The sequence below is a fragment of the Capsicum annuum genome, chromosome 6 (assembly GCF_002878395.1).
Source record: "Capsicum annuum cultivar UCD-10X-F1 chromosome 6, UCD10Xv1.1, whole genome shotgun sequence".
Taxonomy (NCBI): Eukaryota; Viridiplantae; Streptophyta; class Magnoliopsida; order Solanales; family Solanaceae; genus Capsicum; species Capsicum annuum.
In genome coordinates, this window is record NC_061116.1 from 176,095,188 (window position 1) to 176,167,276 (window position 72,089).

Below are 72,089 nucleotides of genomic sequence, written 5' to 3' on the forward strand. Positions count from 1 at the left end.
ATTTTTATAATGCAACAGATTGTCTATCTGTTGTAATAGTTATAATACCTATTGTGACAGATTGATTACATGTTAGAACAGGTTGGTTATCTATTGCATTATGTAGATATTTCCCAGACTATCTATCACAATATATATACAACCAGCTGCAATATATAATAGATCTGTTGCAACTGATAGGTAATCTATTGGAACAAATCAAAAAAGTAGGAAGACCTATTTATATAATTTCCAGCAGATGACCTATATGTTGAAACATATGTCTAAATTTGTTTGATAAGATATGTCATCTGTTGCAACAGATGTATTATCTTTTGTAATATTTGAATCTAGTATTCCATTTCAATTAACATGTATAAAACTAAGGATTAAAGTATATTTATAGACAACATAAAATAAATCGAAGCATTCAAAAATTACATGAAATAACTCAACAAATAAATGAAATGTAAAAGAAATATTATGGGTACAAATGACCTATTCTACAAATAAATCAATAACTTAAACCAAGGAGGATAGGTTGTTACATTGATGGACTTAATCTATAAAGATCTAATCAACATGGACAATTTGTTTTTCACTCGGTGCTATGAAATTTTGTCTTTGGTCGTCGTGGATCTTTAATGTCGTCTGCGTACGGCTTCTGAGCTTTCTCTTATCTGTATTTCTATAAAAGAGTAGCATATCTTTTTGTGAGTAATCCAGCATCAATTCCATCATTTGGTACTTATAATCCATCGCTCAAATACTCGGCGTAAGTAGGAACAAAAGGACCGCAATCCCTGCGTTTAAAAAAAATGGATAATCCATATCTTGTAGTTCATGTAAGCATTGTGAAATTAATAAAATGAAACTAAATCATGGTACTTAAACTAACAGGCTACCAATGGTTTGTTGAGCAATTCTTCAACATACTGTACATTAAATGGATTACCCATTTTATCCCAGTATGCTTTAATCATTGACCAATTAGTATGAACCTTTTGGTCTAAAAAGCCACTCATATCAAGGTAAGTAGGCAATATTTTAGCCAGGTTTTGAATCTTAGACGATGACCCGAAATGTCTCCTTCGTAATATCGAGTCATAAACTTGGATGTGTCTCTCTTTTAGACTGACGACAGCCAACACCCAATAGAATTCACCACCATAATTAATTGGGATGTACACTTCATCGACCAAATGCCAAGGTAAGTCATCTAGAATGCTAAAACCTTTGATGTTGTAGATTAACCATTCCTTATTTTGGGAAACTTCCAGCTGTTGTTGGCAATACCTATTGTACGCATTATTGATGTAAACTTTGTACAAATAATTGTATGTCATGTATCTATATTGTTCTGTTCTTTGCAACTTAGCCTTCTTTCAGAGGTAGTAAGTGTAATAACCCACAAAATACTAAGCTCAACCCAGTCTTTTAAGCTTGCTAAGGGATCCCAGACTTAGAAAATTTTAGCTAAGTATTCAAACTTAGTGTACTTTTAGCCTTCGTAAGTTGGCAACTCTATTTCATAACCTCTATGACCTTAAATTATCAATATTTAGGTTAATTCATGATCAGGAATGTCAGTAGGTGTTTTCGGATGAGTTTCAACTTTTTGAACCTCGTCTGAACCACGTTTGGGATAAAAAATAGTGTATCGATGTGATCTCAGTGTGGTGCATTATCCATCTCGTTGATCAATAATTTTCATTGGCTTCGAGTGGAAAATTCAAGTGAACAACCGCGGAATCAATGTGGCGCATTGGTCATTGCATCAATGCAAATGATACAGTGTGTTAGTCTGTGCGTCCACAGTTTAGTTTTTAGTCATTAAAAAGTCGCATCCTCAGGGTAGTAGGGTTTTTTCCCCACGTTTATCAGCCTTCAAAACCCAAGATTAAGCCCCTTTAGAGGCTAATATCATTCATTATTCTCAAATTTCTCAAGAACAGAAACCCTAGGGGGATCAATTTCAAATCAAGAACTCACGACACGACCACCAATCTTTCAGAATTCAGGCACTAAGGTATGTGAAGTGTTCATCCAAGTGTATCCTTCCACCCTTGGAGTCTAAGAAACTCTTTTAAAATTCAAGTTAATGGATTTCATGGATTTCTTATTGGATCTTGAATGTATTCATGATTATGATGTTATTGGTGATCTAACTCCATGATTTGTCCCAACTTTCAGGCAAACTAGTTAATTTTGAATTAAACTTTGTGAACTTCATGTTAAATTCTTGAGTTGCAAGTTGAATGTATAATTCATGATAGTACTACATGTGTATTGATATTGAAATACCCATGTTTATCAAGTGTTTGACAGAAATGTCTAAGTGAATGTATTGTTAGTAAGTTAGTACCATTATGTTACTAAAGTCATGCAGTGATTTGCTATTCACGCTATTGAGTCCTGGGGGTATTTAATACCCGACAATTTAGTTATATGCCTAGAGCCAGTGTTAGTTACAAAATAGTATTCAGCCATGTCGCGATCAGTAGGAGTCAGTCAGTTACATAACTCAGGAAAACTCAGTGAACTCAGTTCAATTCAGTTTAGCAATATGATCAGTAATAGTTCAGTCCATCTTAAAACAACTTAGAAATTAGTCCATTGTCTATTCAGTTAGGAGTAGGATTCAGTATTAAGTTAACCCAGAGATAGGGGCATTCTTGCCAGCAGAGGGTTTAACCCTTAGTAGCAATCCCTACATTATAGAACTACATAGCCAGCGTAGGTTGAGATATTTTTCTACTAGATATTATGAGGGTTGATACATCTCATTCGAGTTTTCCTGCCAGCAAGGGTTGATGAAAGATCTTCCTGTCAGAGAGGGTTAACTCACAACATGTCTTTACCCATGACATGGTATTTTCATGCTTCCAACTAGGGTTACAGATTGGACCCCAATCTATTTAGAAAAGGGTCATATCGGTTAGATGATTACCTCCCATAGTCTCAGTTTCAGATTCAGTCTTAGTGTAGAACTCAATTTAATTCTATAGATTCAGGATTGTCAGACATAGTCACTCCATTTAGTACAAAACTAAGTATAGTTCCACAGAATTAAGAATGTCAGATACAGTCATTCAGTTATCATTAATTTAGTATCAATATACTCATATATTAGTTTATCAGTATTCAGACTCAGTATGCAGTGTTACCACGATCTCAGTTACAGTTTATGTATTCATGCATGTACTCTCATCTAGTTATACTCATGTCATTCTGTCAGTATTGTTCATGCATATGAACCCATGTATTTTAGCCTACCTCACTTAGCATACCAGTACATTTAAAATACTGACACATACCTTTATGTTGTGCTATGATGTCTTATATCATAGGTTCAGACATACGGGCACTCGATCATCCCTAGTAGTTATAGATTTTCAGCCGTCAGAGTTAGTGGTGAGTCCTCATAGTTTGAGGACATGATTATTATTTTAGTATTTCAATTTTATTTTAATATCCGAAGTTAGTTGGGGACTTATCCCATCAACTCCATATTTTAGACAGTTTAGAGGCTTTTTAGACTAGAGTATTTTCAGTCAGATGTTTCAGTTTTGGTATTGTTATGCCGTATTTAGTTTTATTTCAGTATTGAATCTATGGAATATTTTTCACCTAATTTCTACATATTACAGTATTATCATTTAATTAATGCAGTAGGTAGCAGTCAAGGGTTAGCTTATGGTCCTTCAAGATTATAAGCACCGTGTAGTATCTGGGGTACAAACTCGGGGTCTTACAAACTTGGTATCAGAGCCTAAGGTTCAACAGAGTCCTAGAAAGTATGAAACTTGCATCTAGTAGAGTTTTGTGCATGGGTGTATAGCGCGCCACACTTATGGATAGGAGGTTATGAGGTGTTTTAGGAAAAGTTTCCTTTATTTTAGTATTCATGTCGTGTGAGTGAGCATGAGATCCAGTTAAACCACCTGTCTAATCTAAATTTATCTTTTGTTTACAGAATATGCCTTCAAAGAGGACTAAGAAAAGAGGAACAAGAGACCCGCCAGAACCCCATCCTATTCATCCAGATCCTCTGACGAACATGTCTTCCACACTGAGTTTAAAGCAGCTTTCACCACCCTAGCTCATTCTATGGCAGTCCAAAATAAATGTCCAGCTGTTATTCCAGCCAACCCAGTGGATAACACTACTGCTTCCAGGATTTGGGACTTCACCTGACTAAACCCTCCATCTTTTACAGGGTCTAAGTTAGATGAGGACCCTCAGGAATTTCTGGATTAGGTGCAGAAAGTTACTGATATTATGGGGGTGACTGTTGTTGAGAGCACTAAGTTGGTCATATATCAGTTACAGGATGTGGCATACTCATGGTTTAAAGAGTGGAAATTAGAGAAGGCCGTAGATACAGGGCCCATAGAATGGAAGGAGTTTCCAGTTGCATTTCTGGATAGGTTCTTCCCACTAGAGTTAAGGAAAGCAAAGGTTTTTGAGTTTATAAACCTAAAGTAGGGCAATATAATACTATAATAGTATTCTCTCAAGTTTACACAGTTAGCCAGATATGCCCCGCATGTAGTAGCAGATAGTAGATCTAAGATGAGTAAGTATTTGTCTGTCGTATCTAATAGTGTGGTAAGGAGTATAAGACCCTAATATTGATTAAGGAGATAGAAATATCTAGGCTCATAATCCATTCTCAGTAGAAAGAGAAGGCTAAAGAGAAGGAGAGAGAGAACAAGAGAGCAAGAATAGGTAGTTTCAACTTCTCCAACCTAAGTCTGAGGGTAGGAATCATTCTCAGTTCTACCCGAAATCCTCTGTTCCAGCTCTATCCTTAGCCAGAGCTCCTGTGTCTAAATTCAAAGATGGTAATAGAGATAAGGCATCAGGTCCCTAAACCCTAAGGTAGTGTTAGCAGTCCCCGTACCAATTCCCTTTGTTAGAAATATGGAAGAAACCACCAGGGTATCTACAGAGTTAACAGTGATGTGTTTCGAATATGGAAAGTCAGGCCACAGGGTCATATATTGTCCTCAGGTGGGTTCTCAGAGTTATTATAATCGTCCCCCAGCTTAGTTTGGTCATCTAAATCAGTAGGGTATTGCATCTAGTCCCACCAGTGGGCAGCGCCCAAATAGAATCTATGCTCTTCAATGTCAATAGGATCAGGAAAGTTCTACTGATGTGGTCACTAGTACATTACAATTTAATCAGTTGCATATTTATACTTTGCTATACCCATGATCTTCTTTGTACTTTGTTACTCTTATATAGCTGCTGACTTCAGAGTCAGTCCCAAAATCCTACCAGAGCCTTTCTCAGTCACTACCCCAGTGGGTAAATCTTTCATAGACTGGCCGGTATACAGGAACTTTTCTGTTATGGTATCTCAGAAAGTTACTTCACAAACTTAGTTGAATTAGAGATGGCCAATTTTGATATCATTCTCAGCATAGATTGACTTCATTCCTGCTATACCTCAGTCCACTATAGAAATAGAATTTTTTAGTTTTAGTTTCTAAATGAGCCCATCCTTGAGTGGAGGGGTAGTACTTCAGCACTTAGGGGTCAACTTATTTCTTACCTTCAGGCGAGAAAAATGACATCTAAGGGATATGTCTACCATCTCATTTGAGTCCAGGACTCTAGTTTAGAAACCCTTAACCTTGAATCAGTATTAGTAGGATGTGAATTCCCAGATGTTTTTCCCAAAGTTCTTCCCGGAGTTCCTCCCAAAAGGGAAATCGACTTTGAAATAGACCTTCATCCAGATACTCAGCCCATATCTATTCCACCATACAGAATGACACCTACAGAACTCAGAGAATTAAAAGAATAGTTGAAGGATCTCTTAGATAAGGGATTTATTAGACCCAATGTATCCTCATGGGGTGCCCCAGTTTTATTCATGTGTAAGAAAGACGGTCCTATCAAAATATGTATTGATTACCATCAGCTAAATAAAGTCATGGTCAAGAACAAATATCCACTTGCTAGAATCAATGAGTTGTTTGACCAACTTCAAGGTGCCATTTACTTCTCCAAGATAGACCTCAGATCGGTCTATTATCAGCTCAGAGTCAGAGAATGTGACATTCCAATATGGTCTCTTTGAATTCTTAGTTTCCAAAACTCAATATGGTTACTTTGAATTCTTAGTCATGTCCTTTGGTCTTACCAATGCCCCTGCAGCTTTCATGGACTTGATGAGCCATGTCTTCAAGCAGTACTTGGACATGTTCATTATAGTCTTCATAGATGACATTTTTGTCTACTCCTACAGTGAGCATAATCATACAGACCATCTCAGAATAGTACTACAGACACTCAGAAACCATCATTTATTTTCCAAATTCAGTAAGTGCAAATTTTTACTAAGGTCAGTATCTTTCCTTGGCCATATCATTTTCGGTGATAGCATTAGAGTTGATCCTAAAAGATCAAAGCAGTAAGAAACTAGCCTAGACCCATCTCTCTATCAGATATTAGGAGTTTCTTGGGCTTGGCTAGCTATTACTGATGATTTGTTGAGGGATTTTCATCTATTGCATCCTCTATGTCTAGATTGACTCAGAAAAAAGTCAAATTCCATTGGTCCAATTCTTGTGAGAAGAATTTTTAGGAGTTGAAGACTCAACTTACTACAGCTCCAGTCCTAACTTTACCAGATGGTTCAAATGGGTTTGTGGTATATTATGATGGCTCCAGAGTCGATTTGGGGTGTGTTTTGATGCCGAGAGGTAAGGTTATAGCCTACGCCTCTAGATAGCTTAAGCCCCATGAAAAGAACTATCCTACTCATGATCTTGAGTTAGCAACAGTATTATTTACCTTAAGTCTTTAGAGGAACTATTTATATGGTGTGTACATTGATATGTTCACTAACCATAAGATCCTACAGTATATATTCTCTCAGAAAGATGTAAACCTCTGTCAGAGAAGGTGGTTGGAGTTGTTGAAAGACTACGACATGAGCATTATGTATCATCCGGTTAAAGCCAATGTAGTGGCTAATGATCTCAGTAGGATGTCTATGGGTAGTGTTGCTCATGTGGAGGATGGTAAGAAGAAGTTAATAGAGGAAGTTCATCATCTTGCCTGACTAGGTGTTCGCTTAGTCTATTAAGCAGATGGTACTATATGAGTGCAGAGTAGTTCAGAACCATACGTGGTATCCGAGGAAAAGGAAAAGTAGTATAGGGATCCGAGTCTAGTCAAGTTGAAGGAATTAATTAGAGATTAGAAAGTGGAGGTTTTCTCCCAAGGGGTAGATGGTGTGTTGCTTTGCCAGAGTCAGAAATGTATGCCAGGTGTAGATGACTTAAGGCAGCAAATTCTTGCAGAAGTGCATGGTGTCCACTACTCTATTCATCCAGGGGCCACTAAGATGTACCATGATTTATGGGAGATCTATTAGTGGAGTGGGATGAGGAGAGATATTACAGAGTTTGTGGCTAAGTGCTCAACATGTTAGCAGGTTAAAATTGAGCATCAAAAGCCTAGTGGGTCTATACAGGAGTTTAGTATTCCCACTCAAAAGTGGAAAGAAGTGAACATGGACTTTGTGATGGGTTTGCCTCGTGCTCGTCGCCAGCATAATTCAGTTTGGGTCATCGTAGAAAGGATGAACATATCAGCTCATTTCTTACTAGTCCATACTCTTATTCTGCCAAGGATTATGCCAAACTCTATATCATGGAGTTGGTCAGATTGCACGGTGTTCCGTTGTCCATTATCTCAGATAGAGGTACCTAGTTCACCTCTCATTTCTGGAAGGCATTCCAAAAGGGTCTTGATTCCTGAGTTCACCTCAGTACAAACTTTCATCCCTAGATAAATGGTCAAGCAAATAGGACCCTTTAGACTTTAGCAGATATGCTACGAGTATATATGATAGACTTTAAAGGTAGTTGGGATGACCATTTTCCTTTGATTGAATTCGCATCTAACAACAACTATCATTCCAACATTCAGATGGCTCCGTTTGAGGTATTTTATGGGAGGAGGTTTAGAGCTCCCATTGGTTAGTTTGAAGTGGGTGAGGCCACAGTGTTAGGCCTGACTTGGTATTTTATACCTTAAAGAAAGTTCAATTGATCAGGGAAAGGCTTAAGACAGCTCAGAGCCAATAAAAATCATACGCGTATGTACGCAAAAATGATCTCGAGTTCGAGATTGGTGATTTTGTGTATTTGAAATCTCTCCTATGAAAGGAGTGAAGAGGGTTGGCAAGAAGGGGAAACTTAGTTCCCAATATGTAAGTCCTTGTTGAATTGTCAGCCATTTTCGAAAGGTAGATTGCCAGCTTGAGTTGCCTTTAGACTTAGCTTCAGTGCATCCAGTATTCCATGTCTCCTTGCTAAAGAAATGCATAGGTGATCCAGCAGTCGTAGTCCCTATAAAGGGCATAAAAGTTCAAAATAGCCTCTCTTATGAAGAGATTTCAGTTGAAATCGTTGACTATCAGATTCACAGACTGAAGAATAAAGAAGTCCCTCTAGTCAAAGTTCTTTGAGGTACTTGGGAGACAGAAGTAGACATGGGGACCAAGTACCCTTACCTTTTCTCCGCAAACTCAGGCTCAGCCCAAGGTAACAGTTTTCCTTTGAATTACTCAGTCTCATATTCCAATATAGCTACCAGCGTAGTATCAATTGACGTTGCATACTCACTCATGCATTCATAAATTAGTTCAGTCATGTACTCATGCATCAGACATGTATAGCCAGTATATAAGCCCAGCTTATCAGTAATCCCAATCATCCATTCATGAATCATGTTCAACTATGTTCTCATGCATTAGATATTCATGTTCAGTATGATAATTCAATAATTTCAGTCATGGAATCATGTTTCAGTTGTGCATGTCAAGTGTCTAAATCCAGTCTATCAGTATTCTCAGTTTAATAAGTCTCATTCGAGGATGAATGTTCCCAAGGGGAAAATATTGTAAGACCCCGTAAAATCCTAACCTCAACTCAGTCTTGTAATCTTCCTAAGGGGTCCAAGACTTCAAAAATTTTAGCTAAGTATACAAACTTAGTGTTATGTTGGCCTTCATAAGTTGGAAACTCTATTTCATGACCTCTATGACCTTAAAGTGTCAATCTTTAGGTTGATTCATGATCAAGAATGTCAGTAGGTGTTCCCAAAAGAGTTTCAAATTTTTTGAACCATGTTTGAGAATCAAAAATAGTGTAACAACGCGATCTCGGCACGGCGTGGCGTCCATCAATAATTTTTATTAGATCCGAGTGGAAAATTCTAGTGAACCGATGCAAAATCGATGTGGCGCATTGGTCATTGTATCGATGCCAATGACGTGGTGCGTCGGTATGTGCATCGATAGTTTAGTATCTAGTCATTAAAAATCTGCATCATCAGAGGTAATAGGGTCTTTTTCCCATGTTTATCAGCCTCCAAACCACGAGATTAAGCCACTTTAGAGGCTAAATTCATTCATTATTCTCAAATTTCTCAAGAACAGAAACCCTAGGGGGATCAATTTCAAATCAAGAACTCAGTAAACCACCACCATTTTTTCAGAATTCAGGAACTAAGGTATGTGAAGTGTTCATCCAAGGATATCCTTCCACCCTTGGAGTCCAAGAAACTCTTTTAAAATTCAAGTTAATTGATTTCATGGATTTCTTGTTGGATCTTGAATGTATTCATGATTATGATGTTAATGGTGATCTAACTCCATGATTTGTCCCATGTTTCATGCAAACTAGTTAACTATGAATTAAACTTTGTGAACTTCATGTTAAATTCCTGAGTTGCAAGTTGAATCTAGAATTCATGATAGTACTACATGTGTATTGATATATGAAATACCCATGCTTATCAAGTGTTTGACATAAATGCCTAAGTGAATGTATTATCAGTAAGTTAGTACCATTATGCTACTAAATTCATGCAGTGATTTGCTTTTCATGCTATTGAGTCCTGGGGGTATTTAATACACGCAATTTAGTTGTATGCCTAGAGCTAGTTTCAGTTATAGAATAGTATTCAGCCAAATCATGATCAGTAGGATTCAGTCAGTTATAGAACTCTGGAAAACTCAGTGAACTCAGTTCAGTTTAGGTAAACAGTATGATCAGTAAAAATTCAGTCCAGCATAGAACAATTTAGAAATCAGTCCAGTGTCTATTTAGTTGGGAGTACGATTCAGCACCAAGTTAACTCAGGAATGGGGGCATTCCTGCCAGCAGAGGGCTTGACCCTTAGTAGCAATCCCTGCTTTACAAAACTACGTAGCCAGCGTAGGTTGAGATATCTTCCTGCCAGATATTATAAGGGTTCATACATGTCATTCGAGTTTTCCTGCCAGCGAGCGTTGACAAAAGAGCTTCCTATCAGAGAGGGTTAACTCACAACTTGACTTTACCCGTAGCACGATATTAGCACCCTTCCAACTGGGGTTACAGGTTGGACCCTAATCTATTTAGAAAGGGCCATATTGGTTAGATGATTTCCTCCCGCTGTCTCAATTTTAGATTCAGTCTTAGTATAGAACTCAGTTTAATTCTATAGATTTATGACTGTTAGACACAGTCACTCCATTCAGTATGAAACTTAGTATAACTGTCTGATACAATCATTTAGTTATCAGTAATTTAGTATTAGTACACTCAGATATTAGTTAATTAGTATTCAGAATTAGTATAAAGTATTACCACGATCTCAGTTACAATTTACGTATTCACGCATGTACTTTCATCCAGTTATACTCATGTCATTCAGTCAATATTATTCATGAATATGAACCCATGCATTTTATCCTACCTCACGAGCATACCAGTATATTCAAAGTACTTAAACATACTTTTCTCTTGCACTATGATGTCTTATATCATAGGTTCAGACGCATGGGCTCCCGATCATCCCTAGAAGTTACATATTTTCAGCCATCAGAGTTAGTGGTAAGTCATCAGAGTTTGAGGACATGATTATTATTTCAGCATTTTTGTTTTATTTCAGTAGCCGAAGTTAGTTGGGGACTTGTCTCATCAACTCCACATTTCAGACAGTTTTGAGGCTTTTTATACTAGAGTATTTTCAGTCAGATATTTTAGTTTTGGTATTGTTATACTGTATTCAGTTTTATTTTAGTATTGAACCTTATGACATATTTTTTAGCCTAATTTCTGCATATTACAGTATTATTATTTAGTTAATGCAGTAGGTACCAGTCATAGGTTAGCTTGTGGTCCTTCAAGATTATGAACACCGTGTAGCATTTGGGGTATAGACTCGAGGCATTACAGTAAGAAATAGCTTTGATGTGCTACACATATTATCAAACATTTTGGATTAGGTGATAAAAAAATCTATACGCAGATGCATTTAAATAAATTATTAATTAATAGTAATATGTATGACATTTAAACCTCATTATTCCATCAAGTTTGGGGCTGTGACATCAAATAAAATCAATTCTTCATTCTGGGATATGCAACAACAAAGTCAAACATGTCAAAACCAAGACTCGATTCATTCACTTCGTAGTGTTCATCATTTTATTTTCTACATGATGATTTATTTGTGTTAATGTCATGTTCTAACAACAAGAATTGTATAAATCAATATCTTTAAAGTTGATTTATGTACTTGCCGGCATGATGCTTTAATAGCGCAACGACAATCTATTTTGACTACTCGTTGATCAACTTTGTTAGTATTTTTAGAGCCTCATCCGAGATGTTGAACCCTTCAAATGAGTAATTCTTTCGTTATCCCAAAATAACAGGCTCCAATTTTTCTTTTTCTTTGGAAGCATTTGATGGATTATCAACTGTTATATTATGCTCTTCAGTAGTAGCTTCTGCTGTGACATCCACCTGGAAATCCAAAATTGTCAATGCTAATTACAAATATACAACAGATTATCCATCTATTACAACAGATGGATAATCTATTGGGACAAATTTGAACAGGTAAAACAGAGTAGTATGATAATTTTGGTGCAAAACAAAGACAAGGGCGTTCCAATTTTTCTTTTTTCAATGCTTGGTAATGCCTTAAAAATATCTTTTCTTCTCTTCTTAGCCACCTTGATCTCTAGTGGAGTGTATGGATATGAAATCCTCTTTGATGGAATGACACCCCTCTTAGATGTTATTTCCTTTACAAAGTAGCTAGTGCATTAATAGCATTAATAACTCCATCATGTTTTGCCTTATAGTCTTAACATTTGCTTGCAGAACATTTGCTAGATGTGGAAAAATCTGTATAACTAGTATGATCATAATCATAATGGCTTGTTGTTTCAAAAACTGTAAGAGGAGCATCATTATCCCCAATGGCAGCACTACTACCACTACCACTACGACTATCTTCATCAACAGCAACAAACCCACCCTCCAAATTTGTTTTGCTTGTGATGGTTGTTGATCTAAACAATTCTATTTTTATTCCATCAGTGATCTTAGGGTCCGATAAAGTTTGCACAGGCCATAAAGTAAGAAAAAATGACATCTTCAACTCTCAGTTGGTCGGAACAAGCCACGGATGGACAATCTAAAATAAATTAGTACATATATTAAAATGATGATGAAATTATTTAAAATAATAATTAATTAAAACAAAAGCTTGGTTAGAATTAGACTTACTGCTTCCTTGGGGGATTGAAAAGATCAAGAAATTTTGCATTTTTATGGCCGACAACCATCTCAGGATTCTTGGAAAGGAAACTTCTTCCTGGTAGTTCACTTGTTGTTTCAAATAAGAAATGGCTTCAAATACCCAAGCCTATAATATAACACCAATAAATAAAAAGCATTATTGAATAAAAACATGATGAATCATATCATGATAAAAGAAATATTTACCATGAAGGCCAATGAAAAGCCATATAAGTTGACTGTCTTTGGCGTTAACGGAGTCAAGAAATATTTGACAGTCATTTTGAAGCTTTCATAACCCCAAGGATAGTTGTTAAATGCCTCAAGATCCTTAGAAATATTTATTAAACTGAGTCTTATGTTGTTGTTAACGTCTCTCGCCCAAAGAATATTATGTACAAACCAAACCAAGAACAATCATTTCTTGTTCTTCTTTGAAAGTCCTATACCTTTCAACACTTTTATCAAATTTTGTTTTTGAAGCTTGGACCAACAATGGACACAAGGTCATCATGATCACTAGACTTGCCTTTGCACTTTTTGGGTGTGCGGGGTGTTTTTTTGGGTTAAAGTAGGTATAACTTAAGAAGGAGAAGAAGGATAACATTTTAGTCAGGTAACTATGACAAACTCCTTCCAACCAAAACAAACAGGCATGCCACAATAATTTATCCACACCTCATCCATCTTATTTTTTTTTCATACATAAACCTACGCTTGAGAAGATCATATACCATTTTCATCTAAAAACAAGCATTGTTGTACTCTAAAAAATCAAGCCAAAGCAGCTTTCCCTGGAATAAGAATCTAATTTTTGTTCTCAAAATATTTTTCTGAAAGCGTCGAAAGATTTTTCCATGGCTGACTTAACCACAAAATCACCCGTTAAATCTGTGGCTCTATCGCACTGCATTCTTACAAGATAACGATCAATGTTGAAGGTTTTGACCAACTCTTTAATAGAAGGGATATTAGCATTTGGATCATCTCTTTTGAAACATTCCTCATTTCCATGTTCATTAGCTTCTGCTCTTGATTGATATAATGCTACTAAATCAAGCTTATAGAAAGGTTAATGTAACTGAGCTGCTGCACTTGTTTCTTTACTTGAACTTGATTCAGTTTCTTTTCTTTTGGGAGCCATATTATCTTAAACTAATAGGAACATAAAATAAATTATAATTGACTAATGCATCGTTAAAAAGGGATAACAGTAAATCTAACATGCATAACAATAAAATAGCAGTTCCAACAGACCACATATCTGTTGTACCAGGTATGTTATCTGTTGCAACATATAACCGACCTATTGCTACGGATGAGTAAACTATTGGAAATAATAAAAATAGATCACTAATCAGTTGCACCAAGTATTTTATCTAATGCACATATAACCAACCGTTGTAATGGATGAGTAAACCATTGGAAACCATAAAAATAGATCACTAATTTGTTACACCAGGTAGTTTATCTGTTGCAACAAATAACCAGCCTGTTGCAACAGATGAGTAATCCATTAGAAACAGTAAAAATAGATCACTAATATATTGCACCAAGAAGGTTATCTATTGCAACATATAACCAACACCAGGTAGTTTATCTATTGCAATATATAACCAACCTATTGCAAGGATGAGTAATCCATTGGAAAAAGTAAAAATAGATCACTCCTCTATTATATCAGGAAGGTTATCTATTGCAGCATATAACCAAAATATTGCAAGGATGAGTAATACATTAATAACAGTAAAAATAGATCACTAATCTATTGCACAAGGTAGTTTATCTGTTGTAACATATAATCAATCTGTTGCAACGGATGAGTAATCCATTGGAAGTCATAAAAACAGGTCATTTATCTATTGCACCAGGTAGTTTATTTGTTGCAATATATAACCAACATGTTGCAACAGATGAGTAATCCATTGGATACAGTAAAAATAAATCACTAATCTATTACACCTGGCAGGTTATCTATTGCAATATATAACCAACCTGTTACAATAGATGAGTAATCCATTTGAAATAGTAAAAATAGATCACTCATCTTTTGTACTAGAAAGGTTATTTGTTGCAACATATAACCAACCTGTTGCAACGGATGAGTAATTCATTGCAAATAATAAAATAGATCACTGGTCTGTTGAAACATATCACTTATCTGTTGCAAAATGAGTTATCTATTGGATCAATATTGTTTAGATTTCTACCAAACAAAAGAGTCGTTTATCGCAATAGATGAATGATATGTTAGATTGTTCATTTGTTACATCAGATTTTCATCCTTGCATTAGATTTGCATCTGTTGCATTAGATGTTTTCATTTGTTGCACCTGATGTTTTCATCTATCGCATCAGATGTTTCATATGTTGTATCAGATGTTTTGATCTATTACATCAAATGTTTCATCTGTTGCAATACCATTTTTACCAAGACAAACAACAAATCAACCCAGCAACACTAACAAATCATAAACACACACTAAGAACATTAATTGTGATCAAAAATCACCAACAAATTCGAATCAACAGTTTGACAACAACAAGAAGAAATTCCAGAAATTAGAGTTTTATTTAGTCGATAGTTCAAATTTAAGCTAGAAATATTGAAATTTTTAACCAATACTAGAAGAGTAGTTGGCTCAAGTTTCTCTGTTTCTTCATAATTATTTACCTATAAAAAAAAAAGAAATAGGACGATGAAGAACTCAAAGTTATTGTCACCGGAGAAGTCTTCACGTCGATTAATGGTTGAAAGTTGAAAAGGAATTTGCTCGACTATTTGTCGCCTGAGGTCGAAGTCGTCGGGGATTAAAGGGAGAAATTTTATAGAACTGTTGGTTGGGAGAGAGTTGAGAGGAACTGTCGAGAGAGGGGAGAGAGAGACGGTTGATTTGGATTGAAGAGGGGTGTGGGTTGGGTTGATTTGTATTTTCGAAAAGATTAAAAAGTTTTGAAAATATTAATCAAGTCCGCAATTAACTTAATCAAGTTTCCTAATGATGTTTGACCCATAAATAGACATCTATAACGAAATAGAAAAAAAACCCAGAAAAATAGAAAAATATTTTTTTAATCATTCAAAGCTATTATGAGTTTTGAAACTCATTAAAAAAGGATTTCTATTTTTAAAATATAATCTACAATTAATCTTTAATTAATTGGGTGAACTTTCTTTTACGTTTTTAAATTGATATCTAATAATAAGGCAATTAACTATATCTGTATATCTATAATTTATATCTATAATGCATTAAAAGTGTGAAAATCCTTAGAAAAGTGATTTGAACTTTTTGCCCTTCATTAAAAAAATCTTCTTTAGACAAAACTATCTTTTCACTATTATTTAAAATTTATTATTTAATTTTTTTTTAATTATATTGACAAAACTTCCTAAAATATGTGGGACTTCTAAAATATATGGTAGGAGAATTAATTACTATTTTTCTTTCTACTAGACTTCCTAAAATATATGAGACTCCTAAAATATATGGTAGGAGAATTAATTAATATTTTTCTTTCTACTGTTCAATTAGAAAAATACTCCTAAAATAGGACTCCATTAAGAAAATACTTCGATAAATATTGAGATGTACGTTAAACTAGAGAACAAACCGGTTTTTCTATTGAGAGAATATGATTGATGCTCATTTAACTTGATTCGATTGCAAGTCTAGATTGATGGATGCTTGATTTTTAACCCTCAACTTCTTCACTGTTTTTTTTAGCATAATAGAATTCAGCATGTATATATATATATATATATATATATATATATATATATATATATATATATATCTTCTTTATTTTCATTAAAAATCATTCTTTAAGGTCAAAATTTTCGCTCAGACAAGAATTAATTGGATCAAAATCGAAGCTTTGTGATCACTATTATATTTTTTTTATATAGTTTACAGGTCGTAGATGAATGTCGATTGGCTTTGAAGAATTATTGTGTAAAGGTTAGGTTTAATTGTATTGTTTTGATATTTGTACAATCTTATTATTTTATTTTAATTTACAGATGCTAGATGTATGTAGGTCGGCTTTGAAAATATTTTTTAGGTAAATGTTAGGTTTATTTGTATTATTATAATATCTCTATTAGTTTGTTATTTTGTGGCAGTTTATATTTCGTAGATAAATCTCGATCGGCTTTGAGAAACTTTTGTGTGTAAAATTTAAGTTTAATTGTATTATTTTGATATCACTTTGATCGTATTATTTTGTTGCAGTTTACAGGTGATAGATAACTGTTGGTCGACTTCGAGGAATTTTTTTTATGTAAAGGTTATGTTTAGTTGTATTATTTTGATATATCTATTATCATATTATTTTGTTATTGTTTACAAGTGGTAGATGAGTGTCGGACGACTTTGAAAAAATTTTTATGTGTAAAGATTAGATTTAATTATATTATTTTGATGTCTCTATTATTGTATTATTTTGTTGCAATTTACAGATGGTAGATGAATATCGAACGACTTTTAAAAATATTTTTTGTAAGGATTAGGTTTAATAAATAAATTCCTCATCTTTTAATTATTATATTCATCTTTATTATTTAAACAAATATCCTATTTAATGTAAAGTTTGAACTCATTAAAGTAGGGTACACGCGCAAGGCGTGTACACCTAAACTAGTGTATTTAATGTTGTCTTGCACATCAAATACATATACAAGTTGCAATTTTGGGTAATTATAAAACTATTGTTATGAAATGCCTAATTATGAACTTAAGTTTGCTAGTTATGAATTTTTAAAATGACAAAATTTATGTGAGAGGTTTCTTTTCGTCTGAGGACCCAAATCTTATATTTTTAAGTTCACACACTTTAAGTCCACTAACTTGTGAGACCACAAAAAGAAAATCACACAATTAATATTAATTATGTGAGGCACAAAATAAAATTTTCCTTGCCGCTCCCTATCTAGATATGTTCATAAGGTATAATTAAGGCACTTTTTGACGTTGTATTAACAAGAATTTAAATTTTAACAGATACCTGCATAATTCTCTCTGGAGATTACTTTGTTTATTCTACTATACTCAATTAGAAAAATTGGACTTTGGAAATAAACCCAAAACACGTTAAAAGATACACTAGTCTTCATCTTTTCTTCATCTGTTATACTTAACTTGTACAACAATTAAGCTAACAAAGGAAATGTTGGGTACAAGATTAAAAGTGTTAATGGAAAATGGAGAGAACCAAGTGAAGGAAAAAAATTGAGATAACACTCAAAATGGAAAGTGTACTCAAAAATGGGAAAGTCTACTAATTCTCCCACATTGGTGGGAGAATAAACTTTCAAGTGTTCTTATTAAGAAACACTTACTCCACATGGTAAGTGAGGTAAGAACCAAGAGGGTCCTTGCACTGTCGTCGTCGCTCACTTGACTTTGAATTTGGATTTGAATTTGTCAAATGATCGATGATATTAATTTTTTAGACAAAATTTATTTGAAACATGGGCCGAAATTCAGTCGGAAAAAATGCAATAGTTTTGTTGCAGTTTTTAATCCTCCATTAATGTGCATGGTTCTGCATGCAGAAAAGATGCTTGAAAGAGACACAACTCGTCGTGTAAAAGACACACTATTTCGGGAAAAGGTATTGTTGTTTGAATGATTGTGGCTGTTCGAAAAAGACACACTATTTCGAATGGACAGACATTAATACTCTAAAGGACATACCTTTTCGATGAACCATTTCCAACTTTCGGAAGGGTCACTTAATGGATCTATAAACCTGCATTTTTTCATAGGTTTGGAATGAAAATTTCTGAATTAAAAACACTTCTTATCTTCTGAAAACCTTTGTGTGATCGTCTCCAGTTGAGTGAGTTCGAAGAGAATCCGATCATTTAAGGTACCACTATTGTTGGATTGTTAAGCCATTTTATTGTGGGAGAAAAAATTCCGCAACCTTGAGTACTTGAGGGGAATTATTTCCTTAAGGACACTCCATAAATTTGGAGGACTTGGATTTTTTTGCTTCATCTATTTTTTTTTAAAAATACCGAAAACACACTTTTTTGAAAGGTCATTTTGATCTTGTGTTCAAGGTGTTGGAAAACTTCATAAGTGTTCTTGATTTATTCTTGAACTTATGTTGAAGTTGTTTTGCCAAAATATAGATTTTATGTACCCCGAAACAATAATCTTAAGGAAATAACCTTCAAAATCTATATTGTTTGGTTTCTGGAGATTAAAGCCTTATGCTTTCTAATCAGTTTGAACTTAACAAGTGATTGGAAGTCATAAAAACTTCATCACAAGTTAAAGGACATTCAGTTAGCGATTAGAAGTCATAAAAACTTCATCGTTTAACTAGAAACAACGGTTGTTTAAAGTTGCTACAACTTTATAAGTCGTATTTCGATATACTAAAATTTACTATCTTTTTATGATGGGTAGTGGCTACTAACAATCATGTGAATGATCCTGTAATGACTGTGGCAGCAGCTAATGTTGCCATAATGAGTCGTACGAGTGCTCCGCAGGCAATGACACCAGCGAAGAAATTCAAAAAATTAACGGGTGTTGATTTTAAAAGGTGGAAATAGAAGATGTTCTTCTACCTTACAATGTTATGTCTTCAAAGATTTACATTTGAAGAAGCTCTAGAGTTTCCCGAGGAAACTTCTGACTAGGAGTGATTTGTCGTTATAGAGATGTGGAAACGGTCTGAATTTCTATGCAGGAATTACATTCTAAGTGGCCTCCAAGATGACCAATAAAATGTGTATAGTGAAATGAAGATGGAAAAAGAGTTGTGGGGTGCGGTAGAAAGAAAATACAAGACTGAGGATGCTGGAACCAAAAAGTTCTTCGTTGCAAGATTCCTTGAGTATAAAATGATTGACATCAAGTCTGTTATATCCTAAGTATAGGAATTGCAAATTATCATCCACGATCTCCTTGTGGAAAGTATGAGTTTGGTAAATACCTCAATTAAACATGATAATAATATTCTTAATGTTCACATAAACTTTATTGTAGGCTTGGTCATGAACGAGGCATTTCAAGTCACGACAATAATAGAGAAGTTGCCACCTATGTGGAAGGACTTAAATAACTACTTGAAACATAAATGAAAGGAGATGACAGTCAAAGATCTCATAGTGAGACTGCGCATTAAAGAAGGCAACAAAGCCGCAGAAAGAAGGTCGAAAGGAAATTCTGCAATGAATGGAGCAAACATTGTAGAAGACGACCATAATAACTCAAAAAAGCAAAAGAAAGCTAGACAAGAAAATAATCAACCTAAGAAGAAATTCAAGGGGAAATGCCTTAATTGTGGTAAGTTTGGCCACAAGTCAACAGATTGTCGTGCCGCAAAAAAAGATAAAAAGAAGGACCAAACAAATATGGTTGAATCCAAGAAAGAAATGGTTGATTTGTGTGCCATGCTATCTGAATGCAACTTAGTGGGAAATCCTTTAGAATGATGGATAAATTCTGGTGCCACCCTTCATGTTTGTGCAAATAAGGAGTTATTTGTTGTATTTGCTCTGGCTCAAGATGAAGAGAAGATCTATCTAGCAAACTTCACAACTGAAAAAGTTGAAGGAATAGGAAAAGTCTGCCTGAAAATGACATCAAGCAAAGTGTTTACTTTGAACAATGTCCTATATGTATCGTAGTTATGGAAGAACTTGATTTCTTTATCACTTCTTGATAAAAATGGATTCAAATGTGTATTTATTTTTGAAAAAATTATACTTAGTAAAGGAGAAGTGTAAGTAGGAAAAGGCTAACCCACTAAGGTCCTATTCAAAATGAATGTAATGAATGTTAAAATCAATAAAAGTTTAGTTTATTCTTACTTTCTTGAGTCTAATGATTGTGGCATAAACGATTAGGACATATCAATTACAAAACTTGTGAAAATGGATTAACTTAGAAGTTTTGCCAAACTTTGAGTGTAATAAATCAAAATGTCAAACATTTGTGGAATCAAATTATGTTAAGCATCCATATAAGTCCGTTGAAAGAAATTCTAATCTCTTAGACTTAATCCACACTGATATTTGTGATATGAAGTCAACACCATCTCGTGGTGGGAAAAGTATTTTATAACTTTTATTCACGATTGCACTAGATACTGTTATGTCTATTTGCTAAATAGTAATGATGAAGAAATAGATAAGTTTAGGTAATATAAAATAGAAGTTGAAAATCAGTTAGAGAAAAAGATCAAAATGATAAAAAGTGATAGGGGAGGAGAATATGAATCTCCCTTTGCAGAAATATGTGTAGAGAATGGAATTATCCATCAAACTACGACCCCGTGTTCACCTCAATCTAATGGAATTGTGGAAAGGAAAAACCAAACCTTAAAGGAAATGATGAATACCTTATAAGTTCAGCTTAATCGAAAAACTTATGGGGGAAAATTATCCTTACAGCTAATCGAATATTCAATAGAGTTCCCCATAATAAGACACAATCAATTCCATATGAAAAATGGAAAGAAAGGAAACCCAACTTGAAATATTTTCAAAGTGTGAGGGTGTCTAGCAAAGGTCCAAGTTCCTATGCCTAAAAGGGTAAAGATAGGACCTAAGACAGAAGACTGCGTGTTCATAGGATATGATAAAAGTAGTAAAGTATGTCAATTTTTTGTTCACAAATTCAAACATCCGGATATCAATGAAAATATGCTAATTGAATTAGATAATACTGAATTTTTTAACACATTTATTTGTATAAAACTACATATGAATAGTCTACTAGGGGGTCTAAACGACCACGAGATGAATGTTGCTGCCAATCGCACACGCAAGTGTAAGCGATCGTACAAGTAATATAATGACTTAAACAGTCGGATATCGTACTCACAAGGAATAATTACTAGCAATTATACCAACTATAGTTTTAGTCTAGTAAGCTTCAAGTGTTGTAAAGTATCAAGATGTTTTGGAAGTTTTCAACAAAAATGTAAATAAATAAGTAACAGCAATTGACAATAGCAAAGCAAGCAATGGTTGTAAATAGTAAGGATGTGAATTCCATGGTTGAGGAACTCTTAACATTCCTGCAAATCTCTACTCTTATCGTAGTCTAATTGGTTATCAAGTTGTTGATTTACAAGGTTTATGGTAAGATCATGATTTCCTGACCTTTAATCTTCTATCTATTGAGTATTGCAACTACAAATCCTATAGAGAAGCAATTAATCATATAGATGAATAAATCTATCTTCTTACAATTGAACCAAACAAGGATTCTAGGTATATCCCTATCTTAGATGCTAATTCAAATCCTCCTATTTTCATAAAAGGATAAGAACCTTGCTCCTCAATTTCTTAGTTCTATCCTATGATGCTCCTCTCGAATTCACATAGAAATATAGATGTATTCTAATGATGGCCAATCGTCCAAATAGTAAGCTCAAGAAATTAAGAACAGCCCAGATGATAATCCAAAAAGAAAATATCATAAAAAATATCAATTTGTACTCGTGTTCTTGGCCTCAACCCCACAACAAGGGTGTTTTTAGCCACTCATATCAGAATTCAACATCCAAAAGACATAATTAATCATACCAAGAATACATCAAGAGAAAAAAGAAGTTAAAAGAAAATCTAACCCTAAAAGTGGTGTTTTTCTGCTTTGTTTGCCGTTGGTGTGCTTGCCAAAATGTCCCCCAAATTATCTTGGATTTTTTCTTTTAGAGTTGAGACCAAATACTAAAAATCTTTCAGATTTTTCTAGATGGCGCGTCATGCCATGCCATCAAATGCCATATTCTGTCAAACTTTGTATAATCGCAAAAATCATTATTCAGTAAAATTCTGAAATTTACACTCACTGTGACACGTCACTATCGTAGTTAGCCACTGGTTTTTGGAAATTTTGAAATCTTCTTCCTCAGCGATGTGCTAAACTTCCAGGTCTCAAAAATTGGAAACTGGCTTTGTACAACGATGCAGTGAAATTGTACCTAGTCACTGGAAAGTGACAACTGTGATCTCCTTCTTCTTCGCGATGCGCCACAATCGTGGGCCAATACTAGATTTTATCGAATGGGAATTTAAGCCTCTCCGCAATGCACCATAATCGTGCCACTCCACTGGAATTCGACCAATGCCATGTTTTCGATCGACGCGATGCGTGACTTTATAAACGTGAAGTTCTGCCTTCCAACTTGTCTTTTTGAGCTATGTTCCCATGACTTTTATTCCTTTTATCATGACATATCATCAATGTATCCAATTGCACCCAATTCAACAAGATTTGAGCCCTGAAAACACTAATCACATCCATTAGGTATGGAACAAAATTAAAGTTGAGTTATACTCAAGAATTCATATTAAAGTTCTCAAAACAAGTCCAAATCTGGGTGCATATTGGTGCCTTGAACCTATAAATACGCCTAAGATCACCACCCCACACTTAAAACCTTGTTCTTGCTCGAACAATTTAAATCAAAAGCATAATCACTTCATTTTTACACCACAATCTCTGAGTTATGTTTGTGATGCGCACTTACACTTTTCAATATTGTATTCTTACACAAATATGTCAAAACATTTTTAGCACATGGGACAAGTTATTTCAAATTTCTCTATCTCAACAATGAATTTCCAACGTGTCGGCGAACTCAATCAAAGTACTCAATCCAGAAACACACATGTAACCAGACTTTCATCCGCATGCATCCTCGCACAAAGAAAACTTCCCCATATTAACTCACAATAATATCAATGCAAAAATAAGGGGAGTATCAAAATCAAATCACTCTCTCTCTCTCTCTCTCTCTCAACAAATAATTCATTCATGCTAGTGAATGAACCATAAGCTTACTCTTAGTGTACTACTCCACTAATAGTTGAATGTTGGGGTGGAGGATCAACTAGGTCTTTTTGGGTTGTAAAAAAGGCTAGGGGACTAGTAGGTACTATTTAGGAAATAGTGACAATCCCACCTAAGCCCTTTAATACAACAACTATCAATTAAATCAATCCCCCAACACCCAATTTACATCACTATTATCTCCCTATTCTTTTTTCACCTCCTTTTTTATTAAGCTTATTCACACAGACCATGGTGGAAGTATTCAACTTTTCCTCAAAAATATTTTCTTTTTCGCATCCATTTTATGCTACACACCCTTATCATAGCCACCCTCAACTTAAACAACTTGACTTCATTAAGGTGCACAATGTCCAAAATGGACCAGGGCCAAAATAGGTTCATTGTAACATTTCGGGCTTAAATTAGAAACTTTTAAAGCACAATTCATACTTTACTAACTCCCAACCATATTACAAATTTTCAAAATCCATAACTACTACTTTGGGGCCCCAATTTCAATTTGTCCTTCTTATTTTTCAACCTCCTAACTCCTCTTTATTTTACACTAAAGAGCTTAGGGGTTTATTTGGATCTAAAGTTGTATAAAAGAAAGGATTCGGCTATATATAAAGCTACCAAAGAATAGGCTAAAGGCTCAACGGGGCTGACAAGGATTATGCACAAAGGTAGGTATATTAAGGCTAAAATTGCGGCTGTCAAAGAAATGCCTACATCACTTCCTACACCCAACACCCTTTATTTCACTTTATAAACGCACCGGACAAGTTCTAGACATTCCTATACATGTAGAATATAAGTAAATCCTCACACTCACAGTGCATGTACGGAATCAAGTCGAATCCTTAAGGTTCCCGATCTCGTCCTTTATTGAATTCAAGATTAAGCCAACAAATCAGATTTCACATATCAAGATTAAACCTCTTAATAAAAATCCCTTTAAGAATCAAGACATGCTCTTATTTTGTAAAACCCAATTTAGTTTAATTACTATAAAGATGGCCCACACACGCACTCCTCCAAAATCATGATTAAGTTCTTGTTTATTCTTCACTTCTTATGACCCATTCCCTTTAAGACGATCATCATCCATCTATCATAGGGGAGGGAAACTAACTATGACTATATATTTTGAATTGCCAAAGAGGGCACAAATAAATACTCAAAACTAAAATTTACCAATGAGTGCGAAAATAATGAGAGTAAACACGTTGAACTAAAAGTAATATGCGATAAATGCCAAAGATGGAAAATTCCAATCCAACAAAGTTACTAACTATTACAGACCAGTGTTCTGAATAGCTAGAACTTGCAAAAACCAACAAAACAGAGAATAGAAATTGTTCAGCCAGAATAAAAAGAAATAAGATGAAGAAGCAAAAGACAAACCAACCACCCACACTTAAATAAAGCACTATCCCAGTGCTTTCAAATAAGCATATGGTAGGGTGGCAGCATACTCTATGGTCACTCAAACGGCACTATGGTGGTCATGTCATCAACGACCCCATTCACATCATCAATATCATCATCAACTCTATTATCAGATAGATCCTCCTTATCTGACTCCATATCTGAGTCCATATACCGTCTCTTCTCATCAATCAGAATGTCATCATCAACAGGCTCCATAAAGTCTAGGCCGATTCGCAAAAAGGTCCTAGCATAATGCCCGAGGGGGTAATCTCATCAGCTTGAGTTTGACGCTTAGCCATACTCAAGATTGGGCCATTTTCCCCAGATAAGCTCCTAGCAGTAGTGATATCCATAGGGAGAGTTAGAAATTTGGGTCACCAATCCTCTAAAACCAAATTTGTGCCCCGCTTGGGTACGCTTCTTTTCATAGAAAAAAATATTACATGCCTCATATTAACATCAACATCATCATACATCAGTGCATAAATCAAACATACCCGGTCCCGAGTAACCTCTATCATATGTTTGCCCTGAATCAAGAAAAGATACACAATGCAACACCACATCTTGGCCTCCTAGTTCATATGAGCATAAGGAAAAAAAGAGTGCAGGCCAGTGATATGATGCCTATTCCAATGAGCTGAGGAGCGTATCCTACACAACAGATGCCTGATGTGAGCGTACCGGGGTGTGACAATGAACTACCTCAAAAAGTTTGGGTTTACCTCTAGAATGCCCAATGACTTATTAATATCTGTGGCAGTGAAATGAACTACCTTTCTACAAATCTTTAACTTATGATCGGGGCCACTGGGATCCTAGTTAGCATAAAACTCACGTACTAAGTGCAAGTTTCACTCAATAGGCTGATGAAAGATAAAATTCATATTCAGTTGCTCAATTTGTCATACCATGGTTGGGCATTCCCTCAGTAAGCTCTCCCGATCAATGAACACCTCGAGGATATATTTGGCATTAGTATGCTTCGAGTACCACTGCCTGCCAGCTTTGTTTAAAGCCTTATCCCCAAACTTTCTAACCTACCTATGCTGAAGTGGCAGAGCTTGGGGTACCCTAGTGAGTTGGCTCTCAGACGGCCTGCTTCATTTTCGAGCTGGTGTAGAGATACCGACCTTAGACTTCCCTTTGATTGGTTGGGGCTCCATGATACCTGTGTTATACAGAAGATGCAACAAACAAATAAGTATGTGAAACACAGTATGGCTAGCGTAAACTGAGTCTGAACAGGTGATACCACCCCATACTTAGTTGCTAGCTGAGGCGTGTGCAATAAAGAACAGGGTACTCAGACTTCCCCTATTCACCAATTTTAGCACATCAACATGGGTTCCAATAACAAGTAGAGGCCATGGACAGCTAACCCATATCACTGTCAAGAGTATAGATATGCTTCATATTTGATTCATTTACGTGTAATGGAGACCCAAATGGGATACAAGCACAGACAACTTTTCAGATAGTTACCCTTAACAATGTAATTCATGGTCATCACTCATGTGTTTTTTCACCATCCGTATCCAACAACACAATTTGACACAAATTCAGAGTAAGAATCAAAAACCAAAGCCAATATAGTTTTAAAGTGGGACTCACTATGATACCCTAACATTGAATCTTTACTAAGCAAATCAGATAATACTCATGTACCAACACATCCCCTTAGCTAGAATTTAGGACAACTCACTGACAATCATGGTAATCCCAGCACAAATAGATAAACACATGCATATCCCATGTGAGACTAAGCATACTTGTCGTGGAATCACTAAATAATACTAAGCAGGGACTAAGCATATACATAAGTCAGACAAAGTTAAGCAATTATACCCATAATTATTGGTTCATTAGTCATCCCCTCACCCTAAATCAGCTATACAGCAATTTAAATAAAGTTAAGAAGAAGGTGACTAGTAGTTTCAATGAAATCTTCATGAAGTATGTTACATAAGGGGCCCTCACGCGATGAAACCCACACAAATCAACTGATTCAAACCTAATGCTAAAATTCCCCTCAAAATATAAAGAAAAATTAAAAAAATGGAAACTTACCTTTGTTTGGGGGAGGATCATTGTGGATTTGAAAGAGAAAAATGAAATTTAGTTTCTTGGGGAAAGGGGACGATGCAATAGGGGGAGAAGAATTTAGGGTTTTGGGGATTAAAGAGATATATATAGAGAGGGGTGGGGTGGGAGGTTGAAATTCTTTATTTATTCCCGATTTTGACCCCTTCGCGACGTGCAAAAATTGCGTTGCAATACTAGAAATTGACTGCCAATTGGGACCATAGCGCAATGCGCCGAAATTGTGGACCCTTACTAGAAATTGGCAATTGTTAATGTACCCATCTCCACAATGCACTGATGGTGAAAATTGGAACATTCTTCCTAATTTTTCTCCACTCTGCGTCATGACGGTTTCACTCCAGCATACTGGAAATTGGCAATCCTCAATTTTGGACTTAGTACGACGCGGTATAATCACGGACCCTTACTGGAAATTGACAATTATTAATTTACCCAGCTCCTCTACGCGCTACACTTAAAAATTAGATTTCCAGTATGTTTTTCAACTCTTTTCTTAACTGATGAGGACCCTAACTTACATACATCATTTTACAAACCTAAGTGCTTCCCTCAAATGTGGAATTCTCCTTATTTTTTCTTGGCAAATCCTTGCATCTCCAACAAAAACAACAAACATTGTAAGAAAAGTGGGTTGCCTCCCACTCAGCACCTTAGTTTTGGTCATGGCATGACTCATTTTTTTGTATTTTTTTTATTTTGCAAACTAAAACTTAAACTGCCTATTACATTACAAGTATGGGTTGCCTCCCAGATAGCACCTTATTTTATGTCATGGCACGAATCAGCTCAGTCTTACTCATCAGCAAAGGTGATGGACACATTGTGCTTATCTAGATGATCAACCCAATAATGCTTTACACGTTGCCATTCACCAGAAACTTCTCTATCTTCACTTTGTTCCACAATTCCACAGCACCACGAGGTGTCATTCGCACCACCTCAAAAGGTCCCAACCATTTAGAACATAATTTACTCGAAAACAACTTAATCCTTGAATTGAATAATAAAACAAGTTGTCTGGGTTCAAACACTCTCTCTTGAATTTGTTTGTCATTCCATATTTTGGTTTTCTGCTTATATAGCTTGGTATTTTCATAGGCATGGAGCCAAAACTCATTCATCTCGATCAGTTGCCACAAACATGTCTCCCCTGCGGCTTTCATCTCAAAATTCAACTTTCTCATGGCCCAATATGCTTGATGTTCCAACTCCATAGGAAGACGACATGCCTTACCATAAAATAAGAGATATGGAGACGTCCCAATGGGCATCTTGTAAGCTGTTCTGTAAGCCCAAAGTGCATCATCTAACCTCTCAGCCTAATCTTTTCATTGCCCATTCATAGTTTTCTGTAGTATCTGCTTAATCTCTTGGTTGGACACCTCAACTTATCCAGTTGTTTGGGGATGGTACGCAGTGGCCACCTTATTCCTAACACCATATTTAGCAAGAAGATTCTTAAACCAAGTATTAAAGTGCGTACCTTCGTCACTGATTATCGCTCTTGGTGTACCAAACTGGGAAAATATATGCTTTTTGACAAATTTCAGCACTACTCTCGCATCATTAGTTGGACAAACTATAGCTTTCACCCATTTAGAGATGTAATCAACCGCCACAAGGATGTATAAATTGTCATTTAAAGGTGGAAATGGACCCATGAAATCAATCCCCCAAACATCAAATACTTTAACTTTAAGAATATTGTTGAGGGGCATCTCACGATGCCTCGATATGGTACCCAACCTTTGACATTGATCATAATTCCTCATGAAAGCAATTGCATCCCTAAATAATAAAGGCTAGAAAAAACCAGATTGTAGCACTTTTCTAGTATTTCTCTCACCTCCATGATGTCCACCATATGGAGATGAATAGAAATCTTGTAGCACTTGTGAGAATTCAGTCTCTGGAATACATCTACGGATAACTCCATCTGGACTCTACTTGAAGAGATATGGTTCATCCCAATTGTAATCGCGAGAATGTAAAGTAATTTCTTTCTTTACTATGTGGTGTCCTCAGGAGGGAACACCTCACAATCTATCAAGCTCACGATATTAGCATACCATAGGAGCTCCAATGCATCTAGAGAAAATAATTGTTCATCAGGAAACTCTTCCTTAATGCAAAGAGAGTCATCAACAATATGGTTCTGAGTTTCAAGTCGTGATAAGTGGTCAGCAACTTGATTTTCAGCTCCTTTCCAATCTCGAACCTCAAGATCAAATTCTTACCGTATTAGAATCCACCTAATCAATCAAGGTTTCTCATCCTTCTTGTTAAAAATATACTTTATGGAAGTATGATCAGTATGAAAAATGACCTTAGTTCCAACTAAGTAAGATCTAAACTTGTCGAATGCGTACACCAATGCCAATATCTCTTTCTCTGTGACCTTGTAATTAAGTTGAGCATCATTAAACACTTTGCTAGTATAGTAGATCGATAAAAATACCTTATCTCTTATCTGACCCAAAACCGCTCCCATAGCAACATCTATGGTATCACACATAATCTCAAATGGTAACTCCTAATCGGGTGAAATCAAAATAGGTGCTTTAGTTAAATTTTTCTTTAGTTTTTCAAAGGCTTCTTAGAAATCAGACTCAAACTCGAACTTGGCCTCATTTTATAATAATTTGTATATGGGGCTTGCAATCTTTGTGAAGTCTTGAATGAATCGCCTATAGAAACCTGCATGTCCAAGAAAGCTCCGCACTCCTTTGACTGTGACTGGATGTGGCAACTTTTCAATCACTTCCACATTTGCCCTATCTACTTCAAGTCCTTTACATGATACTTTATGGCCTAGGAAAATTTCTTCCTTAACCAAAAAGTGGCACTTTTCATAATTTAGAACCAAGTTTATCTCTTCGCATCAAGCTAGGACTCTATCAAGATTCAGCAAGCAATTATTGAAAAAATTACTGTACATAGAGAAATCATCCATGAATACCTCCACAAAGTCTTCAACCATGTTCGAGAATCCTCCAACCGGTCACCATGCGCGTGAGGATCAACTCATTATTATCATTGGTTACCACAATCATCCCACCTTTCTTTACACAGTGCACTGGGCTCACCCATTTGCTATCAAAAATTAGGTAGATAATACCACTATCTAGCCACTTAATCACTTTTTTTCTGACCATCTCCTTCATCACAGGATTTAATCTTCTTTGTTGGTGTACTCTTGGTTTGTAACCCTCTTTCATGTAAATGTTATGCATGCAAAATGGTAGATTTATTCATGTAATGTCAGATATTTGCAATCTAATCACTTTTCTTCTCCTCTTTAAAACTGTTATAGCTTCCTTTACCTGTACATCTGATAACCCTGCAAATAAGATAATAAGCAAAGTATCTTGATCACCAAGAAAAACATATTTTAAATGCAGAGGGAGAACCTTAAGCTCTAGTTTAGGAACTTCTTTAACTGAGGCCTTAGGCGATGGCCCAATTGGGCTGTTCAGAGGCTCAAAAGCAAGCTTTCTTTTTTCAACAACCACCGAATCCATGAATTGAACCAATGCCAGTGCCTCTATATCTCCAAGAAGATCATGACCCACCATAGGCTACTAAAAAAGGTCACCTGACAATAATTGCCTGAGGTCGGACTCAAATTCTATAACTAAAAATATAGATAATTCTTCATATATGGTTGGAAATTTTCGAGCTCTATACACATCAAAAACCTCTACTTTATCATGTGCTCTCATCGTTATTTTTCTGGTAGCTACATCAATTAATGACTGCCCAATTTTTAAGAAAGGGCACCCCAAAATAAATGGGACCACCGGGTCAGCTTCAAAGTCTAGAATAACAAAATCCATAAGAAAGATCAAAGATCCCACTTGCACTAAAATATCTTCAACTATACCATCAGGCCTAGTAAGAGACATATCCGTCAACTGTAATACAATGGTTGAAGGTTTTGGACTCCCTAGACCCATCTTCCTAAAATAGGAGGTGGGCATAAGGTTGATGTTTGCACCTAAATCGCACAGCCCATAAGCACTTATAACCTATCCAATAGTGATCAGCATGGTAAAACTGCCCGGATCTTTCAGCTGTGTCGATAAGATATTTTGTATCTTCTATGTGCACTCTTGAGTAAATATAACTATCTCATATTTTGTCAACTGATTTTTATTTGCAAATATATCCTTCTAATACTTTGCATATTTTGGCACGCTTTGTAGAATGTCAACAAGAGGAAAATTTACTTAAACCTGTTTTAAGAGATCCAAAAATTTCTTGTAGCTTTCTTTCTCTAAGTGCTTTCGTTGCCTTTGAGGAAATGGTAATGGTAAAGTCTTTTTCTCCACTTGTATTTCCTCACCCTTATCTTAGACTGTGGTCTCTTCTTTCTTGTTTGATTTATCATCAACAACTGTGGGACTATCCTTTGTAGGCTCTACCTCCTTTAACTGCAAACCACTCTTTGTTGTAATAGCATTCACCTACTTTGGATTTGACTTTGTATCACTAGGCAAACCTTTTGTGTTCTGTGCTCCCACAATCTGCCTAATTTATAGCTCTAAATTCTTTGTTATCAACTATTGATTCTTTATATCTACTACAAACTATGCCTGATTCGTAAGAAACTGCTTCATCATCTCCTTTACAGTTAGAGTGGTGTTCTGATTTTATTGCACCCACTGCTAATTTTGTTACACTAGTGGCTTATACTGATTGTTTCCTTGAGCCTGGTTTCCACCCTATGAGAAATTAGGGTGGTTCCTCCAATTTGGATTGTACGTGTTACCATAATTCTGCATTCCATACTGATTTACATTACCATTGTAATTGACAAAATCTAGATTAACTGCACATGCTTCTTCTATATTCTCACTGATCCCACAAACTTCACACCATGAGTGTACCTGTTGGACGGCATTAGTTGTAGCTGCTGCTTGTGAAAACCCTAATTTCATGTTTTTCAACTGAGTAAGTTCTAATTTTGCATTACTGGAAGCTGAGATGATAAGGAAGTAAATTGATCTAACTCTAATGCACCATCAACCTTTTTAGGAGCACTTCTTGCGTCTATATGCCAATCTGGATTCGTTTGTGAAATTTGATTCAACGGTGTATATAATTCTTCATAAGTATTCTCCAAAGCTTTTCCACCTGCTGCTGAATCTAAGAGAATATTTTGTGTTAGACTCAAGGAATTCTATAAATGTGTGAACCAAAAAATTATTTGATTAATCGTGATGAGGACAATTTTTGAGCATGACTTTAAATCTCTCCCAGGCTTGGTAGAGATTCTCTCCATCTTTCTGTCTAAAACTCAGGATCTCACTCCTCAAACATGTAGTTTTCTATGATGGGAAGAATTGAATAAGAAACTTTCGATCAAGATTATCCCATAAAGTTATGGAGAGTAGTGGTTCAAAATACAACTACCTCTTAGCTTTCCCAATTAGAGAAAAGGGGAAAAGAGTCGTCTGACATAATCAATATTCACATTAGTAGGAACATAAGTGCGCTGATCTCTAAGAAGGTCTGTATATGCTATTGTGGATCCTCAAATGAAAGTCCAACATACTGCCCATCTAAATTCATTAACTATACCATATTCTGCTTTAATTCAAAATGATCGTCTATCTTAGGCTTACAAATACTGTTAGTAGAATGGTTTGTGAATGGGATTGCCACTTCACAAACTGGTCTTGCATCTTCTTGAGCAGAAGCAATAGGAATAATAGGGGGTGGATCTTGTCTAACATTTGGATCAGCTGGAGCAATCAAATCATTGTGATTTGGATCTCTGATTCCCTCTATTTGAACCTCCTATATTAGATATTGAGCCCTACGTCTTTGTTGGAATACCAGTTATGGTTATGAATAAGTCTCTACCAATTCTCTATCCCTTGCTATTCCTATGTTGATCTAGTCCTGCAAAAAATTCATTCGCTAAGATCAAGTAGTTAACACTTAGAATTACTATCAAAAAAATAAAATTAGGAAAATTACTAATTATACTAGTCCTTGTCAATGGCGCCAAAAATTTATTGTTGCCAATCACACATGCAAGTGTACGCGATCGAACAAGTAATAGAGTGACTTAAACAATCGGATATCATACCCACAAGGACTAATTACTAGCAATTATACCAACTATAGTTTTAGTCTAGTAAGCTTTAAGTGTTGTAAAGTATCAAGATATTTTGGAAGTTTTGAACCAAAATATAAATAAATAAGTAACAACAATTGATAATAGCAAAGCAAGCAATGGTTGTAAACAGTAAGGATGAGAATTCCAGGGTTGAGGCACTCTTAACATTCCTACAAATCTCTACTCTTATCGCAGTCTAATTGGTTATCAGGTTGTTGATTCGCAAGGTTTATGGCAAGATCACGATATCCCGACCTATAATCTTTTATCTATTGAGTATTACAACTACAACTCCCACAGAGAAGCAATTAATCATATAGATGAATAAATCTATCTTATTGCAACTGAACCAAGCAAGTCTTCTAGGTATATCTCTATCATAGATGCTAATTCAAATCCACCTATTTTCATACAAGGGTAAGAAGCTTGCTCCTCAGTTTCTTAGTTCTATCCTATGAATTTCCTCTCGGATTCACAAAGAAATATAGATGTATTCTAGTGATGGCTAATCAACAAAATTGTAAGAACAAGAAATTAAGAACAACCCAGATGATAATCCAAAAAGAAACTATGATAAAGAATATCAATTTATACTCATGTTCTTGGCCTCAACCCCACAACAAGGGTGTTTTTAGCCACTTATATCTGAATTCAACATCCAAAAGAGATAATTAATCATACCAAGAATAAATCTTAAAGAAAATAGGTTTAAAGAAAATCAAAGAACCCTAAAAATGGTGTTTTTATGCTTTTTCCGCCGCTAGTGTGCTTGCCAAAAATTCCCCCAAATTATCTCAGATTTTTCCTTTTATAGCTGGGACCAAATACTAAAAATCTTCCTGATTTCTCCAGACGGCGCGTCGCGCCATGCCATCAAATGCCATAGTCTTTCAAACTTTGTATAGTTGCGGAAATCCATTATTCAGTGAAATTATGAAATTTACACTTACCACGACGCGCCACTATCGTAGTGAGCCACTAGTTTTTCACAATTGTGAAATCTCCTTTCTCTGCGATATGCTAAACTTCCAAGTCTCAAAATTTGCAACTAGGCTTGTATCGTAATGCGGTGAAATCACACCAAGTCACTAGAAAGTGACAACTATGATTTTCTTTTTTTCTGCAATGCGCCACAATCGCGGACCAACACTGGATTTTTCCAAATAGGAATTTAAGCCTCTCCGTAATGTACCATAATCGCACTACTCTACTGGAATTCGACCAATGCCATTTTGTCAGTTGGCGCGATGTGATGACTTTATAAACGTGAAGTTCTTCCTACCAGCTTGTCTTTCTGAGTTATGTTCCCATGACTTTTATTCCTTCTACCATGACATATCATCAATGTATCCAATTGCGTCTAATTTATCAAGATTTGAGTCTTGAAAACACGAATCATATCCATTAGGTATGGAATAGAATCAAAGCTGAATTATACTCAAGAATTCACATTAAAGTTCTTTAAAAAAGTCCAAATCTAGGTGTATATTGGTTCCTTGAACATATAAATATGCCCAAGATCGATGAACCAAGTAAGGATGTACATAATGATGAGAATCCAAGACGTAGTACACATCAAAAAACATCAACTTTGTTTGGATCAAATTTTGTGACATTTCTTTTAGAAAATAAGCCTCAAACATTTAAAGAAGCGATGACATCTTTAGACTCATCCTATAGGAAATAGGCAGTCATTAGTGAGATTGATTCAATCTTAAGCAACAATACGTGGGATTTTATTGATCTTCATCCAGGAAATAAACCTTTAGGTTCTAAATGGATCTTCAAAAGAAAAATAAAAGTGGATGGTACTATTGACAAATACAAGGCAAAACTTGTAGTAAAAGTCTTTATACAAAAGGAAGGCCTTGATTACTTTGATACATACTCACCTGTAATGAGGATAACGTCAATTTGGATATTAATTACCTTGAAGGTGGTATATAATCATGAAATTCATCAAATGGATGTGAAAACAACATTCCTAAATAGAGAATTAGAGGAAGAAATTTATATGGAACAACTTGAGGGTTTTCCAGTTCCAGGAAAAAAAATAAGGTGTGTAAACTTGTTAAGTCACTTTATGGACTAAAACAAGCACCTAAACAGTGGCATGCGAAGTTTGACCAAACCATGTTGGCAAATGGGTTTAAGATAAATGAATGTGATAAATGTTTTTACATTAAAGACACTCCAAATCACAAGGTCATTAGTTGTTTGTATGTGGATGATATGTCAATCATCAGTAGAGACATTTCTGACATAAATGCTATGAAATGAATGCTTGAGATCAAGTTTGATATGAAAGACCTTGAAGTTCCGAATGTGATCTTAGGAATAAGAATCCATAGAACTCTACAAGGGTTGGCATTATCACAGTCTCATTACATCAAAAAGGTACTTGACAAGTTCAAGTATTTGGAATTTGGTATTACCAAGACTCCATGGGACGTGAGCTTCACATTTCAAAAGAATGAGGGTGAAAGTGACTCACAGTTGGAATTCGCAAGAGTGTTTGGATGTTTAATGCATATCACGAATTGTATATGGCTAGACATAGCATGTGTTATTAGTAAGTTAAGTCAGTACACGAGTAATCCCAATAAAACTCATTGGATGGCAATGAAAAGAGTTTTGGGGTATCTTAAATACACTAAAGACTATTCTTTGAATTATAATAAATATCTCACGGTAATTGAAGGATATAGTGATGCAAATTGGATCACCAGATCAAATGAAGTAAAATCCATAGTGGATATATATTTACTAAAGGTGGAGGAGCAGTCTCTTAAAAATTGTCCAAACAGACATGTAGTGCTCGTTCTACAATGGAATCTAAATTTATCGCATTAGATAAAGCTAGTGAAGAAGTAGAATGGCTCCAAAATTTTTTTGAAAGATATTCTTTACTGGACCAAACATATGGCACCAGTATGTATACATTGTGATATCCAAGCGATGATAGGTAGGGCAGGGAGCATGATGCACAATGGTAAATCTCATCATATAAGACGGAGACATAATACCACTAGAGAACTTTTCTCTAGTAAAATTATCACTATTGACTATGTGAAGTCAAAGGACAATGTGTCGGATCCACTTAATAAAGACATATATAGAGAGGGAGTTGAGAAAACATCCAAGGGAATGGGTTTATAGCCTAAGACAAGTCACCATGGCGGTAACTCTACCTAGCAGACTGGAGATACCAAGAGCTAGGTTCAAGGAGATTAAGCAAACTTGTGTCTGGCAGTTTTAATATTATCAATATACCCAACCCATTCTCATGATGTAGACAATGGTTAATAAACAAGGATAAGACTTATGGTGTGAAGTCTATTAATGATTATCTAAATTTGGTAGATTTGACCAAATAGTTTAATCCAAAGGATTAAATGTTTAGAAATCACCTATGTGAGGGCGAAGTGGAAGCCGTTTCAAGGAGATTGTTAGTAAAGACTTTTTCTCTAAGCTCTCATGAAATTAGGATGTGCTCATGGCTGAAACAAATAAACCGTGAGAACCAAAAATGATAAAAAGCTGGTTGTGTGACATGTGTTGTCTAGGTGTACATTAAAGCTCAACAGTTCAAATATATCAAATATACCGATTGACCGAGTGCATCGGATGCATGCTCACTATGAAAAGGTCAAAGAGAAATCCACTTATCCAGATGCAATCAATCTTTGTTTGATGATCACATACATGTCCGTAAAGTTTTACAAAAAAGTATCCATTCCCCATTCATGTGTTAAATTTTTGGGTTCAAGATTAAAAGTGTGAATGGAAAATGGAGGAAACCAAGTGGAGGAAAAAAATGAGATAACACTCAAAATGAAAAATATACTAAAAAATGGGAAAGTCTACTAATTCTCCCATGTTTGTGGGAGAATGAAACTTTCAAGTACTCATATTAAGAAATACTTACTCCACATGGTAAGTGAGGCAAGAATCAAGAGGTGCCTCATGTCATCTTCGCCATTGCTCTCTCGGCTCGACTTCCACTCTAGATTTGGATTTGGATTTGGATTTGTCAAATAATAGATCGATGAAATTAATTTCTTAGACAAAATTTATTTGAAGCATGGGCCAAAATCCAGTCAAAAAAATGCAACAGTTTTGTTGCAATTTTTGATCCTCCGTTAATGTGCATTTAGAAATGATGCTCGAAAGAGACACAACTCGTCATGTAAAAGACACACTATTTTGGGAAAAGGGATGACTGTTTTAATGGTTGTGAATTTTCAAAAACAACACACTATTTCGAATAGACAGAGATAACCATTCCAAAGGACACACCTTTTCGATGAACCATTGCCACTTTTAAGAAGGGGCACTTAATGTCTATATACACGTGCATTTTTTCACAGGTTTTGGAACAAAAATTTCTGAATTAAAAACACTTCTTGTCTTCTAAAAAAACTCTGTGTGATCATCTCCCATTGAGTCAAATCGAAGAGAATTCCATCGTTCGAGGTACCACTACTATGGGATTGTTGAGCCAAATTATCCTAAAAGGAAAAATTCTGCAACCTTGGGTACTTGAGGGGAATTATTTCCTTAAGGACACTCCGTGAATTTGGAGGACCTGGATTTTTCTAATTTATCTATTTTTCTTTAAAAATACCGAAAAAACACTTCTTTGAAAGGTCATTTTGATCTTGTGTTGAAGGTTTTGGAAAACTTCATAAGTATTCTTGATATATTCTTGAACTTGTGTTGAAGTTGTTTTGCAAAAATACAGATTTTATGTTCTCGAAACAACAGTAAATCTCAAATCTCTATTCATTAATAACTTAGTATTATCTATTGAATTAATGTGAGTTTATTTGGATGACCAAGGCTAACAAGGTGAATATGTGCGTTTACTCGTGTCTTACTAATATAATTATTAAGAAATTTCTCTAAGATCTTAGCTCAAGCTCCATTGTAGATCAATGGTAGCTTCTAGAAGAAGAAATTAAATATAGAAGAAGAAAGCAGATAAGATATTTTTAATTTTCATCAAGGAATCCAATGTAATAGTACAACAATGTTGCCTTTATAGGCCTATCATATTTTCTTCACACGTGTACTGGATGTGCTTCTAACAACTAATTGTTGGGTTTTTAAGAGGTGTGAATGGAAAATGAGACATCAAGAGAAAAGATGAAATTTGAATAGGCATCTTTTAGGTTTGAATGATTATAAACTTTTCAATGGATTGTGACTTTTCCATAGAGTTGTACCTTTTTTGAAGAGTTGCACCTTTATGAAGGGGTGCACCTTTCTGAACCATTGCTTCTCTTCATGAAGAAATACCTTGATAGCTATAAACACATGATTTTTTATTTAGATAAAAACATGAAATTTGAATAAATAAATACTCCCCTTTCTTGAAAAAACTTTAATGTGATTTACTACCGTTGAGTGCGTTTGTAGTTCAATAGAATTTGAGGTACCACTGTTTGATTGAAGTAATTCATTTTATCCTCTGAGGATATATTTCATAACCTCAGGTACTTGTGGGAATAATTTCCTTAAGGACACATCATGAATTTGGTGGACTTCAATCTTTCTATTTCATCTCTTTTTCTTAAATATGGTTTTGCTGTTGTTCCAATGAATAGTTTGAAATTCATATATATAGTACTTAAACTGTTTAAACTTGTGTTAGAAGTTTTTAAAACTTCATTTTGAAAGTTCATAAGTTGGTTGAACTTGTAATTTTTCAATTTTCCAGAAAATAGTTTGAACTTCAGTTTTAGTTGTTCTTAAGTTGGATTGAACTTATTGTTAAAAGTTCAAAGTTATAAATACATAGCTTAAACTTTATTTGATTATTCATATGTTGATTTGAACATATGTTTGAAGTTATTGTTGAAAAAAATACAGATTTTACTAAACCCGAGAAAAACAACTATCTTAAGGAAATTATTAAGGAAAAAATATTTTTTTTGTACTTGTTTGGTGAAAGTAAAAAACAAATTTTATTACCATTTATAAATCATGTACTTGGTTAATCTGTATTGGGTCTAACTTTGTGGAGACTAAAATCTTTTGATTTTTACTCCGTCGGTTAGAAGAATATGAAAATTTCACCGAGAAATCAATGTGGAAATTTCGTTCAAAGAAAATAAAAACTTCATCAATTCAATAAATTCTCTGTATTGGTTTCTGGAGTTTAAAAATTATGATTTTTACTCTATTTGAATTTGATTCTAATTTGAAGTCATAAAAACTTCGTTACTTTTCAAAGTTCATTCGTTGATAATTTGAAGAGATAAAAACTTCATCGTGGACTATAAATAAGTTGGTTAAAGATTAAAGTCTTTATTATTAGTATTCTGAAATACTAAAGTTTATGTCAAAGATTGACAGGAAAATACTGAATGAAACTGAAAACAAATTGATTCGTTTATGATTGGTTTTGTCCTAATAGCAACCAATGTTGCGTCATTAAGTCGTTCAGATATTTCTCTAGCAATGAAAATGATTGAGAAGCCAAAAAAATACTATGGTGTGAATTTCAAATAATGGCAACAAATAATGTTATTTTGGTTGATCAAATTTGAAATGCAAACGTTTACAAGTATGGATCCTCATATTTTAGAAAAATAATGATTGAAAAGCAGTTGTTTGGTTTGAAAGATCTTGTAAGTTATCCCAAGATAGAAGAGGATAATGAGTTGAATGAGAAATCATCAATGATGTTTGTAAATCCTATTAAGGATGATATTCCAAATAATAAGAAGATGAATAAGTCTTTTATAACGCCCCAATTTTCCAAACCAGGATACTAAACGGTGCTCATGACCCCGAAGGACCACAAGCTAACCTATAACTGATATTTGTACCTGTACACTGCATAATATATAAATATAAATGCAAAAAGCTGTCGAAAACTTGTCATAAGGTTCAAAACATCTAAAAATACTCAAAACTGAAAACTGGATACTAATACATCTATCTTAAAAACCTCTAACTATCTAAACTGTTGATTTGAAGGGACATGTCCCCAACTAACTCCATCTACTGAAAATAATCTGAATCTAATGGCATAGTAAAAAAAATAAGGATTATCCTTGAGTGAAAAGGACTCACTGCTATGTCTACTGCTACTGAATGGGTCTGGACTTCTAAGAGTGCTCTGGGGCTCGTTCTTTTAAACCTATGGCATCAAATAAAGCACCATAGAGCAAATGCGTCAGTATAGGAATGTACTAAGTATGCAAATGAGGTAAGGCTAAATGCAAGGGCTTATGCATGAACAATAACTAACTGAATGATATGCAAGAGCTAGATTAGTATACATAGAGAATCTATAACTACTTAACATACTGTGCATAATGTGACTGAGCATACTGGGAATGAATCTGATAACTTATACTAAATATAACGTCAATCTGAGATTTCTAAACATACTGAGATTATACATATCTGAAGCTACTGTAACTGATATTTGTACTTATTAATAATAGTAAAATGAATGACTGAGTCTACCGATAACTGATATTAACTGGATGAATCTGAGATCAAACCTACCTAGCAGGATGATCTCTAAATCTTCTCATAATGATTAAGATTGACTAGGCTTGAGATCAGGACTAACTAATGAGTGATCTCTGGAACTGATATTAAGAATACTCAACTGAATCTGAGACTGAGATTAAGCCTATCTGATGGGTGACTTCTGTAGGTATTGATACTGAATAACTTTATGTGAGACCAAGCCTATCTAGCGGATGGTCTATGAATCTATGGAACTATATGAGTTTCTCACTGAGATTGATGACTCTATTTGACAGTCTTGATTTCTGAGTCCTACTCTAAAGACTGATACTGAAACTATAATTGTGGGAGTTCTCACTTAACTGACATGCCCCAAATCTGAACTAGTAGGGTCTAACCTGTAACCCTAGCTGGAAGGGTGTCAATACTGTGCCCCGGGTAGAGACCTCTGCTATGGTCAAGCCTCTATAACGGGTGACCCTGAACAGAAAGTCAAGCCTAAGGCAATATAATAGTCAAGTTAATCCTTAATCTGATGGATGACTCTTGGACCTCCGCTGGCTACATAGTTCTAGAGTACAGGGCTTGTTGCTAACGAATCTGTCTCTCTAACGGGTAAGCCGCCATCCCCATACTCGCTCAGTGTTAGTTCCTATACCCAACTTAAAGACTCTGAACTGATTCTTAACTAAACTAAAACTTAGTTGAATCTATTATTATTCATATTTCTTGACTGATCTGACTGGGTTCACTTGATTCCGTTATCTGACGGAATACTACTGAATCTAATATATGACTGAATGATACGAAGTTCTAAATTCTATAACTAACTGAGTTCTACTGATCATAGCACGACTGAAATTATCTTGAGACTGACTCGGCTCTAGGCACAAAGCTATATATTTTGGGTACAAGTACCCCCAGGACTCGATAGAAGGAAACTGACAAAACATGACTTCTTGAATTCACAACTAACATCAACATCATAGCATGTATTCAAGTATAGATAATTGAGGACTTCATATTAACATATAATAATTCATTCAACAAGGGACGCATAAGGATAAGAATGCACACAACATACTATAATTCATTCACTATGGTCTCTCAACAAACACTTGGCATGCATGGCTTATACTAAATTTTGGGGTTTCTAGGCAATATGCTATAATGACCCAATTTCATTCACACAAGCATTTTATCAAACACATGGGGAGCATGCTTTGGTCATATAACAATTTTCACACCTAATTCTCATGGATAATCAATCAACATACAACCTGAAGGGATTTATCATGAACATCACATAGTTATTACATAATAGGGTCAAAGTTTGCAACTTTATAATCATATCATGAATTAAAACTCAACAACAACATAATCTTCAAACTCAATTCATATAAACCATGAAAAACACATAAATTTAAAATCTTGAATTTAGAAAGAGGGATTCTTGAACTTCTTGGGTGGAAGGAACCCAAGAATCAACACTTGCATACCTCAAAGGCTTGAATCTTGAAAGAGAATGTCTTTTCTTTGTTTTCTTAAAGAAGAGCTTGAATCTTGTTCTTGGGTGATAATCTTGAGAGAAAACCCTAATTTTCTTGTTCTTGAGAGTGGAGAGGATTAAGGGTTTTGAAAACTGATTTATGATGTTTATGTATGAGATTTTGATGATTTATGTCATGGAAGGTGAAGGAAAAGTCCAAAATACCCCAATGAAACCGCTTTCTAGTTGCTGAAATTATCAGCTGACAACCAAGGCTGATAAACCATCAGATCTGTGATAGCCCGTCAGCCCAGGTCGTCACCTAGGAGCTGGAATTAATGGGTTGCTGTCTAAGCTTGATGACATGGCTAATAAGTCATCAGAAATGTCATCAAAGATGTGATAAGTCATCAGAAATGTCATCAAAAATGTGATAAATCATCAGAAATGTCGTCACTCAGTTTCCAGGCTGACATGCTGGAGTAAAATGGGTATAAATTTTTGCTCCAATATCGGATTTGGGAGAAATCGGTATCATTGGAAATATAATTCAATTATCTATATTTTGGTGGGTCATGAGATAAAAAATTCATAGTACAATAAGATATATGCTCATTTGAAGTTGACTATGGCAATATCCTTCCCAAGAATTCAATCGGTAAGGAATGTTTTGCTTCGTCCGATAGCTGGGAGTTATTTGAATCCTTAATATACATCTAAATTACTCATAAAACTATAAAAGAATCATGATATACTATGCATGAGATTAAAACATGGAGCTAATATTGGTTTGGATTTTTTTTGGTGTATTACATCTTCTGGTCAAGAGAAAAAAGCAGAATAAGAAAATGTTTAAAGGAAAGTGCTACAATTGTAGTGATATTGGCCACAAAACTCTAAATAGTAAAGTTCTTAATAAGAACAAAAAAAGAGATCAGATAAGCATGTTGGAAATAGCTGCAAATTGAAAATTTAAGTGTTATGATCACGCAAATAATCTAGTTGGATATCAAATAAATGGTGGTTTGATTCAAGATTCACTAGACACGTTTCTATAGAAAAAAAGCCTTTTGGTACTTATGATACCGTTGGTCCTAAAGAAATGATCTTTATAGGAAATAATATAACAACCAAGGTTGAAGAAAGTGGGAAGATATTCCTAAAAATGATTTCTAGAAAGATGTTGAGTCTTAACAATATTCTCCATGTTCCTACTATTAGGAATAAATTAGTATCAACAGCACTTCTTGTAAAAAATTAATTTAAGTGTGTGCTTGTTTAGGAGAAAGTTGTAATAAGTAATAATGGAACGTATGTAGAAAAAGGTCCACCTTAATGAGTGAATTTTCAAACTTGCTATAATGGTTGTTGAAATGAAGAAAGTTGAGGCTTCTTCTTACTTGCTAGAGTCAAATGATTTTTCGCATAGTCGTTTAGGACATGTCAATTACAAAACCTTGCAAAAATTGATTAGTTTGAAAGTGTTGCCTAATTTTGAGTGTAGTAAATCAAAGTGTCAAATATGTATGGAATCTAAGTATTCTAAGCATCCGTATAAGTCTATTGAAAGAATTTCAATCCCTTAGACTTAATCCATAAAAACATTTGTGATATGAGGTCAACACCATCTCATGGTAGGAAAACTATTTCATAATTTTTATTAATGATTGCACTAGATATTGCTATTTTTTTACAAAATAGTATGGATAAAGCAATAGAAGAGTTTAGGAAATATAAAACTAAAGTTAAAATTTAGTTGGATAAAAGTGGAGAGTATGAATCTCCTTTTGCAAAGATATATTTGAAAATTGAATTGTCCATCAAACTACTGTCCATATTCAGCTCAATCGAATGAAATTGTAAAAAGCAAAAAACTAAACACTGAAGAAAATAATAAATGACTTACTCATAAGTTCGGATTTATCGTAAAACATGTGGGGGGAAACTATCCTTACAATAAATTGAATACTTAATAGAGTGCCCCATAGTAAGACATATTTAATTCTATATGAAAATTGAAAGGAAGGAAATCCAACTTGAAATATTTCAAAGTATGGGGGGTGTCTAGCAGAAGTCCAAGTTCCAATGCCTAAAAGGATAAAAATAAGACCTAAGATTGTGGAGTGTGTGTTCATTGGATATACTAAAAGAAGTAAAGCATGTCAATTTTTAGTTTATAAATTTGAACATTCGGATATCAATGAAAATATGATAATTGAAACAAATAATATTGAGTTCTTTGATCATATTATCCATATAGAACTAGACATGAGTAGTCTAGTAGAAGGTCTAAGTGACCTTGATATAAACCAATTGAGAATGTACTTAATGATAAGAATCCAAGACTTAGTACAAATATAGAACGTCAACTTTCTTTGTATCAGATTTTGTAAAATTTCTTCTTAAAAATGAGCCTCAAATGTTTAAAGAAGCGATGTCATCTTCGGACTCATCCTCTTGGAAAACGGTAATCAATATTAAGATTGATTCAATCTTAGACAGCCATACTTGGGAGGTGATTAATCTTCCTCCAGGAAATGAATCTTTCGGTTCTAAATGGATATTCAAAATAAAAATGAAAGTTGATGGTACTATTGATAAATACAAGGCAAGACTTGTTATGAAAGTCTTTAAACAAAAGAAGGCCTTGATTATTTTGATACATACTCATCTGTAATAAGAATAACATCTATTCGAATGTTGGTTGCCTTAGCAGCGGTGTATGATCTTGAAATCCATCAAATGGATGTAAAAATAATATTCTAATGGAGAATTGGAGGAAGAAATTTACATGGAACAACCTGAGGTTTTATAGTTCCTGATAAAGAAAATAAAGTATGCAAACTTGTAAAGTCACTTTATGGACTAAAACAAGTATTGAAATAGTGGCATGCAAAGTTTGACCAAACCATGTTGGCAAATAATTTCAAGATAAATTAATGTGATAAATGTGTTTACATTAAAGACACTCCAAATCACAAAGTTATTGTTTGTTTGTAAGTGGATGATATGTTGATCATCAGTAAAGACATTTCTGACATAAATCCTATGAAACGAATGCTTGAGAGCAAGTTTGATATAAAAGAACTTGGAGTTGTTGATGTGATATTAGGAATAAAAATCCATAAAATCCATAAGGGTTGGCGTTGTCACAGTCTCATTACATTGAAAAAGTACTTCACAAGTTTAAATATTTGGATTTTGGTATTGCCAAGACTCCATTAGACGTAAGCTTTGCACTTCAAAAAATAAAAGTGAAAGTGACTCACAGTTGGACCACACAAGAGTATTGTGAAGCCTAATATATATCATAAATTGTACACGACCAGATATAGCATGTGCTATTAGTAAATTAAGTCGGTACACGAGTAATCCCTATCAAACTCATTGTATGGTAATGAAAATAGTTATATCTAAAACATACTCAAGACTATGCTTCACATTATAATAAATATCCAGCGATAATTAAAGAATATATAATACAAATTAGATCACCAGATGAAATGAAGTAAAATCCATGAGTGGATATGTATTGACTTTATGTGGGGGAGTAGTCTCTTGGAAATAACCTATGAGACTGCACATGTCATACTCCTGTATTCAACTTCAGCTGAACTCCTGCTCACAATTTATTGTTTCTTAGATTTCCATAAAATTAAATATTCTCCTAGTTGCACCACATATCCAATCACTGACCTCTTGGTGTTAGGACATGAAGCCCAATCAGAATCACAATAAACATTTATGTTTTTGACATTTCCTTTCTTCAACATAATACCTAGGCTTGGAGCTTGTTTTACATATCTTACTACCCTTAAAGATTCTTTCCAATGTGACATTTTTGGACATTTCATAAACTGACTTAGTATATGTATTGCAAAATATATGTCTGGTCAAGTGATGGTCAAGTAAATGAGTTTGTCGATCAACTTCTGATTTGGCCCTTTGTCTTTTAATGAAGTTTGTCAAGTAAACCCCTGTATGCTGATCATACTCAGTTGTAGTGAATTTAGCATGTTTTTCCAATGAAGTATATACTGGTCTAACTCTACTCAACCCCATGTCTGCAATTAATTCTAGGCAGTATTTCCCTGATTGAGAAGAAAACCTCTATGTGATCTCATCACTTTAATTCCCAGAAAATATCTAAGAATATCCAGGCCTTTCATCTTGAAACTACCACGGAGAGACTGTTCATCCCTATTAATGAGTGCCTAAGAACTTTAAGTTATAAGTAAGTTATTAATATATATCAAGGTTATCACTATGTCTTTTCTTGCATGTTTAATAAAGAGAGAGTGAACATGTGAATTTTGAGTATAGCCTACTATAAGAAACATAGTGGAAAGCTTGATTTTTCACTGCCTTGATGCATGTTGCAAGCCATACAAGAACTTCACGAATTTGCATATAGTATTTTCCTCTATTTATGAAAGCCCTGAGGCAAGGGCATGTAACTATCGTCCATTAAATTACCTTGAATAAAAGCATTATTAACATCCATCTGATACAAAGTCCAATCGTTAAAAGCAGCAACTGTAGTCACAGTCCTAACTATGGCTATTTTAACAACAGGGGAGAGGGTTTCATGGTAGTCAGGTCCTTCTTGTTATGTGTAACCCTTTGCAATCAACCTAGCTTATACTTATCCACTTGACTATTAGGTTATTACTTAATTTTATAAACCCATTTGGAACCAACAACATGCTTTTCTATAGGCAGGGAAACCAAACCCCAACTGTGATTGTCCTCCAAAGCTTTAACTTTATCCTGTATGGGTTAAACCCAATGAGGATGTTGAAAGGCTTCATGGAAGGACTTTCGTTTAGTCATAAGTGAAAAAGCTCCTAGATAAGACTAATAAGAGGTGGACAGATGAGAATAAGAAACATGATTTCAGAGAGGATACAAGCATGAGGCAGAAGGTTTCTTAGAGGTTACAAAATCTTTGAGCCAGTCAGGGAACTTGACAACTCTAAAAGGCCTAGAAGGTGTTGTAGGAGTTGTAACAACCGAAGAACTATCAATCACAGAAGAAGGGATATGAATTACTGGCATAAGGGGAACTACATCTTTTGTAGCTTCTTGCATAAGTGGAACTATCTCAGGTACAGTATGTGTGAGCAAAATAGGTGTATCTGAAAGAGCTGCACTAGTTGGTACAATGTTTCGTTGGGGTGCAAGATGTACTGGAGCATAAGTAGGTGTAATGCACTTCTCAGTGAGAGAAGTGGAAGCAAACATATCAGCATCCTCCTATGGCTGACCAACTAAAGAAAATAGACATTCTTTGAATATAATATTTTAACTAACAAAGATACTCCTGTCTGCAAGGTCATATAACTTGTACTCTTTTTGAGTGTCTAAATAACCAAGGAAAACTGCCCTTCAGATACTGCAGTAAACTTATCCAGTTTAGGATATTTTCTAGAATAACGTAATGAACCAAATACTTTAAGATGGTCAAATGCAAGCATGTTGTGATAAAGCAACTCAAAAGGTGTTTTCACATCTAGGACCGAAGTTGGTAATATATTGATGATTTACACATTTGTTTTAACAGAGTCACCCCAAAATCTAATGGGTGAAGAACTGTGAAATCTTAATTCCCTGGCAACCTCAAGGATATGTCTGTGCTTTCTCTCCACAATACCATTTTTCTATGGGGTATAAGGAAAACTACTTTAGTGTATGATACCTTTAAAAGAAAATAATTTTGTGCAGTATGAGTTAAAAAAAAACTCTAACCCATTATCAAACCTCAGGATTTTCACGAACTTGTTGAATTGTGTGCAAACTAATGCAAGAGAATGTTTAAGCACAAAACATACTTTTGATTCTATATTACAACAAGTAAATCCAAGTGAATGTATTTACTGCAATCATCAATAATCATAACAAAATAATGCTTTTTATCATATGTAGGTGTTTTGTAGGGTCTCCACACATCAATGTGTAATAGGTCAAATAAACTATTAGTCGAACTACAACTGGAAGAAAATTGTGATCTATATTATTTAGCTAAAGAACAAATACTACAATCAGAAATAGGAGATAAAATAGGACTTATTAATGGTATATTTTTCATGACTCCATAGCTAGAATGGCCAAGTCTTAAATGCGACAGAGTAGAAAGATCACTAGTTTTGCAATTTCCCACCTATACATTAGCTTTCATACCTTGTTTAAGTATGTATAGTCCATCTTCTTCCTTACCAGTACCTATCAAGATCCCAATATAGAGATCCCTAAACACACAAAATTCAGGGGAAAAGAGACTGAACACTACTCCTTTGTTATCTTAGAGACTAGGAGTATATTGACTTTGAATTTAAGATGATGTGGGACATGACTAATATTGTGGTTCTCTAAAATCTTAGCAAAACCTGTTTGTTCTATAGGACATTTGCCACATGTAGGAACTTGCACATTCCTTCTTTGATAACTATCTAGGTCTTTTAGAGTAGTTAAAAATTCTTTATATGGTGTGATGTGGTGTGTCCAGTATAAATAATTTAATCAGACAAGGATGTTATACCTTCCATGTTGGCGTTGCATTGACTAGTAGAAGCCAGCTTTGTTTTCCAACTACTTGCTGATACTGCTGTTCTATCAAATAAAATCCTTCTTTGTCATTTGGAATAATTGCATTTGTAGCAGCTGCATGAACTATTTTATTGTAACCTCCTTTTGAATTAGATTTGTTTCCTATAGACTTATGGGAATCCTTCTCTCTCTTGCTACAAAAATCAGAAGGATAGCCCAGAAGTCTGAAGCAATCAGCGGGATTATGACCCTTAAAACCATAATGAGGGCAAGCTTCTCCAAACTTTCTAGGATCGTTGCCAAATATTCTTTGGTTTGTACAATGAACCTTGACCTACTCCATTGTAGTTTGAACCTCTCCCAGTATACAGAGTTAAAGTTTCACGACCAGTACCCCCAACATCTAAGGATCTCTGTTTCACGACCAGTACCCCCAACATCTAAGGATCTCTGACTTTCCTCTTAACAGACTATAGCATAAGCTTTATTTACTGATATCATTGGCCTGACAGTTAAAATATTTCTCCTGATATGACTGTAGGTTTCATTGAGTCCTATCAAGAGTTGTATCAAATGTTGAGACTTCAAATAATTAGTGTAGGTCACAGATTACTCACAATTGCAACTTAATATAGGTATCATCACATTAATTTCATTCCAAACTTCTTTCAACCTTGTATAATACACATTGATCGAGTCAGTAATCTGCCTCATATTAATTATTTCAGTCCATAGATAATAGATTTGAGTGAGGTTGGATCTATCAAATCTCTCCTTGAGATCATTCTATATTCTTTTTGCATTATAAGCATACATGATCCCTGGAAATAATTTAGCTACAACTATGCTTGTGATCTAGGAAAAACCAATACTATTACACTTCTCCCATTATTCAGCTAATTCTCCTTTGTGTGTGCTTTTTACACATGCACCATTGATGAATCCAAGTATTACTTTTCACCAAAGGCCAATTGTATTGCAAATTCGTAGGGCATAGTTTTCTGGACCTATGAGCTTCATCTATATCAGCTCCACTCCTGGTGCATTTGAAATTTGTAGATAAAGTGGAAGATTATCGTTGAGTGTAGTGATTTCATTGATAGTCGTACTACTTCCTACCATTATTAATCTTTAAGAAACAAAGTCCACTATAATTAATAGGAACTAGAGTGTTTGCAGCTTGTGATTGTCAGATCTCTACTTTGGTACAATATGTTAGAGTACGCATCCTACTAATTGCCTATCTTTGGAACAAGTAAGTAAACGTGGTTCACAAAAGTAAACTGAACACAGTGTTTTTACGTAGAAAACACCCAGCTCAAGAAAGGTGTAAAAAACCACAACTTGTACCTCTACAGGATTTAACACAACTTCACTAAAATACTTGAGCCTCAACAATCAACAAAATTACAAGACTTCTTGTAACCTAGGAATTAAAACTTCTAACTCCTATTATTACAAAAACACTAATCTTCCCAAGATAAGTGTTCCCAAGTCTTCGAGTTCCAAAACTTGAAGACGAAAACTCCTAACTCAATTTATAGATTACTGAAACTAGAATCAATGACTCATTACAATACTAGAACCTAACTACTACACAGTTTATGACCTGCTAAGTAAGAGGCTTGGTTCTTCTTCAAGTATGTATGCTGATTGTTGATTGACTTTTGCAGTACATGCGTGAGTACTGGCTTTGAGTCATGTTTGCTGTATTTAAGCCAACCTATGATAGAGTCCTTTTTGATGTTCAATTCTTTCTTCATTAGAACTCTATCAGTTAATTCTTTTCTCTTTTCCTGCCATCTCACCTCTCCTAGTTTTGATAGGATTCTTTTAATTCAAATCCTCTTCTTACTGAACTCCTTGATCAACTTGAATTCTTCAAAAATTCTAGTCTAATCTAACTCAGCTTCTGATGTAATCAATGTTATCTAAGTTTGTCTTGAACACACAATCATATTATCCAAACTCTTGTGCCAGCTAGACTATTTCACCTTGAATGGACCAGCTTCTTCAACGTGTTTCATTCACATGTCTATCATCAAAACTCCTCATGCCCTAAAAAATTCCTTATTTTTTATGATGACAAACATAGTAGCTTCAGTATTACAGAATCCTGACATACTTAGGAAGGAATTAAATAACAGAATCACAGTAGAATGAAACAGGTTAGTCCAATTGAGTTATAAGCATTGTATAATCTGTTCTTCCCTCTTTTGACATCATCAAAAAGCCGAGCCATCAAGTAAAAATTGTTTAATAATTTATGGCCACTGGGGCTATCACTAAAACAAGCAAGATTCAGAGCAAGAGATAACTATAGATTAAATTAAGCAGAAGTAGATCAAGCGAAGCAAAAGAGGTCCATTTTAAACAAAATAGATACAATTATTCCTACTCAGTAAAACAAAAAGAGGAACAAGGTAAACAAGAGAGAATCATAGTGAATGGGCTTAAAGGATGAAGAAGGATTTTAATTGGAGGAGGTGGAGGGAATAAGGGAGGTCAACTTCCTAATGATATCAACATTCTCAGCGCGTTCCTTATCCAAGATTTCTATAAGGGATACAATTTTATCTTCAATAACCCTCTTTTAATCTTCATAAATAACCTGGGCAGCTACCAATGCAGCCTGTGCACCCTTTAGCTCACCCTGCTTTGCCTCTAAGGCATTTTGAAACTTTTGCATAGGGTTGTCAGCATGTCTTATGGTAGCAGGTAACCTAGCATGTTTTAGTTGTCCAATCATATTCTTAGTCATCTGTAAGGATCATACCTTGACAGGTACATGAAAATCACCAAAAACAGATGCAAGCCAGAACTAATAGGGCAGAGCATGACCATTTGTATCTTTAACAAGTGCCCTTTGCATAAGCTTAATGATGAGTAGAGGAAGGTCTATTGGAATCTCAGAATCCAATAGTTCCATCAAGGTAAGATCAAGAAAACTTGCAACTGTCCGCCTTTCCTATCGAGGTAAGATCATTTTATGAACCACATCAAAATAGTACTAATAGAGAGGGGACATATTATTTTTCATGACCCTCCAATGAGAGGAAAAAAGAGGATTCCTAAAGAATTTTCTATAGATACCAAGAGTGGATGGAAAATTATCAAGTGATGGCCAAGATCCCTTCACATAATGACTCTAACCACCAGTTGGAACACTGAGAATTCTGCCCAGATCAGCAGGATAAAGATTGATGGTTTTCCCGTGAACTGTGGTTGAAATCATTTCCCCAATTGCAAATCCATTGGTATAAAAATCATACACCTCATTTTTACCAAATCTTATCTGATGATCACCTTGAAGAAACAAGGATAACCACCCTTGTGCTATCAGTTTTGAAACTAATGTATCCATATCAGGACCCCCAAACCCAGTGACTACTCTTTCTCTAGTCATCTTTCATTTATGAAAGTGCAGAATATGTTCTGACTGAGAAGTTTTATCAGCAGCAGTATCAACATGAATATCATCATCATAGTCAATGAAAGTAAGAAGAACAGAAGGAGTATCAGGAAGATAGTCTGAATCTAAGTCAGATGAATCAGAAGAACTAAGTTGCAAAACTTGTTTCTCGGGATGGGAAGTAGATTTTAGAGAAACTTTAAAGGAGGTGGACCCTTGACCAGTAGTGAATTTTATAATATATTTTAAGAATGATGAGGGTTTGGGAAAGGAGGACTTTGAGGGTTTTGCTAAGATATTCTTGCATTTTCTTTTGGAGTGGAGGAGAATATCAGGAGAGGGGTCACGTGGGGGAGTAGAAGCAGTAGAAACTACTCGTTTCTTTTTACTTTCCCTAAGTGCCTCTTCCAAAGAAACATCTTCTCTTTATTTCCATCCCCAAGTATGTGGAGTTCGGGATGAATGGATGAAAAAAGAAGATTTTACCCGAGTATCGATGTCAACATTAATGGGGATAGAAGATGGTTTTATTTTCAGAGTTGAGCGTGACCTTCTAGGGATAAGATCAGCAATGAGAATGTCATCGCGATCAAGGATCTGAAGAGGAAGCATAGGTAATGGTAAGGGTTTTGAAAAAAGAGAGGGTTTGAAGAATGAGTGAAAGAATGGTTGTGGTGGAGGTTTAAACAATGGAAAATCAGATAACTTTATAGGGATTTAGGGTTGGATAAGGGAAGGTAAAGTAATGTTTGGGTGAAGAATAATTTGGGTTGAAGGTTTTGTTTCAGATTTTGTGAAGAAAGGAGAGGATGAGGAAGACGCCATAACTTGTTGGATTTTCAGAGGTTGAGAAAGAAGTGGAGATGGAAGAGAAAAAAAGGTGCGTATTTAAGATGAGTGAGAAGGAAGTTTAAACATAAAGGGACTATGATACAAAAAAGCGTGTTGATGTAGAGGTTCTGTATTGATGGGAAAGGTCTGTCAGCCTTTTAAAGAAGAGGACTGTTGGGTTTTGGCAGTTGTAATCACGACAAAGTGAACCAGGTAGATAACCTATTTCTCTTAATGCTACTATGGAAAACAATAATCATACCTTGTGTTTTGATTAGTCCATGACCACTCGTGCCTTAATGATCCAGTCGATCTGCAAAAAACAACACATAATTATACCACCTTTCTTTAAAATCTTGGAATTAGGATACACAACTAAATGTGTAAGACTGAATTAATCAACACTCATAAAGGCATAGCATATTCTAGTCAATTATTAAGGGATATTTATATAATTTTAATCATCCCTAATGCTAACCTATTTTTTTCAAAGTGTTCTCTACTCAAAGCCTTAGTAAATATGTCAGTAATTTGTTCCTCAGTTAAACAAAACATAATTGATATATTTCCTTTTTTAACATTATCTCTAAGGAAGTGATGGCGAAGATCAATATGCTTAGATCTCTTATGTTGGACAGGATTTTTGGCTATGTTTATGGCACTAGTGTTATCACAAAAAAATAGGAACACAACCTATATCTACCATAAAATCCATAAGTTATTATTTGATCCACAACAACTGGGCACAGCATGACCCAGCAGCAACGTATTCAGCCTCAGCAGTAGACAAGGATACTGAATTTTGCTTCTTTATGGACCAAGTAATCAAAAATCATCCTAAGAAATGTGCCATACCTGTAGTACTTTTCCTGTCCACCAGATATCCTGCATAATCAGCATCAAAGTATCCTACCAAGTCAAAGTTACTACCTTTGGGATACCACGAGCTAAGATCACTGGTTCCTTTTAAGTATCTGAAGATTCTTTTTACAGATATTAAATATGATTCTTTTGTCTTAGCTTGAAACCTTGCACATAGCCCTACACTGAACACAATGTCAGGCGTCTTGCTGTGCGGTACAATAATGACCCTATCATACCTCGATACATCTTTTTCTCTACATCTGAACCTGTTTCATCCAAGTATAGCTTTGTGGCAGCAGCAATAGGAGTACTTCTCTTTTGCCTTTTCTATGGAAAATTTCTTGAGAAGCTATTTGATATACTTCTGTTGGTGAATCATTGTTCCTGAGGCTGACTGCTTTATTTGCAAGCCCAAAAAGTAATTTAGCTCTCTCATCATGCTCATCTCAAATTCACAATTCATGATTTTGGCAAACTCATGAGTCATAAGCATATTTGTTGAGCCAAAAATAATATCATCCACATACACCTGCACAACTAACAAATCCTTCCCATTAGTTTTCAAAAAAAGGGTATTGTAAATTTTACCTCTGGTATGTCCATGTTCCAATAGAAATTTGGCAATTTTTCACACCATGCTCTTGGAGCTTGTTTCAATCCATACAAATCTTTGTCAGGCTCATAGACATAGTATGGAAACTCCTTGCTTTCAAATCCTGGGAGTTTCTTAACATATACTTCTTCTTTGAGAATGCCATTCAGAAATGCACTCTTCACATCCATCTGATACAAAATAAACTCCATGTAAAAAGCAAAAGCAACAAGTAGTCTTATAGCTTAAAGTCTGGCTACAGGAGCAAAGGTCTCATCAAAGTCAATTCCTTCTTCTTGATTGTATCCTTGAACCACCAATCTTGCCTTGTTTTTTGTGACTATTCCATGCTCATCAACTTTATTTCTATACACCCACTTAGTCCCAAATACTGATCTTTCTTTTGGAAGAGGAGCTAAGTGTCATACTTTTCTTCTCTTAAATTGGTTCAATTCATCCTACATAGCTATAATCCAATCAACATCAAACAATGCCTTAGTTACCTTCTTTGGCTCTATATCTAATAGAAATACCTTGAATGCACACATACTTCTTTGTCTAGATCTTGTGGTGATACCAGAATTGAGATCAGTAGGTACATTTTTAATAAGGTGTGAGCCTTGATATTTGAATCCTTTTGGTATCAAGCCAAGTGAGCTAATAGTATCACTGCTGATGTTTTGATGAGAGTCAGTTGATGGCTCAGTTCCCTCTATCACTGTACCTTTAGCTTCAGTTCCCCTTATGAAAATTCCTCCAGGTTTGACTATTTCAGTCGTTAGAACATATTGTGCAACCTGTTCCTCAGTATCGTTTCCTTCCTGCAGGTTAGTCTTATCACAAAATTTATCAAACCTCATATGCATTCTTTTTTCAACACAGTTGGATCTGTTATTCAAAACCCTATCAGCTTTACTATGTGGTGAATAACCTAAGAAGATCCTCTCATCACTATTGACATCAAATTTTCCAAGATTATCCCTACCATTATTGTGTATGAAACATTTGCAGCCAAAAGTTCTAAAGTGAGAAATGTTAGGCTTTCTACCTATTAGTAACTCATAGGGAGTCTTGTCTAACATTGGTCTGATTATGCAGCTATTCATAATATATGTTGCAGTACTCATTACCTCAGCCCATAGGTTTTTGGCAACATTTGCTGCAAGCATCATTATTTTAGCCATATCTTCCAAGGTTCTATTTTTCCTCTCTACCACTCTATTTTGTTGTGGTATTCTAGGAGCTAAAAAGTTATGGTCTATTCCTTATGATGAAAAGAAATCCAAAACTTTTGCATTCTCAAATTCCGTTCTATGGTCAGGCCTTATGGAAACCAATGAAGTGCCTAATTTCTTTTCCATTTTCTTGATGAAAATTTCAAAGACATCAAAGGCATCTTCTTTAGAGGTTAGAAACAAAGTCCAGGTGAACCTAGAATAATCATCAATAATTACAAAAACATACCTTTTTCCACCTCTGCTTTGTTGTCTCATTGGTCCACACAAGTCCATATGGACCAGTTCAAGACACTTGATAGTACTAACATGATTGTTTGACTTAAATGAAGATCTTACCTGCTTCCCCCTTACTCATGCACTACATAACCTTTCTTCCTTAAACATGGTTTTAGGTAACCCCAATACCATGTCTTTGGAAGAAAGTATGTTCAGTCATTTTAGACTTGCATGTCCAAGTCTTTTATGCCAAAGGAGGGGGTCAGTTTCTATTGCACTTAGACAATTCAACTCAGGTCTAGGTACTGCCATTAAGTCTACTTTGTACACGTTTTTATATCTCCTTGCAGTAAGCATAATTTCTTTGGTATCCATCATTTTGACTTTAACCTCTGCAGCAGTAAAAATTTCCTTATTACCTTTGTCACATAATTATGAGATGCTCAGCAGGTTATGCTTTAATCCTTGCACAAGATACAAATCTTCCATAGCTTTTGAATTTGATGTGCCAATTTTCCCAACTCTAGTGATGATTCCCTTTTTTTTGTTTCTAAAAGAAACTCCTCTTCCATCTATTTTGGAGAGTGAAAAGAACTTTTTCTTGTCGCCAGTCATATGTCTTGAGCATGCACTATCTAAGTACCAGTGATTTTTGGTTGCCTTCATCATCTCCTGCAAGAGAAGACACTGGTTAGATTTAGGAACCTAGACTAGCTTGGGCCCTGTTTTGTTGGTAAAGGGATGAATTAAATTCCTTCTAGTCCATGCAGGAAACACGTAGCCTGACCTATTTCTCTGATCAATTTTAGTACTTGTATTTTTGGTCTGAGAAAAGTTTGTTTCCAGATTCTGGCTTCTAATTCTGCTGGTTTCAGCCACAGGACATTCAGTAGTAGGATGTCCAAGATTGCTACAGATATAAAATAGATCTTGCAGATTATCAATTTTTTTTAAAAAAACTAAACTTGCTTTTTTATTATGATTTTTTTAACTCAACTGATGAACAATTCTTGAAGAATTTGTCCATCTGTTAGCTCTTTCTAAATCCAACTTTAACTTGGCAACTTCTTCACTTAGCTTATTCATTTTTTCAGTCAAATTATGACATCCTTGTTTGTACTTAGTTAACTCAAGTTCAGCCTTTTCTTGTTCTTTACTCATGGCCTTTTTACCATTTTCGGTGAGTGTTAATTTAAGAACTTCAAGCTTAAGATCATTATTTGAAGACTCTAGCAATGTGACTTTGTTTTTGAGAGTGCAATTTTCTTTTTCAATAGAATGTTTGCAAACTTTTAGATCAATGAAATCAAATTTTATCTTTTCAAGGCTATTGAATAGTTCATCCCTATCAGAAGTTAATTCTTGGAGACTGTTAATTGAATCACTCATCAAGGAAACAAGTCTAGTTTTAGAAAACAGATGCAGTTTTTCTTTGAGTTCAAGTAAACTTACCTCAGGAGCATCATCTTCTTCCTCAATGTCTAAGTCTCCAAAAGCAATAAATGATGTCTCATCAACTTCAGCATTATTAGAGTCAGATCCCCATGCAGCTATCATGGCATGTTTTTTTTTTCCTTTCTTTTGGCCCTTTCTTTTTGTTCCTTTTCAACCCTTTCCTTTCTCCATTCTATTTCCCATAGAGAACATTCTATGATCTGATGATCAGTCTTTCCACACTTGTAGCATCTATTTTGATTATCATTTGAATGCTTCTTGATGCCTGTTCCCTTCTTCTTCCTAAAGAACTTGCTGAAATTCTTGGTTATGAAGGCAACTTGCTCCTTATCAAGTTCAAATTCATCATCACTATCAGAAGCTTTTAAAGCTAAGATCTTCTCAGGGGCTGCTTGTTCTTTGATTCCATAAATTTCCATTTCATAGGTCCTTAAGTTTCCTATAAGTTCATCTAGGGTCAGCCCTTCAAGCTCTTTATTTGCCTCCCTAATTGCAGTCACATTAACATTCTATTTTGATTTAGGTAACACCCTCAGTACCTTTTTAACTTGTTCTTCCTCAGAAATGACTTTTCCTAAAAAATTTAACTCGTTTGTTAAAGTGGTAAGCCTTGTCATCATCTCATGAAGTGTTTCATTTTCCTTCATTTTCAATGCCTCATATTCAGTAAACAGGAGAGCAATTCTGAATTTTCTTACTTGGGAGGTACCTTCATGAGCATTTACCAGTGCATCCCAAATTTGCTTAGCCGTAGTACAGGTGGATATCCTGTTATATTCAGTTGGTCCTAGACCACACACCAAGATGTTTTTGGCCTTCGCGTTTTTCTTTAAAGCCAACAGGTCATCAGGAGTAAATTCACTCCTTACTTTCTTTACTTGTACTCCATCAACAGTCTTCATTGGAATAGTGGGACCATCAGTAATCCTGTCCCATAATTCATAGTCTTCACCTTGAATGAACATCTCTATTCTTGCTTTCCACCAGATAAAATGAGAACCATCAAAGAGTGGAGGTCTAGTGGCTGACTGACCCTCACTGTGACCAGTAGGAGGTGCGGAATTCATCATGTTGATCCTTTTCTTAGGTGCTAGCCTTATTTAAGACAACCTCGCTCTGATACCACTTATTAGAGTACAAATCCTACTAATTGCCTATCTATGGAACAAGTAAGTAAACGTTGTTCACAAAAGTAAACTGAACACAGTATTTTTACGTGGAAAACACCCGGCTCAAGAAAGGTGTAAAAAACCACAACCTGTACCTCTACAGGATTTAACTCAACTTCACTAAAATACTTGAGCCTCAACAATCAACAAAATTACAAGACTTCTTGTAACCTAGGAATTAAAACTTCTAACTCCTATTATTACAAAAACACTAATCTTCCCAAGAAAAGTGTTCCCAAGTCTTCGAGTTCCCAAACTTGAAGACGACAACTCCTAACTCAGTTTATAGATTACGGAGACTAGAATTAATGACTCATTACAATACCAGAACCTAACTACTACACAGTTTATAACCTGCCAAGTAAGAGGCTTGGTTCTTCTTCAAGTATGTATGCTGATAGTTGATTGACTTTTTCAGTACATGCGTGAGTACTGGATTTGAGTCATGTTTGTTGTATTTAAGTCAACCTATGATAGAGTCCTTTTTTATTTTCAATTCTTTCTTCATTAGAACTCTATTAGTTAATTCTTTTCTCTTTTGCTGCCGCCTCACCTCTCCTAGTTTTGATAGGATTCTTTTAATTCAAATCCTCTTCTTACTGAACTCCTTGATCAACTTGACTTCTTTAAGACTTCTAGTCTGATCTAACTCGGCTTCTGATGTAATCAATGTTATCTAAGTTTGTCTTGAACACATAATCATATCATCCAAACTCCTGTGCCAGCTAGACTATTTCACCTTGAATGGACCAGCTTCTTCAACGTGTTTCATTCACTTGTCTATCATCAAAACTCCTCATACCCTAACACAATATTAAGAAACTACTCTAAGATCATAGCTCAAGCTCCATTGCCGATCAATGGTATCTTCTAGAAGAAGAAAGCAGAGAAGATATTGTTATTTTTCATCAAGGAATCCAATGTAACAGTACAACAACATTGCCTTTATAGGCCTATCATCTTTCCTTTACATGTTCACTGCAGGTACTAATAACTAACTAATCGACCTAGTGGCTATTACACAACTATTTGATGCAACCACTAATTGACTATCCTGTAGTTTGTTAATAATAACTGATCATCTGCTTATTTATGACAACAACAATTAAAGATATTTTGTTTAGGGGAAGGACAAAAATGGATTGTATGAATCCATTTTTTGTACTACATTATAGGCACATACAGATTAGACCAAAAAAAACGAAGCATAAGAGCTACCGCATAATTAAACTACTTTTGTGAACAAGAAAGAGCTAAGACACGTTAACCTACTACCAGAGTACGTAGTTCTCAGCAACATATAGTACACTTAATGCATTTTTAATAACTTCTAATACAACTCTATGTGGGCATTTGGCCATTTTCATTATGAAAATAGTAAAAGTAGTTTTTATTTTTAAAGTGAAAAATGATTTTTGAAAATTGGAGTTATGTTTGGTCATGAATTAAATTGAACTTGATTTGGAATTTTGTGAGTAATTTGGAGTGAAAAGAGTGAAAACAAATTGTTGTATTTGGATTTTTTGAGAATTTATATAAAAAATAAAAAAGTAAATAAAGTGAAAACAATTTTTTGTGGAATTTCATGGCCAAACGTGTTTTCTAAAGTTTAATTCTGAAAAAATAAGTGAAAAATTTTCATGGCGAACGCCCTTAAATATGCAAAGTCATCCCACATCAGATGGAAGAGATACTTAGCGGCATTGAGAGCCTTTCTTATTACTACCACCGTGCTCCTTTTATCTTTTGATTTTGTTCTTAAATAAGCCTTTAAAAATAAATTGGTCATGTTCTTTCAAATTTAACCTTGATTAGATAAAATATAATCAATAGCAACTTGAAAAGAGATACATTTAATTAGGGATAAGTTGATAAAATTATCTTTAATTTTCTAAGAGTTAGTATTTGCTAAATGATGTGCTCAACCAAAAAAAATTCTTACTCCCTCCATTTCTTTTTAATTGCGCTATTTTTTTTTTTTGAGTCAAATGGTACAAATTTTGACCAACATTTTAAGATGTATTTCTTAATCAAATTGAATTTTTTTATATAATTTATAGTATTTTTCATGTGGTTTTTGAATATCTAAATTTTAATTTTACAAAATTAAACTAATCTAATCAAATTTAATTTTGTTATAAATGTACCATATATAGTGAATGTCTACTTTACTATATATAGTGAATATCTATTTTACCATATAGTGTATGCCTATTTATGAAAAAGTTACAAATCCCAAAGTTAGTTTTTCCCTATAAATATTGGGATTTTCCTTCATTGTAATCATCCCTCAAGAGAAATGAGAATTACTCTATATTCTCTCTCTACTCTTCTTCTTTGTTCTTTAATATTTTATAACACGTTATCAATACGAGACTCTGCCAAATAAGGTGAGATTATAAATCTAAAGTAATTTCAAGGTTAGTAATTCCTTATGTTATTTATCTTTTGCTACTAATAATATAATTATTATTGGATTTGTGGAAAAATAATTGGTTTGGAACTATTTATATTTTAAATTTATTCCTCAAGAACAATATTATCAAAAAGAATGATAATATGTTGGGTTCAAGTTCCATCGATTTATGCCTAGGACGTCTTTATATGGATAAGACGTTGAGTTTGAATCTCAATGCACCAAAATGATGATATTATGATGGCTAAGGCAAAATAATGGGTATTTGGTGAAAAGTCATGAAACATGTCCCATTAAATATGCTTCATTCCTTGAATTGAATGTGGTAGTAATTAATCATATGTATGCCTCAATTTGCTTTTGTAGTAGCTATCATTATTTGAAACGCTTATGGCATGATTATATTTCATTCTTGAAAATGAGAATATCGATTATTATAAATATAGATCCATACCCTGGGGTGGATGTGACTGTATATACACTTGAACGTATTCTTTATTGTGAAGATATCACAATCCACCTCTAAAAAGGTAGAATAATTGGAAGATTGAATATTTTTAAGTTACTGTGGTAAGAAACATGAATGTGAAAAGTTACACAAGCATGATGAAATCACATGCCATAATAAACTAAGAATTCATTGTTTATTGATACAAAATTCATATCACAGTAAACAAGAAGTTTACTAAAGTAAAAGACACATGTCATGGTAAACTTGGAGTTTACTAGTACAAATAAATTCATAAGTTGACATGAACGATTATGACATCCCAAAGGTGTGCATATTGAGTAATGTTGCTTGTTCTCATAATACCTTGGTTGGACCAACTAATTTTGGGATTGAATTTCTTAAAATATGAAAAGTATAAAAAGTGAATAGGGGTCCATTCACCTATCATGTGATCTATTAAGATTCATCAATAACATGATCACTATGTATATTTATTGTCAACCTGCAGTTTGACATTCATAAAATTGCTTGCTCAACAAAATTGAGTCAACAACATAATTTTCAGATTGTGTAATCAAGACAATTCATCTTGATGATGATGGTTTGGCATTGAATGCCTTTGATAAATAACTAAATTATTGCTAATGAGAACAAAGTTTCATGTGTTGGTCTGAAATATGATATGTTAAGTACAATAACACTTGTATGCATTAGACCAATAAATTATGATTAATTCCCCTTCAAAGTTGGTTCTGAGTTAGGAACCACATGATGTCCATCTAATAGTTTTGTTATGCAGTATACGATTAATGAATATACCATAATGCACAAAGATGGAATCCTCAAAGAAGATAGAGGATGTATGTTAATTTTCCTAACATAAGGGGAGATTATAAGTAGCTAAGAAATATGTTAGGAATTATCACCAAATCCTCTTCAAAAGATAATTCAAGTCAAATGTCAAAAACATCTCATATTAAGCTGCAAGTGCTCCTATTTTGTGTACCTAAAGGAGAAAGTATATGCATACGTGAAGCATGGTAGATCAATCGGTTCCAAATAAAATAATTCTTGAAAAGAATAAGGAGCAAATAATCATAATAAGAAGGCAATATGCTCTTGAAGATCCTACGACATAACACTTCATCAAACCTTAGGAGAGGTTCAGGTACCTGAAAATAATGAAGTGATGAGATCTCAAAATGTTATGTCGCATTGTGAACCGATACAAAATGATATATCATTAATATCTTTGATACAATATTGGCATATTATTGTGAAAGATTATGAGGATCTGAATTCTACGTTTATTTAAGCATGCTGACGTAGAAACATTTATCAAGTAACATGAAAGGGTGCATCTTGGTAAGTGAAAACTTATTTGGTTTGCACTCCACACACTTGAAGATGTCACACATGAAATGTTGAATATTGCCACTTTGACAAAATATATCTTTCAAATATTATAAGGCCTGATATAGCCTTTTCGATTAACTTGTTAGCAAGGTATAGTTTTGCTCTTACTAGGAGACATCGAAATGGGATCAAACACGTGATCTTATATCATTATAAGGATTTCAGTCTCGATCTTATTGATTATGGTAATGTTGGATATTTAATTAACCCACATAAATCTCGATCTCAAACAGGCTATGTGTTCATATCTGAGGATACTGTCATATCTTGGAGATATACAAAGTAGTCTATTGTAGCCACTTTATTGAACCATGATGAGATAATAACTATTCATGAAGCTAGCCAAGAATGTGTATGGTTGAGGTGCATGATACATCTCATTCGAGAAAAATATGATTTGAAATGTAACAATGTACCCATAATTTTATACAGAGATAATGCAGCATGCATAGCATATCTTAATGGAGGATTCATAAAAGAAGATAGAATGAAGCACACTTCATCAAAACTTTTCTACATACATGAGCTACAAAAGAATGGTGATATTAACGTGTAACAGATTCGTTCAAGTGACAATATGGCTGATTTATTCACCAAGTCTCCTCCAATTGCAACTTTTAAGAAGATGGTGCACTAGATCGGGATGCAAAGATTCAAGGATGTTATCTTAGGGGGGTTAATATGCGTTGTACTCTTTTTACCTTACGAGGTTTTGTCCCGCTGGATTTTTCTTGTAAGGTTTTTAATGAGGCAGCATATATGCGTATTATATATAAATTAGACATTCAAGGGGGAGTGTTATAAATGTACCATATATAGTGAATGTCTACTTTACCATAAATAGTGAATACCTACTTTACCATATATTGTGTATGCCTATTTATGGAAAAGTTACAAACCCCAAAGTTAGCTTTTCCCTATAAATAAAGGGATTTTCCTTCATTGTAATTCATCTCTCAAGAGAAATAAGAATTACTCTCTATTCTCTTTCTACTCTTCTTCTTTGTTCTTTAATATTTTATAATAAATTTTAAAATTTAGTCAAATTGAATCACGAAAAATGAGAGGAGCAATTGAAAAGCAATACAAAAAGTACTATTTAGAAATGGAAGGAGTAACATTCTTTATACAGGAACAATATCCATATTCACCTTAAGGGATTGAAAGAAATCTCTTATTGGTAATATGCATTATAATGGCCTCTACATTGGTTAAAAAAATTCAAGTATACATTATGTTTCCCATGTAACTTCATTTAGCAAAAAGCTAACCCAAATTCAAGTATACATTATGTTTCCCATTTTTATTATTTTATTCTTCAAAGAGATGCACGAAAAGGATAAAGGCAGGGAGTAATTTTGATTACCTTAGAAAAAAATCACCCTAACTCTAAAATCCCACTATCTCTACTCATTAACTGCCACTAAATTGAAAGGTGCCATGACCTCTCACCATAATACCAACACGCTGACAGTTTTGAACCCCCCAAAGCCACCCGATGGAACTAATTGCCAAATGACAGTGGATACATCAATCAAGCCATCCTACCGAGAAATCCTAAGGAACAAACCTAATATATTCAAAGACTATCAGCCTAGTGGGACACTCGGAAAGCAACCTAAAATTTATACTTCTGCTGATGACAAAGCGATATACCTCTCACATAAAGATAAACAAAGACTCTATGCTCCTTGGCAACATTCAGTAATTATCAAATTGATGGGAAAGAAATTTAACCACCAATATCTGAGAACATAGCTCATAGATCTATAGAAACTAAAAGAGAGTTTTGCCCTAATCGATCTGGGACTAGATTATTATACAGTGAAATTCAGCTATGTGCATTCCTAAAAGAAAGTCACCCCAAGATGGACCATGTTTTATGATTGGATCATTTCTGTCAATCAGAATTTGGGAGCCAAACTTTGTTCCTAAAGAATCCTAATTAAAATCAACTATAATATGGATAGGCTACCACAAATATCACTAAATTCTATGGTAAACACACTTAGATAAGATGGGGGGAATTGGGAGACTACTAAAAATTAATGTGTGTACCTCATTGACCCTTAGGGGGATATGCCCGCATTTTTGTACAAGTACCCCTTGATACCCCCCTTAAGAACTCAGAGACCATTGGCAGACATAAATAATCGATCCTCTATGAGGGGGAAGGGTTTCTGTGCAAGATTTGTGAAAGGTTGGAACGCACTATGATCTTATGCCCCAACAAAACACCCAGGGCAACAAACCAAGTGGTGACTCCAATCCTAGAGTGAACAATCACGGAGAATAAATGGAAAATAGTTCCATTCACAAGGAAGAAGAAGAACAATATTGTAACATCTACCCATCCCACCTCGGTACCACAACAGCTACCCAAAGCATCAAGGTTAAAATTTTTGATGCGGTATCAGGTAAGTTCTTAGAAATCTAAAATTTTCAATACTCTTCGCCCATAAATGCTAACCTAATCTTTAGTGGTGGCCAGGGTTACACTATAACCCAAGAAAACCTCACCAACACTAGATCAGGTCATAACAAGCAAAGTCCAATTGTCTCCTCACCTAATGAGCCTAATCAACATAGGAATAATCTCTCTACTAAAACACCCAATCAAAACCATAGAAAAAGGCCTATTACAAATGGTCCTGGATTAATCGGCCTATTTAATCAATCTCACGAGATTAACTTTGGCAAACCAACTATAATTAAAACTAACCAGGGCAATCAAAACCCAATTCAACCTGATAAAAAAACATTAAAAGAGACCCAAAAATAATGATACTAATAGAAAGAACAATACCATTTCTTCAGATAAGGTGGACATAAACAGTGTCAACTTATTTATATCTCCCCTCCCCCAAACATCCAAATATCTCTACTTTCTTTCAAGTCCCTACCAGCACACATATTACAGTTACTTCAGAAAAAACTTTATTAATTAGCAACAACAATGGTAATGATGAGGGAAACTCAAAATCCACTTCTTTTTCTAATTGCACCCCTTCTAACCTCCTTAAACAACACTATACCACCCATTCTTTTAACACCTCTTCTTTCCCTACTTACGTAACATGTGAGAATGATAAATATTTCTTTGAATGCCTTGGTCTTCACCTCAAAACCACTACCTTTGGACCACCATCCCACTTCCTGGCTAGAGATTTGCCTATCATAAATAGTGGTTCTAATACAACTAAAGGTGGAAGGAAAGTAAATTCTAATCCTCATAGAAAAACCATGATTCCTAGCCCAATTAGTGATGGAAGAATTCAACATAGGTTGGCGAACTATGGGCAAACTATATGGATGACCACGATGATGAAAATCACTTGTCAATACATCAAAAAGAACCTGACTCTAGAAATAATTAATTTAGAGCTAAACACAATGCGTCAATGTCTCTCATTCTTCCCACCAAATATTCTAGGAATGTTGGAGAGGGAACCAATTTTTGGGCAAAGCTGGGGAGGCCTTCTACCTCTAAACCCATACCCTGCTCCATAATCCTTTAAGAGCCTCTTGTTCTAGGAAATAGAAAAGAGAAAAAAGACTATTCAAGCTCTAAAGAAAAATAATAGAGAGATGGATAAGATTCTCACATCTCTCAAGGTCTCAAAGGCAAACGTAGTTACTATAAAAAAGCCTTTAACCTACTTTTTCAAGGACCTTATCAGTGAAATACTCCTAGTGTTGTTTCCTATAGAGCTCAACATATTTTATTTGGAACTCCTCTTACCAGTGATGAAAATATTCTTTCGAGCCAGGGTGACAACTCTTTCAAAAAATAAGAAAAAACCCTTAACTACCTAAGGAGCACCGTACTTAGGAAAAAAAAGGCAGTGATAACAGACACCCCCAACCAACCTCATTAATGATGAAAAACTACATCATAAAGAATGTTAGGGACTAACAATGCTTAATTTAAGAGGAATTATAAGACCATGATTCAAATACACAGAACCTTTCTTCTTGCCCTTTTGGAAACCAGAATAAATTACCATAAGGCTTTTTCAGATGAACTTAGCTTTAATAGTCAAATCCAGTTTCCTACTACTAATAATTCTAGCGGATAGTGACCAAGTGGAATAATATCTCTTTTAACATTTATGAAATAGTCATCCTCCCCAAGTGATATATGTTTGCAAGGACTTAACACTCTGAGATATCAAGAGATAGTAGAAAGTGAGTCATAAGTGTTTGAGTCTCTAATCTTGTCAAAGAGGGTTTGACCTCAACTAGGCTATGAGTTGTTATTCTGGTAGACATTATCCGAATGGCAGAAAGTGCCTAACAAGGGGGTAGTTTTCCAAGTTTGTTCCCAAGTCATCCCTAATTCCAAGGGTATTTCTTGAAGATATGGTAAATAGATAGGTTGAATTTCTTTGAATGAAGTTTGAATTTCATATCAAGGTAAATGGATTCTCTTGTTCTAGGTTTTTAGTGTTATTAATGCTAGCAATAATTTCAAGGATAGATAAGTGCTTTGTTCTAACCTCATTGATTTTTATAACAACATCAAAGCCTTCCCCCTCCCACAAATGTTTGGCTTATTAGGGGAGACTTTAATGAAATCCTTAAAGCCTCTAAGAAATTTGGAGGTAACTTTATTAGTAATAATAGAGCATCTTATTTCTTGGACTATATCAACCTTTGTGGCTTAGTTAACTTAAGGTTTAAGGTCAGTAAGTATACCTAGACCAACAAAAATATAGAAATAGATAGGATCTTATTGTGTAAAGACTAAATAGATGCCTGGCTGGAAATTCTTGGAATCAACATATTTCCTAATGCTACTATCTTTTATCTCCCTAGAACTCACTCGGGTCACTGCCCTTTCTTTCTTAACTTGGAAAAACACACCTCTCCCTCTCCAAAATCCTTCAAAATGAAATTAACATAGTACTCGCATCCTACTTTTATATACATAGTTAAAAAATTCTTTTCCCAATATTCCCCTTACTGAGGTCATCTCCTCTTTTAAGGGGGAGGTTAAAATTTGTAATAAGGAGGTCTTTGGAAATATTTTCCATAAAAAGAAGACTAGCTGGAATTAAAAACTCTCCCAACTATCCCCATAGTCTCTTCCTGCACAACCTGGAGTCTACCCTCACAAGAGACTTTAGTGAAATGCTAAAAAATGAGCAGAAATTCTAGAAACTTAAATCTAGAATAAATTACCTCACTAAAGAAGACTCCAATACTAAATTCTTCCACATTTATACCATTAACAGAAGGAGAAACAACAAGATTAGTTCTCTAAAAAATGACAATGGGAACTGGTACTACTCTTCGGAGGACATCAAATCCAATATTCTTAGCTTTTATTCCAAACTTTTCTCCTTCGACCACTCTTTTTCTCCTTTCAGATACCAAAGAAACCCTTTCTCAAAGAGCTCTATTAGGAATGAGGACTACCCCATGCTATACAGTTTTTACTCTCTTGGTGAAATCAGAAAGATTGTTTTCTCTTTCTAAGTCTCTTAGGCTTGATGAAATGCATCTCTTAATGTACCAAAAGTATTGGCATGTTATAGGCCCCACAACCATCAAATTATGTATTGGTACCTTCAACTCTTCCTCCATGGAAGAAAAGGTTAATTCCACAAATCTTTGTCTCATTCTTAAGTGCACCAATACTACTATTTGAGGAACTTCAAATCCATAGGTTTGTTCAATACTCAATACGAGATTATGACTAAAATCATTGCCAGCAAGCTCAAACCTTTCCTTACTAAGCTCATCATCCCTAGTCAATCCAGCTTTCTCCCCGATAGGAGAACCTCTAACAGTGTTATCACCATTCAAAAGGTGATCTTCCATTTTAGGAAAAGGAAAGGAAAAAAAGCTAGCATGATCCTTAAGATTGATCTATAGAGAGCCTTTGATAGAATTGAGTGGTCCTTCATTAGACAGATTCTCCACTTTTTCAATCTCCCTCCTTCCCCCCACAAATTGTCTACCCTTATCATATCCTGTGTTACATCCTTTTCTATATTTGTCAATGTCAATGGGGAAAAATCCCTATTTTAACCCCACCAGAGGTATTAGATTGGGAGACCTAATCTCACCCTATATCTTTATTATGTGTATGGAAATCCTAGCTATAAGAATTGATCATAAAGTTGATATACTCTCTTGGAATTCCATTATAATCAGCAATAGAGGGCCCCGAATCTCTCATCTATTCTTTACTAATGACCTGACCCTTCTTAAAACAGCCAATGAAAAAACTAAGTGACTATTAGGGAAACTCTTAATAGCTTTACTTTCACTCTGACTAGAAAGTCAACACCCAAAACTTCAAAGTCATTTTCTCCAATAACTGCAGTCAGGAGAAGAAAGCCAGACTTGCCAACATTCTCTCTATCCAGGCCAAAGAGAACTTTGGTAAATATCTTAGTTTCCCTATTTTCCATAAGAAACCCTGTATTAGGGATTTTCAATTCATTCTAGATAATTTTAACACCAAACTTGTTGGTTGGAAAATAAAATTCCTGAACATGGCTGGTAGGACTATCCTCACCAAGTCCTTCTTGAGCAAAACCCCTACTCATGTCATGCAATTTATCCTCATCCCCTCAAAAATTCATAAGATGATTGATAGGATCCAAAGAAACTTTGTTTGGGGTACTACCTTTGAGAAAAAAATGCATCTATTGAACTTGTCCACTCTAACCACCTCAAGAAAATTGAAGGGCTATGACTTCATAAGTTTTTCATTAGGAACACCACCATGCTGACCAACCTCGCATGGATATTCTATATAAAAAAACCAGCAGCATTTGGTCCCATAACCTTAGAAGCAAACATAGTCCCATTGGCATGGTCTACAAAAGCAAGAACTCCAAGATATGAAAAAATATCCACATAGAATGGGAAATTTGGAAGAGAGCCTCCTCTTAGATTATCCACTCAGGGAAAAAAGTTAATTGCTGGTCTAATAGATGGATCCCTCATTGTAACCCTCTCCTTATGATTATTCAAGCCCCCTTCCCACAACCCTATGAAAATATCAAATTCTTTCAGGTTTGAAAAAATAAGGAATGAGATTTTGGTAACGTCTCCTTGGAAATATCCAAAGAACTAATTCAGATCATAAAGAACTCCTTCACACCCAACCCTAATTCTACCAAGGATGTTCTCATTTAAAATATTATTGGGAATGACCTATTTACTAGCAGGAGTACTTACAACCTCTTTGACATAATCACAACTCAAATATTACTAACACCCCCACACCTTTCACCTAGATCTAGAAAGCTAGAATTATCCCTAAAATTAAAACCTTTCTCTAGCTCACACAACATAATAGACTTTCTACTAGTTTAACCTTATCGAAAATAAGAGTTTGGGAAAACTCTAGTTGTGATGTTTGTAACTAGGGCACTAAGGATACCACTCATATACTTTTGACTGTCCTATTCTCCAGAACTACTGGAGCACCATCCTATCCAAAAATTTCTCTTCCATGTTCATTACTCTTACCAACATTTATCCTCCCAACTTGCACAACTCTTAAAAGCTCTTGCAACACTTTGATTATTATAGTCTTTTGGATTGGCATGACATCCTCCCCTTCTGTCTATGATCCATCTAGAAAACCATAAATAGTAATATGTTTAATAATAAAAAAGTATACCTAGATTTAACCAAACCTATGTCGAGGAAGTAAAGTAAAAACACCTCACCATGAATGATAACCATAATACCCACTACGAAATCAATAATATCAAGTAGTTCAAACTTAACATTGATAACTCATGCTTAGGGAACCCTGGAAGGAGAAGAATTGGTGGAGTTATTAGATCGAGTATGGGGGATTGATGGTAGGTTTTTGTAAAACTTTTTTCCAAGACCAACAACAACAACATGGAATTATTGTCCCTCAACGAAGGTCTAAGGATTATAGAACAAAGGAACCTCCTCCCTATTGAGATCAATATTGATTCAATCGAGGTTCTATCTATGTTATCTGCTGGAACCTTACATTATGATATTTTAATTAATAAATGCAGTTCAAGGCTAAGAACGTTAGGTAATCCAAAGATGTCTCATTGCTTTAGAGAGCATAATAGAGTTGTAAATGTTTTGGCTAAGAAAGGGGAGAGGTCGAACAACTTTGAAGAAATATGTCTTTTTGAAGTTTCATTAGTGTGTGTGGCGGAGGCAGTTTGGGAAGACATTGAGGAAATATTTTTTGAATGGAGAATCAAAATTTGTACTTACAATTCTAATGTACCTGTCTTAAACTATTCTATCTTGAATCCTGTCTAATATATCAAGATGATTGTAGACTATTACCTTAATTTATTTTAATGCATGTCTAATTAACCAAAAAAAAAATTTGATTACCTTTATTTCATGGCTAGACTTGTCAATGGAGACAAAAGGTCAAAAGCAATCTACAAAAGGAATTTCATTTCCCCACAAGTCATAGAATAATTAAGGATGTTTGAGAATCAGTATATTTTCTTCGAGATTCCGATAATGAATAAGTTTGATTAAAATGATTATCAATTGACTTTAGAAGAGAGTGTACCTTCTCATATTCTACTCAATGGCATTCTATAAGCACCACCTTTTTCAAGTGGCATTTCTTTAAAGGCAATATGATGCCTAAGGTTGTTTTAACACTACTATTGGTATAAAGCAATGGTTTTACCCTCTTTTTCTCAATTTAGGTGTCATTCATCTTTCCTTTTTTGTTAGCAATATGATTACAAAGCAATTTTGACTTTTTTTATTTGGTTATAATCAAGATTTAATTTATTCCTACATCACACACATCCATATAATAGAAAATAATATGAAGTAAAACCATTTTGCATTTTAACTAAACACATAACAAAGGGCGAAGGCTTGCAAAACCTCTACTTTATTCACCCAAAACTTTAATGCCTTAATTTTTTAAATAATAATAAATTTTATTGTTTTAAATAAAACCAAAAAGTAATATCTTTATGAAGAAACAAAAACTACCTAATGTTTATACTAGAATTTTTTTAAATTCTTAATTAAACCATACTCACATCTTCATATTAGTAAATAACATTTTATACAATAATATTCAACAAATTGTATTGCAAATACATGTTTAATATCCTATTAACTTGAATTAATTCTTACTAATATAAACAATAATATAATAATAATTATAATGATCGGGTCGAGGGATGCCTCCTGTTCCCTCTTCTTATCTGACATATCGCAATCCTTATTCATACGAAGGCATCATAACATATACATCAAATCAAGATCAAATAAAAGATTTTTTATTCCTTCTTTATACTCGTCTATTCTTTGATCAACTAGATGAACTTGAAATACTGTATTAAAAAATGTCGATATGTGGGGTGAGCTTGAGCTCGAAAGTCGGCCTTACTCAAAGAATGATTGAGTTTGACTCAAGCGAGTGAGTGAAAGACGTGGATAGTT

General features: G+C 34.7%; 1 non-coding gene across 1 annotated transcript; it reads left to right on the plus strand.

Moving 5' to 3' along the window:
- Positions 1 to 32,149: 32,149 nt before the first annotated feature.
- LOC124899781 lies at positions 32,150 to 32,256 on the plus strand. Its single transcript, XR_007057345.1, has one exon. It is a non-coding gene; the product is annotated as a small nucleolar RNA R71 (small nucleolar RNA).
- Positions 32,257 to 72,089: the final 39,833 nt, after the last annotated feature.